The 72,089-nt window shown below is 43.7% G+C and overlaps 1 protein-coding gene across 1 annotated transcript; it reads left to right on the top strand.

Annotated features, from left to right (window-relative positions):
• The first annotated feature begins 19,084 nt into the window (after window positions 1–19,084).
• LOC131944219 (uncharacterized) lies at window positions 19,085–70,374 on the top strand. The gene is made up of 8 exons (XM_059304758.1): window positions 19,085–19,597; window positions 19,897–19,916; window positions 24,278–24,393; window positions 37,676–37,852; window positions 62,532–62,796; window positions 65,401–65,510; window positions 68,322–68,538; window positions 70,012–70,374. The coding sequence occupies exons 1-8, from the start codon at window positions 19,326–19,328 to the stop codon at window positions 70,200–70,202; spliced, it is 1,368 nt and encodes a 455-aa protein (XP_059160741.1). The 5' UTR covers window positions 19,085–19,325; the 3' UTR covers window positions 70,203–70,374.
• The last annotated feature ends 1,715 nt before the right edge of the window (window positions 70,375–72,089 follow it).

Below are 72,089 nucleotides of genomic sequence, written 5' to 3'. Positions count from 1 at the left end.
AAACAAACAATTTTGATAAATCAAAAGAACGTAGAATCATTACACTTTCGACGTAAATACGGAAAAATAATAACGTCAGAATTTTTTTTTAAAATCATTTTATTTTTTTAATATTTTTTCTACTCCTGATTAAATTGAAAGTTTTACAATTTAAGGACATTTCGTCACGCTGAGCATACAATCTCTGTCCGCGCCAATTTTCTTTTGACATACGTTCATAGCCCCCAACCAAGAATAGAGAATACAACACAACATTCTTGTTATTTTTAGCTTCACGAGTTTCGATTTGAGAAGAAGATGAGAAGTTATACCTGATGGTAATTACTATAATCGCCAGTCTAACTACATAGGCTTTGGAAAAAATTACCGTTATACTGATATCTACCAGGCCGACTAATTAGGATAATGATTCATTAGCTGCTATTTTAGCGTCGCAGTCTCACGTGGCTTAAGGGCGTACCACGTGGTGTGTGTTGACATTAAGGTGCGTCACGTGGTCTTTGTTGACATTCCGATACATTGTAGCGGTGCAAGACGGACCTAACGAGCTGCAGCTCCTTACCCCCACCCCACCCCACCCCAGCCACACACCACCCCCACCCCCGAGCCTAGCTGTGGGTGAGTGCTGAGAGCATGCTGGGTGTACCTGAATTACGCGTGCACCAGCAGATGTCAGCCAGACGATGTGAGAGTGATCTCCTCTTGACGAGACAAGGCAATCTGATATATCTCACGTACGTAGATCATTGAGTTAGGCTATTTTTAGAAACGGGAATTCGCGAAAACAATCTATCTGGAATTTTTTTTTAGGTTTAGGCTGAGTGGTAAAGATCAAGTATTAGATAATGAATACCTTGTCTGAATGTTGTTAAACATTTCAACAGGGGCTATCACGTGACGTATACAGACAGGTGTAGCTTGATGTAGGGAGGAGTATGAATCCAGAGCGTACACCTGTATGGCAGGGGCAGACATTAGTCTCTAGAATATGTTACCCGGGGCACTTAGAACCCCCCCCCCCACATGAGCAAGATACCCTGGGTTCATACAAGGCAAGTCCGCTTCGAACAGAATTAAACGTTCGAGGCAGGTGGCGATCGAACCCAGCGGAGAAGTCGGCTAACGCGCTATCGATTCGACCAGCTGGCTCAATGAATAATGTGCCTGATACCTGTCACTAGCGGGGGTGGCTAATGTTACAGGTAGGCTACAGGTGGTGATACACGGGGCATGACGTGAATATCATGATACCTGTCACTAGCGGGGGTGGCTAATGTTACAGGTGTGCTACAGGTGGTGATACGCATGGCGTGAATATTACAGGTAGTGATACAGAGTCAGGTACAAATGGTGATACATGTGTTGGCAATTGTGACACACGATGTATTGGAGATGGTGACACATGATGTGTTGGAGATGGTGACACATGATGTGTTGGAGATGGTGACACATGATGTGATGGAGATGGTGACACATGTGTTGGAGATGGTGACACATGTTTTGGAGATGGTGACACATGATGTGTTGGTGATGGTGACACATGTGTTGGAGATGGTGACACATGTGTTGGAGATGGTGACACATGTGTTGGAGATGGTGACACATGTGTTGGAGATGGTGACACATGTGTTGGAGATGGTGACACATGTGTTGGAGATGGTGACACATGTGTTGGAGATGGTGACACATGTGTTGGAGATGGTGACACATGTGTTGGAGATGGTGACACATGTATTGGAGATGGTGACACATGTGTTGGAGATGGTGACACATGTGTTGGAGATGGTGACACATGTGTTGGAGATGGTGACATCTTGTGTGACAAAGGGCCATATGTAATCATATTGTAACCAAATTGTATGTCATAAAAGATGCTGCACGTTCTGAATCGATACATTAAAAGAGGATCGATATTGTCTAAGAACACATTCGACAAGGAAATTGTTTAACTATCTTAAACATCCTCGTTAATTAGGTCATGTGCAGATGGCTGACCCTAATCTAAAATCAGATATAGAACGGATTCTAAGCACACACCAACACCACACCAACACTACACACTATAAACCACACACCATAAGCCACACAATATAAACCACGCGACTAAAACATTATCTTCAACAAACGGAGCATCATTATCTATTCTTCTCTAAAATCAATGCTTGTTTCTAATTACATGCAATTATTATCAATTTTACAATTATCCCCGGTCTACTAAATAAATACACACATCAGACACCGATCCTCGGTAGTAGAGTTTTAACCGACATCACAGTCCTCAGACACAAGTGGGATTCGATCCCCTGACTTCCTGGCGTCACGACAACCACTTCACCAACACGGCCTTGTGTCATATCCTGACATTCAACCAACACATGACATTTCAGATGTAAACCATGACACACTATGTCACCTCCAACCGGCATTTGAAACCAATGCCAACTCAAATTTACTCACTTCTATGCAACCAAGAAATTGATTGAGTATTGCTTTACTCTGAAAAATGGGATTTGTAAGGAGATTATAATAGCAATATAGCCAGTCTTTGAAAGTAAGATTTTTTTTTTCTTATTTATACAAACCTAATAGATGTTGTTGGCTGCACTTGAGGCTGATTCTAACATTTGACATATATATGTATATATACATATAAACATATACTGACAAATATATACTGGGTCGTAGTTACACAGCTGGTAAAATATTACACATCAAAATGAAAGTTAAATGATTGCTGTGTTTTTTTTTTTAGTGTTGATTGTTTTGTTTTTCTTGTGTTTCACGGGAGAACATCATCTCTAAACATTGACATCAAAACCAAACATTGACATCAAAATCAAACATTGACATCAAAATCAAACATTGACATCAAAACCAAACATTGTAATCTATACCAAACACTGACATCTACACTAAACACTGACAGATCACTCGTGATGAATTGCACTACAAGACTCCACTCGTTACTGGGTCAGCTCCCTTCTCTTGTCATCAAGTCGTTAAAAACTAATTAACCTAGATTTTTTTTAATTAGAAGCTTAGATAGCTTTACATAATAAACTTTGATTTCTTTTCAAAAAAGAAATGCACTCGTTTTTTTTCAATACCTATTAATGATTTTTAGGATAGATTTTTTTTATATACTTTAAGAAAGATTTAAGGGTATTTTTTAAGAATAACAAGTACAGAAAAAATGTTAACTAAAGTAGATTTTTTTTTTAAATCCCAGTTCTAAAACAAACAAAAAAATTAGTCTAGATTTAAAGTTATAGCTACTTTTTAAAGAAAAAAAAATCAATCAAGATAAATGTAAGCAAATCTCGGGACATGGCTCCGGTATTCATTAAAAACAGGGGCAAATAACTCCAACAGAATCTTGCCCGATGAGCGAGTTTTTATCACTCACTTCCGTTTTTATCGGGAATTCCATCTCGCACGTGCCAGTTAAGATAATTTGATAATTAGATGTCTCGCGCCACGCATTCGGTCCAGTGTTTTGTTTAATTAACCGTACACAGATCTGCACTGGACATGTCATCTAAATGTCATCCGTGTGTCATCTATACAAGATGGCATCCGACAACTTCGCTTCTGTTCGTGTTTGACTGTTTGTGATGTAAGTTTTGGAAATGAGAGATATTGGTGCCAATGGAGGGCTGATAGCCGCATAAAAGTTCACTAAAGTTTAGCTTCATTGAATGACATTGCCTCTTTCGTTATACTTATTGTTTACTTCATCGTGAAACCTAGTATCAATCGCTTTCTGTCAAACATCAAACACCAACATATTAAATCAACATCCAACATCAACATCCAACATCAACATCCAACACCAACATCCAACACCAACATCCAACACCAACATCCAACACCAACATCCAACATCAACATCCAACATCAACATCCAACATCAACATCCAACATCAACATCCAACATCAACATCCAACATCAACATCCAACATCAACATCCAACATCAACATCCAACATCAACATCCAACATCAACATCCAACATCAACATCCAACATCAACATCCAACATCAACATCCAACATCAACATCCAACATCAACATCCAACATCAACATCCAACATCAACATCCAACATCAACATCCAACATCCAACATCCAACATCCAACATCCAACACCAACAGCAAACACAAACATAACATCAACATCCGCTACCAACATCTTGCCTGCCACTGTATTGTTGTATCTTGTCCGTCCATCAATGTACCGCTGCATTCATTAATCCCCAACCCATTCAGTTCTAATCGACATGTTTGACGTGTTTAAAATTCTAATTCTCGACACGCTTGAGTGCACGACGTCATCAGCTGACGTTATCTCACCTGTGTACGTCACACCCACTCACGCGTGAAACTGTCACGCCCCGTGATCTCAATTGTTTCACTCGTGAAAAACAGCAGGTCGATATCGATCTTGTCGTTCGATGTTGTCTCAATACGATCGTAAACAATGACACCCCCATACCCACTATAGCTGTCACCTCATACCCTCCATCATTAACCACCCCACTCCTCTACATCATCCCTCCAACCACTATAACATTCTCTGCTCCCTTGTTTCACTCACTTCACCCCTCACTCTATCTGATAACTACCTCCGTCACATAGCAACCACCGCTCCCATCTCTTCTACATTACAAACCCCCTCCCTACGCTATAAACCATTTCTTCCCAACTTCCTCCCCCCCCCCCCCCTCTTCACATCTTACAACACCCACACACTGTTAACCTCCCCCCCACATCCCCCACTCCCCACACAACACCCACACACTGTTAACCTCCTCCCCCCCCCACATCCCCCACTCCCCACACAACACCCACTGTTGCCAGACAGACGCTGTAATAAAACATTCTACCTATCTCAACCACTTACCGACCTAAAGGCTGATGGTCCTACTGCTGGCCACATTTGACCAAATGACCGATTTCTCCACCGCTGACTACTCCTTCTCTAGAGTGAGATTTGTTTACTATAAACTCAAGCGACGGGGAATAAACCAATCACCATAGCATAGCTTTAAAGTGTACCAAGTCTATTGTCCATTTGCACATTTGGTTTGCTTCTGCTTTTTTATCGATATAACACATATTTCATATAAACTTACCAAGATGTACCACATATTTTAGAATACTTTAACTGACTTCAAACACAAAGTTCAGTTAATTTGCACATAATTCAACGCATATTTCAATTCATTCAATGAGCCGTGCAACATTTTTCAACTCACCGCATCTTTAACTTCCAACAGTCAGTTTAAAAACAAAAACCTCAGAGTTATCCGGTTTATTTATTGAGTTGTCTCCCCGCTCGATGAACCCCTCATGATAAAAGTGCTTATATTGTCTACACCAAGGGAAGCTACCACATCAGAGGAAAACAATCGATGGTTGACAAGTGTCGGGGTTCACTAGGTGGTTGGGTTCAATTCCATTAGCCGTCCACCCGAGTAGTTTATGGACTACTTATCTCGGTGCTAGGTTGGTTGTGGGGGGGGGGGGACGTGGCTGACAGTGGAATCCGGTAGTTTATTGTTTTACTTACGTCAGATGCGCAGGATTGGTGTTAGGCTTAGGGTTACATCTGGCTGTGTTACTGGGTCAGGCCTAGGTTTAGCTTTGTTGTTTAATACATGTTTATTGTCTACGTTTAGGGCTAATGTTTGACGTTGTTATGCGGTGTGTTATTGTTGAATCAATCTTCGATTTTACTTAGTGATGAATATTTCTATCTATAGATCTCACTCTCTCTCTCCCTCTCTATCTCACTCTCTCTCTCCCTCTCTCTTTCTCCCTCTCTCCCCCTCTCTCTCCCTCTCTCTCTCCTCTCTCTCTCTCGTATATATATATATATATATATATATATATATATATATATATATATATATATATATATATATATATATATATATATATATATATATATATATATATATATAATATGTCCTTCCTAGAAGTGAGGTGTAGGTGAAGTAGAGTTTATATATGTTCAGCCACGGTCTCTACAATGGCTGCCATCACAATGACCAGCCAATCTTAACAAGCCCTGCCTGGCATTTGGCTGGGTGGGCACGGGCTAATTACTGGTCTGTGGTCTAAAGTACATCAGGGAGGGGGGCAGAGTGGGGCTAGATACAGTCCCGTGGGAGGGCAACCTTTCACCGGTAGAGAGCCATTCTCTTGTTGTTCCAATGTATAAGAAACCGTGACGGACTCCAGACTTTAGCTCCACGACTAGTGATATTTTAATAATGGCTCCATAGTCTAACAGACCATGGGTGTAAGCGCATCGGAAATCCAAGCGCAAAGCCTAGAGAGTAAGAAGAGAAGAGCCAGATGTTGTTCATGTATCCGACCCTCCTCCCCCTTCTCTCTCTCTCTTTCAGTCTCTCTCTTTCTCCACATAACTAATGGACCTAAGCTAACTTAAATGCTATATGTATATATTTGTTATGCAATCATTACTTAGTACCTAGTTCTTATACCTTTAGCCATTAAACCGCCTTTTCTTTATTTAAAAGCTGTTTACGTGTACTAGGCCGTAGGTTACATACTAATCCTTCTTGTAACCATTCGCGTGCTCTCAATCTCGACCACTCCGCCCCCACCCACGTAAACCTGACATGGAGTAAAAATAAAACCAACCAGTTAATTTCACCGCCTCAAATCAAAGACCGGTCCTGATTTAACAGGGATTACATACAGGCTTGTTTTTTACACAGTTTGAAAGCCAAAAATCAATCACCAGCCCACAACACGGGCAGCTTTACCGGCCTCGCGAGGCCAAAGTGGCCAGGATTACGTCGGCAATTGTGGCCAAAGTTTTCGGGGTTTTGTAATCATTATTTTATAGCGTGGGGCGGGGACGAGATGGGGACTAGAAACTTCTCGTGTTTGTTTACGTGAGGGACAGGGGGAGCTGGTTATCCCAGGTCAGACAGTATGTGTTGTTCTACGGCTCTCAGAGCCGGTACAGCTGCAGTGATCGTTCTTGTGAATGGAGGATTTATTTCTACAACAAATCAACGTTTTATTTCGGTTTCGTCATTAAGGTAAGATTATATTTGCCGCGGTCAATTCTAATCTAGATTTTTATAATTATTGGATGATGTTTATGATTACTTCCTTGTTAATATGAGTTATGTCCCTTTTTTTGTTGTATTTCGAAATGCATAACGTTGTTTTTTTATCGACAATAATTTGTCGTAGCATTTCCGTTGTATAATTAAGTAGATAACGTAGGATTGTGTTTTCTGTGGATTGTTAAAATAGTCTCCTGGTGCACCACGGGGTAGATGAAGTAGAGTTCGTGTGATTATCAGGTTCACGCGTTCGATACATATCTCGTTATCTAGAACAGAACAAGATAGAATTGTAATAAAATAAAAGTTCCAGACGGACTGTTCTTATCGCAGGTGAAGTAGAGTTAATCTGTTTCATATACCTTGAAATATAGAGAGATGCCTGTGGTTAGTCGCCGACTTTACTTTCTAACTCATGCCAAGGACTCTATGGTATCCTAAGTATTCGAGCCAGTAATCTCAGTTCGATACTTTCGGTTTTGTAATCGAATACTCCATCACTCGACAATACCAGAATTCCTGCAATGTCTTTTATTTTATTTTGTAGAAAGTTCTAGAATCGTGGAATTGATTTTTTTTTCGTCGAAAACTTTTAACGGAGTGTGAGAAAGGCTTTTGTACTCGCTACAATCCGACATTTGTAGGGGCCAATAGCGAGGTAGTGTCTGCTCGAGTGCTCTTATCATGAGTTTACAACACCAGGGTATATAACTGTCGTCATCATGTCGTAACCTGGGGGTGGGGTGGGGGGACCCCTGCATGGAGCAGAAACGTATCAATGAGGGTGTAGTAAAACAATCAGATTACACCATGTTTACTTTCTCCCTGCACCCCATCAATCAAAATTCCAGGAGACGCCTCTGGTTTACCTGAGTTCACTCAGTCAAAAAAAAATTAGACGAATTTCGCTAACACAAGCATGTTATTTGTTATTGAAATAACAGATCAGGTTTTACAACTTGAGTTGTCTTGAGTTATGTGCTAACCCTAACCTTAACCCTAGAGTGATATGCAGGAGTTGATGCTGTCACTGGATTCTTTGTTTATTCAGATTGTGTTTATATTTCATTGTTCATAGGCGTAGATTAGGTGAGCATTTGAGTAGTCTGGGCGTGGCTTATGAGATGGGTGCATGGTAATTTATCCAAGTGTGTGTTTAGGTTTAGTTTTGATTAACTGCTAATTAGGGTTAAAAGAGATGTGGTTGTGTTGTAGAGTTCGTATGGTAAAGCTACGGGTCTCGAGTTCAATTCTCACTGATAGGATTCGCTCGGCTAAACTCGAGTACTGGAATTAGTTCTTAGACAAGTCACGGAGTTATATGAGACTGGCCAGAGAGACGTATCTAAGCCAACGTAGCTTAAGTGAGTACATGAGTCTGGAAAAATCAAGGTCACTTCGTGTACCGATGAGCACACAATCGATCGCTACGACTTAAATTATCGAACATTTATCTTACATAAAATGTAATATATCCGACTCCTTCCTTACCCAATACAATGTTACATAACATTTACCACGATAAATATATATCATATTGTATAACTTAATGAACCACCACCTACACACCTTACACACACACACACACACACACACACACACACACACACACAAAGGTATAATACAACAATACAAGTTATTTTTACAAGTACAGGATTCTGTACACGCCGATGTCGAAAAAAGAAAACTTCATCTTATTCATAAAAACTTTATTTTATTTCAAGAAAAAATTATCTAAAATTGGTGTTAGCAACAAATTCAGAGATCTAGTTTGTCGATATTTCATTGAGAGTTTCGTCCCCACAGTGTCATGTCACAAAGACTTGCCAGTGGTCAGTGAGAAAAATCTGGCCACCACAGCTCTAGTGCCCCGTGAATCTGGGCCACGGCCTACATCAAACAGTGCCGGCCATGTTTGTGGTCATCTCAGGCCGGCCAGTTGTTGGCACAGGCCAGGTCAAATGATAACCTTGACCTTCAGAATACCAGGGCTAGGCTGCAATGTTTACCTGGCCTTGTGGACCCACACCCACCCCCCCCCCCAAGTCCCACGTCCCCCACTTCACTTCGCTACACCTGATTGATCACCTGTACCGCAGACATGCACTCTTACGGTAGTCACGTGAGCCGGTGGCGCGAGAAACCTCGTGCTTATATTAGCTCATTCATTTAGCCCTCACACCCCCCACCCCCTCACACACACATACACACACTGACCACCAAACCCTCACACACACCACTCACATTTACACACTCACACACACACATACACCACCTCACACCCACCCACCTCAACACACACTTACTCACACCCAAACCCTCACACACACTCACACTCACACACACTCACACCCACCCCCTCACACACACCAAGCTTAATGACTCAACAAATAATCTTTATGAAACAATCACCCCACGTTCACTTATTTACACCCCCCCCACACCCACCCCTCCCCAAACACACCAAAGTTAATAACTCGACAAATAATTGTTAGTTAACCAACACCCCTCCCCACGTTCACTCACTCACAACCCCCACTCCAACCCCTAGCCCCACAACCCCTCACACACACCAAGATTAATGACACAATAATCTTTATTCAAACAACCTCCCACCCCTCCCCCACACCCTCAGGTTTTCTCCCACCTCAGCTTACCCCCCACAACACATCTTCAATATAATACTCGCACCTTTTAAATCCGAAATTCCCTAGTTCTTGATTCAAGGCTCATCCACCAGTTGATTAAATCAACACCCACATCAACATGATTTCACCATCACGATTTTCATCGTCATCATCGTCATCATCATCATCAACCCTGAAAAATAAAGATATATTCTTTCAACGATGTCACAAAAATACATTTCTGTCTACATCTACTGACCTAGAATAAAATGCATTCAATTATTGATACATCTGTCTACCCAGTCTACTTCAAAAGAAACTGTGAAGCGCCCTTATACCCCCGCTCTTCCTATCTCTGTCAGATGTGAAGCGCCCTTAAGTCCCGCCCCTACGATAAGTGACCACTTAGCAAATCTTTTCTGCATTTCTCTCGCACTTTAATCACCCCCAACATTTCATGCGCTCTCCCATCAATAGATCCCCCCCCCCAACCTGCCTACCAATCAAATACCTCACCCCTCCTTCGTGAACCACCCCCAATCAATACCCCAGTGTTAAGTAACTCCATTACCCCCACCCCACCCACTTAACCCGTTTCACCCCATCCCGTCATGCGCACCCCATTCCTGCATACGCCTTTACACCCCCTCCCCTCGTTTGGAGGGCGGGGGTGTTAAAAAATTTTAAATGGTAAACGCATATGGCTAGAAAATGACATTTGTCGGCTATTTTAATACTGAAATATTTTATCAAAAAAAGGCCAATGACAACTTGGCTCCCGTTAAAATGAACCTCGAACATATGGCTTCCCATTTTGTATATGTGATGGCATATGTGTCCTGATTGGAGTGGCATATGTGTACATATTATGGCTCTCTGTGCACCTCCTGTATGGCCGGGCCTCTATATCCCCACCCACCCCCTCCCCTTCCTACTTTGAAAAATACGTTCCTTAAGCAATTCTATCCTCGAGCGATCTCATCCCCACTTATCGCAGGGATAATCCCAGGGATAATCCCTGCTTACTGTTAGAGATCTGCCATTGTGTGGCTTGTTTGTGTCAATAGTTTGTTTACACGTATCCTGAGGGTGGAAGTGGGGGGGGGGGGGGAATTCAACATAATATCAACAAGAGAGTGGGATTCAATGTTGTATCAACAGAAGGGAAAATTCAACACTAAATTCACAATGTTGATTCAGTAGATATAGGCTGAGCCAATGCTGGTAAGATTGTATTTCAAATATTAATGCCCGTGTGCTCTCGTGTGAACTCAGGGTAGGAGTAGCACGTGACTAGGGTCGACACCCCCCCCCCCCCCCGGGGACAGGCATCTTCAGCCCCGACTTAAAACAACATTCTGTGCCGGCTTTAAAGGCCGGCTTTAGATCGCTAGAGTAGACTTTAGTGCCCATTTCTAAAAAAATAACGGTTAGGTGGTTTTTTTTATTTTTTAGTGGGCGAGGGATACGAGTGGGTGGGTGGGTGGGGGGAGTAGTTGTTTGTGCTATATATGGGGTGGGGGTGTCTTGGGATTGTTACTTGTCTTATTGAGGGGGTGAATGGTTTATATTTGGTTAAAAAGATTTAAGTATTAACTTTGTCTAATATTAGATGGACCAAGCCATTTACAAGATTACAGTTTTAGTTAGGTTTAGGACAGGTTTAATAGTTAGGGTAATCAGTGGCGTCACATGCGGGTTTGGGGGGGGGGCGAGGGTTGTAGTCCTCACCAGGTGACATTATTTTTGGAGGGGATGGGGTGACGCCCTCGGTTAGCGGACCGGGTGACGTCGTTAAGAGTAAGGGTTAGGTATTCTTTTCATAAGCTGTTATACCAACGAAACCTGTTTTTTTAAATATAGTTTAGCTCTTCGTTTGTAGATATTTTACTTAGCTTCTCAATAAGATAATGTCATTCTTTGAATGATTCCATCTGGCTGTCCAAAATCTTTGATTAATATCAAGTAATTTATTTAACCCACATCAAATTAAGAGCTACGTTTTTCATCTAACTCAATAAATTACCCAATCAAATTTCACAAATTAATGCATCAGCCAATCATATTATTTCACAAAAACTCTTCCCGCCAATCAACGTCCGCCTAGACGATCACGTGACGAGAACTAAAGAGAGTGCGAAATGCTAAATCACGTCTGTTGTTTGAGGTGGAAGTAACGTGATCTCATCTGTCACGTACGTGACGTCCTGATACGTCTAGCCGTGACACCAGCACGTGATTTTATTGATGACCCAATGGCAGGTTTTACTTTGTCGGTAGATGGGTGAAAGGATATACAGAGTTTCCTTAGCGATTTTATTCAAGGCAGCCAATGTTTGAGAAGAATTCATCAAGACAAATAGGGGTAGAGCACTCTAAATTATATTTCCTGTTCTTTTAAAAAATCATATTTCCACATCGCTATGTCAGAAGGCTACCAAGCTTGGCATTGTTACCAAGTAAAGTTTCATGTCATGGAGTTCCTATCCTCCGATACATTTTTGTTTTATTTTAACGAATAATTTTATTGAATTGAAATTGTTTATTTTTAAACACGAATTTCAAATACCAGTTTTAATTACGTGCTTGTTAGGTCATTGGCGCGTGATATCAGGGCAAAAGACTAATCCAGCAATCAAGTGATAACAGTGGCGTAGATAGGGTAGTGGGTGCCTGGCTCTGACGTGTCTTTGATTGTACTAAAATAATAATTTGCCACTTCATCTTAAAAACCAATATTTCTTCTTCCTCTTTCTTAATTGTAATATTGGAAGGCATTTCCTCCAAAACAAATAAGTATTACGTGTTAAGTTGGGATTCGCCGTATCGGCCGTTGACTCGGATTTCAGCCTGCTTTTCTTTTTGGATTTGCTTCCATAAACTTTGTCCAACCAAGAACAAACTACAAGGCAGCAGTTGTTTGAAATTGGAGTTGTCTCTCCTAGAAGAGTGGCTGTCCACGCTATCGAGCCTCATCTGCCCGGGGGGAAAAATATATGCAATGCGAAGTAAAAGAATAGACTTTTGAAAGTATATCAAAATGTTAGTATATTATTCTACACAAAACATAATTTTTTTTCTAATGCCAGTAGTGTCCGCACCGATACCTCCCTTGGTACTGTACAGGGTCACGGTGACACAGGGGCGTAGAGAGGGGGGGGGGGGCGGGGGGGGGCGGACCGCACCGGGTGACACTATTTAGGGGGGTGGCACCAAAGCAAAAAATAGCAAAATATATAGAGAAAAACTCGAGGGGGGGTGCAAATCGAAAGTTTGAGGGGGGGGGGGTGCAAATCAAAAACTTGAGGGGGGGTGCAAATCGAAAGTTTAAGGGGGGGGGGTGCAAATCGAAAATTTGAAAGTTTGTCCCTGGGAAGGGTCTCTATGCCTCTGGGGGGGTGACACCATTAAGTGCCGCACCGGGTGACACCCGACCTCGCTACGCCACTGCGGTGACATAGCTTAAAGCAGGGTTAGGGGTCACCGACATAATGCGCAGAACAAAAAGTTCCCATTTAAACATTAGGGTGTGGTATTAGTTTGAGAAAAAAAGTTTGTAAAAAAAAGTTTTTAAAATGTCGACGTCTTTTAAAAAATGTAATGTCAGCAACGAGACACATACGTCTGGTCACGACAAAAGGGGAACATCTAAAACGGTCCCGAATAATAGGCCCCTGACATTATGGCTTCCGACATTACGGCTCTTGACAAGGCTTGTGGAAGACAGATTCGTCGTGTCGGTGAGTTTGTTTTGTAACATCCGACCGATTTCATTGGCTGGGCTATTTTTATAACAACTATGTACATCCGACCCATTTGATAGGCTGGGCTATTTTTACAACGATGTACAACGTAAAATGTTGGTCTCTCTATGCCTAAAATATGTCTCTGACAAAGTAGGGCTCATCTGAGTGTACTGTGTTAATTAAACAAGACTGAATAGATCGGCTCCTTAGACACAAGTTATGACTTATCATTGCTGTTACCTTATTTCAGGCAATGTATTCGAATATTTGTTTATATATGCTTTTTTTTTTTACAAAGGTGTGATGTTCTGATATTCGTTAAACACAGTATTTTAAAGGTATTAAATTTTGCATTGATCTACAAGGTATACAGTGTTTACTGTCCTTGCTTCGATTCCCGTTGCAAGGTCATTCCAAGGTCACCAGGAACCAACCCGTTACTCAACACTCAAATCACTGGATCAGCCGTAAAGTGTCTCGCGTGAGTTCAACATCCGGGTGTCGAGATCTCGTGCAGACCACGCGAGATCTGACTAATGCACGCGCTAAATTTGTTTGTTTTCCTCGTGGTTTGATTGGTCAACGCCGTGTCACGTGATGGAATCAAAATAGTAAGGGAAACACGTTCATTGGTCAGTATTATGATGGCAAATAGTGGATGCAAGCGATGGTCATTGTAATGGAAAATATTAGTGTAACGGTCTCTGCAATGGTCAGTTTCAATGTAACGATCAGTCAGTGTAATGGTCTGTAATAGTGTAATGGTCAATCTGAGTGTAATGCTTATTGTCACAATGTCAGTGTAATTGGCAGTCTCGTTGTAATGGTAAATCTCAGCGTAATGGTCATTACGTGTATTAGAGTCAGTGTAATGGCAGGTGTAATTGTATCTAGAGGTCGTGTATGTAATGTAATCCTAGCTCTTGTTGCTTATGAACAACAACATGACGGCTGACATTAATCATTTGTGTCACCCCCCCCCCACTCCCCAACTCCTCCTCACCACCCCCCACCCCTTTTCCTAAGTACAGACATACCCCACATTACGACAGTGTCTGATCACCGTTGGTCGTCTGCTTGCCTCGCGTCTGTTTATTGATTCCAACCCTATCGCGGTGTCTGGCTTCGGTTGTCGCCCTTAATTGCTTGTGACAGCGTTTCAATACCGGATGTAAACATTGACCATCACGTGGACCAATCATATCTCTTTGTTCCGCGTGGTCGGGACATCAATTACTGGACCATTTGAGTCACGTGGTGTGGTGGTTTTACGGTCGACATCTGTTCGTTCACGGTTCAATTAGCAAATGGAGGTCAAGGTGACATTGATAGTTGTGTTGTGGATATACATGGTGTAACTTTGTGTTGTGGATATACATGGTGTAACTTCTTAGTGTTGTGGATACACATGGTGTAACTTTGTGTTGTGGATATACATGGTGTAACTTCTTAGTGTTGTGGATACACATGGTGTAACTTTGTGTTGTGGATATACGTGGTGTAACTTTGTGTTGTGGATATACATGGTGTAACTTAGTGTTGTGGATATACATGGTGTAACTTTGTGTTGTGGATATACATGGTGTAACTTTGTGTTGTGGATATACATGATGTAACTTTGTGTTGTGGATATACATGATGTAACTTTGTGTTGTGGATATACATGATGTAACTTTATGTTGTGGATATACATGGTGTAACTTTGTGTTGTGGATATACAGGGTGTAACTTCTTAGTGTTGTGGATATACATGGTGTAACTTTGTGTTGTGGATATACGTGGTGTAACTTTGTGTTGTGGATATACATGGTGTAACTTCTTTTTGTTGTGGATATACATGGTGTAACTTTATGTTGTGGATATACATGGTGTCACTTTGTGTTGTGGATATACATGGTCTAACTTCTTTGTGTTGTGGATATACATGGTGTAACTTCTTTGTGTTGTGGATACACATGGTGTAACTTCTTTATGTTGTGGATATACATGGTGTCACTTTGTGTTGTGGATAACCATTGTCATGGTGTAACTTCTTTGTGTTGTGGATATACGTTGTATAACTTCTTAGTGTTGTGGATATACATTGTGCAACTTCTTTGTGTTATCGATATACATGGTGTAACTTTGTGTTGTGGATATACATGGTGTAACTTAGTGTTGTGGATATACATGGTGTAACTTTGTGATGTGGATATACGTGGTGTAACTTAGTGTTGTGGATATACATGGTGTCACTTCTTAGTGTTGTGGATATACGTGGTGTCACTTTATGTTGTGGATATACATGGTGTCACTTCTTAGTGTTGTGGATATACATGGTGTAACTTCTTTGTGTTGTGGATATACATGGTGTAACTTTGTGTTGTGGATATACATGGTGTAACTTCTTTGTGTTGTCGATATACATGGTGTAACTTTGTGTTGTGGATATACATGGTGTAACTTCTTTGTGTTGTGGATATACATGGTGTCACTTTGTGTTGTGGATATACATGGTGTAACTTCTTTGTGTTGTGGATATACATGGTGTAACTTCTTTGTGTTGTGGATATACATGGTGTAACTTTGTGTTGTGGATATACATGATGTCACTTCTTTGTGTTGTGGATATATATGGTGTAACTTCTTTGTCTTGTGGATATACATGGTGTAACTTTGTGTTGTGGATATACATGGTGTAACTTTTTGTGTTGTGGATATACATGGTGTCACTTTGTGTTGTGGATATACATGGTGTAACTTCTTTGTGTTGTGGATATACATGGTGTCACTTTGTGTTGTGGATATACATGGTGTAACTTTGTGTTGTGGATATACATGGTGTCACTTTGTGTTGTGGATATACATGGTGTAACTTTTTGTGTTGTGGATATACATGATGTAACTTTGTGTTGTGGATATACATGGTGTAACTTTGTGTTGTGGATATACATGGTGTCACTTATTTGTGTTGTGGATATACATGGTGTCACTTATTTGTGTTGTGGATATACATGGTGTCACTTTGTGTTGTGGATATACATGGTGTCACTTTGTGTTGTGGATATACATGGTGTAACTTTGTGTTGTGGATATACATGGTGTAACCTTTTGTGTTGTGGATATACATGGTGTCACTTTGTGGTTAGACTTGGTGGAGCGTAATGACTTAAACTCTGAACTTATTGTGGTGTGGATAACAATAGCTTTAGCTCTGAAGTGTGTTTCTGACCACTATAGATTTAGCTCTGAACTGTGTTTTGAAATACCATAGCTTTAGCTCTGATTTTATTGTGTTATGTGTACAGGTAATTTTAAACTTTACCTCACAATGAAAAAAGAGTGTTTTAAAAAATTGTCAACTAAAGAAAATGAGGGTCGGCTAATGTCATTTAAAGTCAGGTTTTTCTTTTTACCTGACATATCGACGGCTAGGTCTTTGACACACAGGATACAATTATCAGGAATTTGGTAACTGTTCTACAACTGGTAGTGGTGATGTTAATATAGGATAGTTTTGGTGGGATTTTTAGACTAGGGTAGTAACGATGGGATAGTGTGGGATTGTTAGGGTGGGAATGTTAGGATGGGATTGTTAGGATGGGATTGTTAGGGTGGGATAGTTAGGGTGGGATAGTTGATGTGAGATAGCTAGACTGGGATAGTTAGGGTAAGATAATAGGTATAGATGAATGAGGTGTAATAACTATTTGAGTGTATCGTTGCATCTTTAACCAATGTTACGTCCGGGTTAGATTCGAATTCAAGAACGACTCGGGTTAACGTTCGATACGTTTATTAGGTCTCACATATCACAATACAACATAGCCCTCGACCTAACCCTGCCAACTAACTAACCCCTGACAACCATTCACTCCAGCTTTTATACCGCATTCGACCTTGGGATAACAATACACAAACACACCGGGGTTAACAATATTCTAGGGTAAACTCAACTCACACACACTCACTCTCCCCTAATTCTAGATCATTCTATCCTATTCTAGTCTAACCTACAACTGACCCGTAACAACCAATATAGTCGAGTGTGTTGTCAGGTCAATTGGGCGAGATCTAGTTCAATCAATTACAGATCGATGTTTCATAACCATGAGTGCACGGTGGTTTAAGCAACTGTACAATAGACTTATGTTATTATACAACTTGCGTCCATTCATAGACTTACCACACAAACATCGACATCACAAAAAACCCACATCAAACCTTAACCGAAACCCCGACACGCAACCATGACCTACCCCCCCCCTCCCGACATTAGCCCGTAACCCTAAACCATCAACACCGGATTCTACTAAACACCCCCTGTCATTATAAACATCATTCGGCAACTAACAGTTTAAACTGTAGCTCAACATCAGTTTACCGAACTGGGTCCCCGCACAGAATCCTTACGTAGAGCGCCCCACACACATCATCAGCTTCAGTCCCCCACACATCAGCTTCAGTCCCCCACACACCAGCTTCAGTACCCCACACACCAGCTTCAGTCCCCCCACACACATCACCTTATGTCCTCACACATCAGCTCCAGTCCCCCCACACACATTAACTCTCAAGATAAAACACTTATGGATTACTAAATAAAGTCAGCTTATTATTATGCCGCTCCCTCCACCAGAAAGCCCCACCCCCACCCCACAACTACAAACCTCCACTACGAAGCCCCACACCAACAACCCACATCCACGCCAATACCCCTCACCCCACACTCACTACCCCACACAAACCGCCACATACCGCACTTTTCGACCAGATAACCACATTGAAAAAGGTTTTTCCCTTCACCTGAGATCAAAGCCACATCAATTGATTGTAGGAGCGTGGGTCGGTCTACAGCTGCTGTTGTACAGCGGCTGTTCAGCTGTTGGCGATAAGATAAACAGCTGGGAACAGCTTTGTTGTCCAGGTCACAGCAACACCTCATATCCTGTTCAGGCTACCTGTCTACAAGGCCGTTTGCCACCACCCCCAAGTTCCTAACACCCCACCTCCCTAACACCCCCACCTCCCTTACACCCCCACCTCCCTAACACCCCCACCTCCCTAACACCCCCACCTCCCTAACAACCCCACCTTCCTAACACCCCCACCTCCCTAACACCCCCACCTCCCTAACACCCCCACCTCCCTAACACCCCCACCTCCCTAACACCCCCACCTCCCTAACACCCCCACCTCCCTAACACCCCCACCTCCCTAACACCCCCACCTCCCTAACACCCCCACCTCCCTAACACCCCCACCTCCCTAACACCCCGCTCCTCCCCTGAGGCTATCGGGGCTTGCTTAACGAACAGAGATTTCAATAAACGACAACATCCATTAATCGGTCACCTCATTGACCTAATTATTTTGATTTAAACATTGAAAACATGGATTAGATGTAGACACGATAAACGAAACAAACTGATCGGAAAACTCTAACAACATTTTGACTGCTAAAGAATAGTTGTACCAGAACAGAAATCAATCACTTCTAAACTAGGTTTCGCTACATTTTCCTCTCAAAATTTTTGTCAGTTCATCAGACTTGTTAAAAAATATTTCGTATGAGCTTTTTGTTTCCGTGTTTTAAAAGTTGTTTTGTTTATATATTTTAGGCGCACTATTACTGAGAGCTCATTCGTGGGAATTTCCACTTATTGCAACATCTTCGGGAATTTCCATTCATCGCAGCCTTTGAGGAATTTCCATGTATAACAACCTTTGTGAAACTGCTAAACGATAACAGCCAGGTTACATAAAAATGTGGAATGGATGGTCGCCACTACGTCACGATGTCCCGACAACGTAGACCAACCGGAAGTTGGCCCCACCCCTCCCCCGCGGGGTGTCAACACAACAAATGAATTTTTGCAACCATTTCAACTTCAACCAGAACTCGCTGGATATCCTCCACCACATCGACACGCCCAAAAATGGAGTCACTTCCGCTTCCTTTTCTCTGAGCTCCGACCTAAAGCCTCCGTCGGTCAACATGGTGGGATGCGATGTCCAGGCGCTCCGCTCGGCTCAGTCGGCGGTGGTGGCCCAGAACCTGCTGGTGACATTCCTGGTGATCACCATGTTTGTGGTGACCAAGTCGTACTACAACCACGTCAGGCGTCAGATGGCTAGGTGCACGGTGTTCGTTATTGGTGAGTACACGTCAGATGGCTAGGTGCACGGTGTTCGTTATTGGTGAGTACACGTCAGATGGCTAGGTGCACGGTGTTTGTTATAGGTGAGTACACGGGGGTGCACGGTGTTTGTTATAGGTGAGTACACGGGGGTGCACGGTGTTTGTTATTGGTGAGTACACGGGGATGCACGGTGTTTGTTATAGGTGAGTACACGGTGATGTGATTTGTTCGTTATTGGTGAGTACACGGTGGTGCACGGTGTTCGTTATTGGTGAGTACACGTCAGATGGCTAGGTGCACGGTGTTTGTTATTGGTGAGTACACGGGGGTGCACGGTGTTCGTTATTGGTGAGTACACGCCAGATGGCTAGGTGCGCGGTGTTCGTTATTGGTGAGTACACGCCAGATGGCTAGGTGCACGGTGTTCGTTATTGGTGAGTACACGGTGGTGCACGGTGTTCGTTATTGGTGAGTACACGTCAGATGGCTAGGTGCACGGTGTTTGTTATTGGTGAGTACACGGGGGTGCACGGTGTTCGTTATTGGTGAGTACACGGTGGTGCACGGTCTTCGTTATTGGTGAGTACACGGGGGTGCACGGTGTTCGTTATTGGTAAGTACATGGTGATGTGATTTGTCCGTTATTGGTGAGTACATGGTGATGTCATTTGTTCGTTATTGGTGAGTACACATCAATGTTATTTGTCGTTATTCGTGAGTACATGGTATTGATATTTGTCCGTTATTGGTGAGTTATTTCAGTCCGCGCGATTGTTTATTCAAAGTTGTGCCATTGTGATATTGTGATATAAATAGATTGCGGTTGTTTAGACTGACGTTCACCCAAGCAACCAATGGGAGAAAAAAGGTGTCATTATAATGGTGTGGTCAGTGGAGTTGGTTTTAGTGCTGTAAAGCCACCACTTTTACATTCCTAAAAACGCTCTCTTTTTCAGAAAAGAAAATAATTTTTGCGTTACATTTTTTTTAAATTATCCATATCCCACACACCCAACACCTCCCACACACCCAACACCTCACACACACCCGACACCTCACACACACCCGACACCTCAAAGTAGCTACCGTCCTTCTCCAACCCCAAAATCTATCTTCAATATTACAGCCCACAAATTATCCCCTCCCCCCCCCCCCCTCCCCTAATCCCCGTGTAATGAGATTATGACACAGCTAAAGCCCGCCAGAGAAAATTAAACGTGTCATAATTTCATCGACCGCGTCACACCCCCAGAAAGTTTCAAGTATTCATGCGCAGCCTCAGAGTACTCTACAATTGTCTCGTGATCACCGGCCGTACACGTGTCACGGTGACATGGTGTTTGGTTTAAGCTTTAGTTTAATCCACTCACGGTTTAGCAAGGCAACGAAAAACTCGGATGTTGAAACCTTCGGATATTGAAACATTCGAATATTGAAACATTCGGGTATTGAAGCTTTCCGATAATAAAGCAATAGGATTTCAAAACAATCGAATATTGTAATATTCGGGTACTGAAGCATTCGATTATGGTGTTGGAAGATTAGGGTATCGAAATATTTCGGTTAGGTCTTCCTAGTTGAAATTTGTCTAAAAGAACACCAAACGTAAAACTGCAAATCACAACACCCAATCGGAATATTTAGAGTTACGGTTAGAGCTATGTTTATGGCTAGATTGAAATGCAAGGATGATATGTGAGGTTTTAAAGACGTCTGTTCCTCGTCTTGACGTCTTACAAAAAGTCTGTTCCGCGTATTGACGTCTTACAAAAAGTCGGTTCCGCGTATTGACGTCTTACAAAAAGTCGGTTCCGCGTATTGACGTCTTACAAAAAGTCGGTTCCGCGTATTGACGTCTTACAAAAAGTCTGTTCCGCGTATTGAAGTCTTACAAAAAGTCGGTTCCGCGTATTGACGTCTTACAAAAAGTCGGTTCCGCGTATTGAAGTCTTACAAAAAGTCGGTTCCGCGTATTGACGTCTTACAAAAAGTCTGCTCCACGTCCTGAAGTCTTACAAAAAGTCTGCTCCATGTCCTGAAGTCTTACATAAAGTCTGCTCCACGTCCTGAAGTCTTACAAAAAGTCTGCTCCACGCTTATCAGCCTCTTGTAGTTGACCGTATTAAATTTAAAAGTCAGTTTAGCGGGTGATCTATTGCGATCGTTATGCAGAATATGTCGACGTTTTTGTGACGAGACCATTAATTCACTGGTTGAAGATAGTGGTCTTATTTTGATGGTCCCGCTGTGACGATAAATAGTGGTAATAACTTCGGATTCTTGGCGTCACATGGGATGGTGGCTTCACAATAACTATCGCAATACGACGGTGCTAGACAAAGATGGTAGAACAGGATGGAGGCAGCAAGATGGCGGAACTAGATGGAGGTGCCAAGATGGCGGAACAAGATGGAGGTAAAAAGATGGCGGAACAAGATTTCGGAAAAAGATGGAGGCAGCAAGAATGCAGACTAAACTATTCCAAGAATGTTTGTTAAACATCTCTAGATTATTGTCAATTGTACTGATAGATTCAAAAGCGAAAAATGTCCTTAAGCATATTCGTATATACAGAACTACAGTTCTTATTATTTGTGTGTTACAAAATATTTTGTGTATGACATGTGGTCGAGCGGTAGAGCTCTTCATGAGTTCGGCCACAGGTTACATCTCACCCAGATGTGACATCCCTTCATACCCCGCGGTCACGAAAACAGATGAGATCTACTTCACCTGCCTTAAAGACATTTCCACTTTGAATTTACCATTAGGGTATTAGTATTGGCCTCATCTGTCATACTATAATTTATAGTATAAATCTTTAATAAACTTTAGTATAACAGACAGGGCGTTAGCTGCTAGACTGTTAAACCGCTGGCTTATTCGACATGTCTTATACAGCCAGATGGTTTAACCGTTAGTATATACAACATGCCGCGCTGACAGTTAAACTGTTTGAAAGTTGGGCAAGTGCCAATTTCTAAACGGTATTTAACTTCTGGAATTAAAGGTTCTAAAGCAGTGTTTACCCTGTGAATGTTCTAAAGCAGTGTTCACCCTGTGAATGTTCTAAAGCAGTGTTCACCCTGTGAATGTTCTAAAGCAGTGTTCACCCTGTTAAGGTTCTAAAGCAGTGTTCACCCTGTGAATGTTCTAAAGCAGTGTTCACCCTGTGAATGTTCTAAAGCAGTGTTCACCCTGTTATCTCATGCAGTACACTCAAGTTGTAACGGTATTGATTTACAACCCCCCCCCCCCCCACCCCTCACCCGGATTATCTTTGATTTGATCGAGTTTACATTTGATTCAGGTGATAAGAAAGTAGAAAGGTCATTGGTCGCGTGGTGTAAGTGTTGTATGAAAGACGGTGTAGCTCCCATGGTGTCACCGGCTGACACATACTGACACCAAGGTTGTGACAGTGATTGGAAAATGTTACGGGATAAATGACATGTGTGTTTTCTTGGGGGGGATTGGGTGGCAGCCAGGTAGTACTGGCAGGAAGTCTAAAAGTAGTCAACAGGTAACCAAATTGCACCTGATAGTTCGTAGGTAGCCAATATAAGTAGCAGGTAGCAATCTGCACCTGATAAATAGCAGGCAGCAAACGTGTACCTGATAAGTAGCAGGGAGCCGCCAGGTACATAAGTAGCAGGTAACCAATATACCTTGTACCTTTACAAATCAGTCAGCTATCAACAAGTCTGGCACCCCCCCACCCCATCACACCTGTTTATTTAGCCACCCGGTACAACTAGACCCTCCCCACACCTGTCACACACCTCACACCCTCACACACCTCACACACCTTCACAGTGACATTACCATGTTGTTCACACTCCGCATCAATTCCTCCATACAAACATTGTTTATTTTCCTGTCCCGGCGTGCACCGTACTCTTGTAGGTAAACAAACAACTCACTATAACATACAGTGGGCCAAAGTATCAGAGGCCTGGCTAGAGTAGATTTACAGGCTAATTTCTGCTCTCTTGACAATCTTATAGCGACAAAAACACTTGTCATGATTCTTGTCATTTTTATTGACAGTCTGATTATTTCCTTAGCGAACTGCGCGTGAACTTTTTTTTTAAATGTGATATAAGAGATGTAGCCCTTATAAAAAAACACTAAGTAGACATGAATTGTATGTGTCATACGTGCAAGTGAAGTAGCACACATCCAAGTGACGTAACACACATCTAAGTGACGTAGCACACATCCAGGTGACGTAGCACACATGCAGTTGACGTAGAATACATGCAAATGACGTAGTACACATGCTAATGACGTAGTACAACTACACGTGACGACCGTGACACACGACTTAACAGTAGGGAGATGTGTAACAACCCTGATAAAAACTTAATCTAAGCCTAACATCTTTTCAATTGCACTAAAATCTTAAAAGAAATTCATATGCTTTTATTAAGTGAGTACAAAAAAAAATCGGATTTAAAAACTTTCATATGAAATTGAAATTACGCTTATAACTTTGTTTTGAAAATAAATGTGACATTTGTCATTTCATATGCTTGTCATTGTTTCAGAAGTTAACTTTATGTGCTAACTTTTTAAGAATGTAAAATATAATAACGTTTATGACACTGAATGGGTTTATAAGACACTGACACTACAACTGACACTGCCTGACACTTGTGTTCCCTGCTTGCAGGGGCGGGTCCCACGGGTCTGACGTCAGCACTCATCGCCTCCCAGAGCCCCCACGTGACCCAGGTGATCGTGTACGAGGAGATGACGAAATCACAGCTCATCGAGAAAGCGCACCAGGTAAGTAAAAAACTGGGTCAGCCTGGGCGCATCAGGTACGTTCATGGAAAATCTGGGTCAACCTGTGCCACAGGTCATTGATTTCGTCTAGAATTCGGTCATGGTAACTTAAACATTCCGGTTTAATTTCATTTTTTTTAAAGTGCAATTTAATCATTTTAATTTTTTTTTCTAATTTAAGGGAGGTAATTACCGGATAACTCGTCAATGGGACGTAATAAATTAGTCATTTAGCGATTAAGGTTTTATTTTGCTTTTCTAATGCAGTGGCGAAAAAAGGTGACATTTTATTACAAAATTGCAAAGTCAAAAACAAATGTAATTTTTGCTGTATTTTTTTAAATAAATGCTCTTTTAAAGTAATAATTACAAGCGGGTAATTACATAATGATAACCGGATTTTTACATTCTCTTGTCCCGTATAATTTCACAAATTATGTAGTTTGGATAATGAATGGACTCAATTTCTATCCAGGAAAATTTCAACTTTCTATCGCGCCAATCGCCCTCAAATATTACAACAGTGTGTATATAAAGTTGTTTGAAAATGAACCGGGAGTGATCTCCCCAAAACTTTCTCGAATATTCTTAAATAAAATAACAGGGGATGGGAACTCGGGCTATAGACATGATTTTTAATCCATTTTAAATACTTAAAGTTTTAAAAATAGAATAAAATCTCGTAGACAAATTAATTGCACACCAAGTGAACGCCAAATAAAAAAGCGCATAATAGTGCGCAATATTATTAGTACTTTTAAAATTTACATTAGTTTTTTGAGAAATCGGAAGTAGCGTAAATTACTACTTCCAGTCAACGGAAACTACTCAAAATTTTACAGAAGGTAGAGAATTAGATCTTTTACTTACATGTAAAATTTCATTTATCTATCTGAAATAGTACTCAAGTTATAGGCTTTTGAAAAATTCAAAGTAGGAAAAGTACCACTTCCGGTTATCGGAAATCGCTCAAAAGTTGATATGGATCTACGATTTTGATAAAATAATTATATATGAAATTTCATCAACTTAGCTGTAACGGTACTTAAGTTATCGTGTTTACACACGGACAGACAGACAGACACACAGACATACGGACAAGATTGCAAAATTATGTTTTTCCGTATCAGTGAGGTGTAAAACGTCGAGATTTGTAAAAATCTCGATTTTTTTTTGCACGATTACAAGACTTTCTCTATACTTCGTATATACGAGAAAGTAAAAATTACTGTGAGCGATCAATTCTTGACTCGATTAATACACAGGTGTATTTCTGTAGCATCTGAGACTTGGGACACAAATATCCTGTGTTTCGTTAGAGGTAATCGGGGCGGTATACTTGATTCACAGACATGTGGGGGGGGGGGGGCTTGAAATAAATGTGGGAGGAGCGATAAGGAGGGACTGTCATCATGGGTAAGGGACCAGGAGGGACTGTGGCATCATGAGTAGGGGTCAGGAGTAACACTACTAAGACTAGACGACAATCCTTTTTTTATTTTTACATTTTACCAGCATTGAACTATTATCCTTCACTAAGTGTCTCTGTTGTCACGTGATACGTCTAAGTTTACTGTAAACTTTTGTTGTCTTATTCTAAGGATCTTTAACTTAATAAACATGCAAGATTCATTTTGTCTACAGCCGACAGGCTTAGATGGCCGTCACATCTTGTATTTCACCCCCCGAAACATATAACCCAGCTATTTGTAACAGTGGATTCTGTTTAGTGCTCCTAGTTTTAGAGTAAATTTTCTTTTTCGAACCTGACGCTCCATGGGGCAAGTGAAGTAGAGTTCACCTGTTTTTGTGACCTCGGCATATAAAGGGATAATGTGGTCAGCACTATGCCCAGTCGCATTTATTTTCCTTAACGTGAATTAGGTCCATCAGAGCTGGGTGGCCTCATGGTCATTCTTCTGATTTGAACCCGGGTGATCTCGATCTTTTCGGTTGAGCAGTCTAGCGCTGTCCCATTAGTTTAGTACAGGGGTCTCCAAACTTTTCAGTCCGAGGGCCGCATTAACTATAAAATTTCTGTTCGGGGGCCAGTTTTTTCCAGGCATGTCTTTCATTTTTCTGGGCAAAGTTCCTTAGCAATCACCGACAAACGTTTTTTCCTTGGACAGAAAGATCTCCGCGGGCCGGATGAGGGGACTTCGCGGGCCGCATACGGCCCGCGGGCCGTAGTTTGGAGACCCCTGGTTTAGTACAGGAAACTTATTCAGTGTGTGCCTCAGTAAGTTGACTGTGTGTTCAGGTAATGACTTGCTTGTATCTGAGATAGTTTTCCTATGGAATGACTTGCTTGTATATGAGATAGTTTTTCTATGGAATGACTTGCTTGTATCTGAGATAGTTTTCCTATGGAATGACTTGCTTGTATCTGAGATAGTTTTCCTATGGAATGACTTGCTTGTATCTGAGATAGTTTTCCTAAGGAATGACTTGCTTGTATCTGAGATAGTTTTCCTATGGAATGACTTGCTTGTATCTGAGAGTGTTGTCCTATGAAATGACTTGCTTGTATCTGAGAGTGTTGTCCTATGAAATGACTTGCTTGTATCTGAGATAGTTTTCCTATGGAATGACTTGCTTGTATCTGAGATAGTTTTTCTATGGAATGACTTGCTTGTATCTGAGATAGTTTTCCTATGGAATGACTTGCTTGTATCTGAGATAGTTTTCCTATGGAATGACTTGCTTGTATCTGAGATAGTTTTCCTATGGAATGACTTGCTTGTATCTGAGATAGTTTTCCTATGGAATGACTTGCTTGTATCTGAGATAGTTTTCCTATGGAATGACTTGCATGTATCTGAGATAGTTTTCCTATGGAATGACTTGCTTGTATCTGAGATAGTTTTCCTATGGAATGACTTGCATGTATCTGAGATAGTTTTCCTATGGAATGACTTGCTTGTATCTGAAATAGTTTTCCTATGGAATGACTTGCTTGTATCTGAGAGTGTGTTCCTACTTGAACCTGGTTTGTGTGGGTTACTGTTTAATCAAACTTTAATCCAGAATTGCGATTGATCAACTCGTGTCATAGGTAGAGAGGTCAGAAATTCGATTGATTAGCCCAGAAATCGATTAAAAATAGCTTTGTTCGACCAAAAATCGATACGCAAGTTTTAATATAATAGAATGTTGGTCACCGTGAAATCACCGCGACGTTGAAAAACATAAGCGCTCGTGTTATCAATAGAGTTTTTTAAACACAGCGCTAATCTAAATGAAAATAATGCGCTTTATAATGTTGCAGTTTCCAAGCTGAAGCCTTGACCCGCTGTGACCTTACGACCTAATGACCTTAAGCCTGGTATTCCGTAGAAGACTGGCGGACATTGGGAGCTGTATCAGATTCCACGCGATTCAATTAAAAACAATGCTATTTTTACACCACGACACTCAAGAAATTAAAACATCAGATATTGTTTCGTACGCCAGACGCGACATTTTTAAAACCCCGTCCAACATGTCGTTTGAAAAGATCATCGAAAATTAGTAAGTCGTTATCCTGTATGCTAGATGTGATCTTGTACGCTAGTTGTGATCTTGTAAGCAAGATGTGATTTTGTACGCTACATGTGATCTTGTACGCTAGATGTGATTTTGTACGCTAGATGTGATCTTGTACGCTAGATGTTATAATGTACGCTAGATGTGATCTTGTACGCTAGATGTGATCTTGTACGCTAGATGTTATAATGTACGCTAGATGTTATAATGTACGCTAGATGTGATCTTGTACGCTAGATGTGATCTTGTACGCTAGATGTTATAATGTACGCTAGATGTTATAATGTACGCTAGATGTTATATTGTACGCTAGATGTTACAATGTACGCTAGATGTTATAATGTACGCTAGATGTTATAATGTACTCTAGATGTGATATTGTACGCTAGATGTGATATTGTACGCTAGATGTTATAATGTACGCTAGATGTTATAATGTACGCTAGATGTCATCTTGTACGCTAGATGTGATATTGTACGCTAGATGTGATCCTGTACGCTAGATGTTATAATGTACGCTAGATGTTATAATGTACTCTAGATGTGATCCTGTACGCTAGATGTTATAATGTACGCTAGATGTTATAATGTACGCTAGATGTAATCTTGTACGCTAGATGTGATATTGTACGCTAGATGTTATAATGTACGCTAGATGTTATAATGTACGCTAGATGTGATCCTGTACGCTAGATGTTATAATGTACGCTAGATGTGATTTTGTACGCTAGATGTTATAATGTACGCTAGATGTTATAATGTACGCTAGATGTTATAATGTACGCTAGATGTGATCTTGTACGCTAGATGTTATAATGTACGCTAGATGTGATCTTGTACGCTAGATGTTATAATGTACGCTAGATGTGATAATGTACGCTAGTTGTGATCCTTTCAAACCCCGCCACCTTCATCTTGCTTTACTTAAGTAGCTGTAATTTTAATCGCCGTTCTCTACTGAAGACCGAAGGTTGAAACCTTTTTGCAGCACGATAACTTCTTGACATATTTCACTAGATACATTTGGCTGGAAATAGTTAAATTTTCAGCGATTCTCTTGACCGAATATCAAAAAAGGTATGACAGATTTTTAACGTATAAACGCGATGGCATCCTGCTTTTAGGCCATTATCAGAACGTAATAAATTAAATCATCCGCTTTGACGTGCATTGAGCAAATATTAGAAGCTGCCGGTATTTTGTTTTTTCAAAGGCAAATAATTATCAGGGGCGTGCCGAAAGGGGTGGGAAAAGGGGTGTTTTGTTTGTTTCAAATAAGTGAGAAATGTTTTTTTTTTATGGGAGTGAGAGGTGTTGCTAAGATCGACATGTTTCTTGTTGTTTTCGTTGTTTTTTTTTTTGTTTTTTTTAAAAGTGTGTTTTGTTAATGGATGTTTGGTCGCCGGAAGCTGTAATGAGCTGGGAGTTTTCTAGCAACCAAAACACAACAAAACATTCCATGAAGTCAGCAGTTTTTTTTCCGAAAGCTTTCTTAATTTGGTTTACTTTTAAAACAAGTTGTTACAACAGAGACTAACGAATTCGGTATTTTCTGAAAACATAGTCAAGTGGGTTTACTTTAAAATAAACTGCCACAAAATAAATTAAAGAAAGTTTGTTTTTGTTTTTTAATTTCTAAAAAAAAAAGATTGTTAAAACAAATAGTTACAAAAGATACTTTAACAAAGATAGTATTTTACTAAACATGTTGATGCGATTTGCTTTGACTCAAATTTTTACTACTTTTAATTCTAATGGTTGGTAACTTTTCGGATTTTAGTTAATGAGTTGACTTTAGTAAAACAAATGGTAACTCAATAGACTATGGTGCGGATCCTCTTTATTCACCTGAAAACGTGAGCTCACGTAGGAGGCACCTTGGTGAGCACTCAATGAGAAACTTGAGTAAATGAATAAACCTTGGTATCAGGCTTGAGGTTAGACAAAAGGACATGTGACCCTGACATTGTCAGATAAAACGAAGGAGCAGCCATTATAGGATTTGTCACAATCTGCTAAAGTGACACACGGAGCAGATGGGGAAAATTGGTTTCTGGGAGGGATAATAGACTCCCGTCTTACCCGACTGAAAGGGGTACTAGACCCCCCCCCCCCCCTCCCCCCGTCTTTCAAGATTGAATTTATAGACTTGCCTATAATGCAATGACATACAAATAAGCACTTTATATAATTTCTGTACTACTACAACCCCCTCCCCCCTCCCCTATCTTTCTTCCTACCTTGACATATAACGTTTGTTTTAAACACCTCCTTTTTAATTTTAAATAGTTTTGACTTTAGTACGCGATCTATCATTGGCTGTTTAAAATAAAACAGCGTTCACCATTGGTCGAAACCCTTGTTTATCTCTCCTAGCAAATAATGAATTCAATTTCACTTTTCTGACGAGGCGATTTTTTTTTTTAATTAACGAAACAACACGTTTATATTCTTTGTTTGCTGGAAGTACAACACTTGGAATCATGTTTTACTACGAAACAAAATTAACAGGTCAATCAATTAAAAACTTTGAAGCCGTGTTGACGAAGCTCTCAACGTCATAGCCACCACCTAGTCACGTGGGGCTGTAATGGCGTCAACATTGTTATGATGAAACTTGAAACAAGGTTCGGTAACTCCAGCAAATAGACAAAGGTCGGTTACTGCCCTTGGCGACTCCTGACATGTTTCAGTTTGGTCGGTATGACAGGATCAAAATGGCGGCAAGATGCCGGAAGTTGAAAGGTTATCCCAGCATCCTGCTAGTGGCCGGATTGTATTTCACTCTCCAGATCCCCACACCGGAAGTTGCCTCTATTGTATCTGATTATCTGGACAATTAGGCTGAATCTGATACCCTGGCTCATCTTTTGTTTCGTGGGTTTCTGTTTACTTGGAGTTTTTTGTTAGTTTTACATTTACCCATTTTATGGAGCTGCTGTACTGGCTAGTCTAGCCACTGTGGTAGTGTATCCACCACATGGAGCTGTGATAGTGTATCCACCACATGTAGCTGCTGTACTAGCTAGTCTAGCCACTGTGATAGTGTATCCACCACATGTAGCTGCTGTACTAGCTAGTCTAGCCACTGTGGTAGTGTATCCACCACATGTAGCTGCTGTACTAGCTAGTCTAGCCACTGTGGTAGTGTATCCACCACATGTAGCTGCTGTACTAGCTAGTCTAGCCACTGTGGTAGTGTATCCACCACATGGAGCTGCTGTACTAGCTAGTCTAGCCACTGTGGTAGTGTACCCACCACATGGAGCTGTGATAGTGTATCCACCACATGAAGCTGTGATAGTGTATCCACCACATGGAGCTGTGATAGTGTATCCACCACATGGAGCTACTGTACTGGCTAGTCTAGCGCCCTGTGATAGTGTATCCACCACATGGAGCTGTGATAGTGTATCCACCACATGGAGCTGTGATAGTGTATCCACCACATGGAGCTACTGTACTGGCTAGTCTAGCGCCCTGTGATAGTGTATCCACCACATGGAGCTGTGATAGTGTACCCACCACATGGAGCTGTGATAGTGTATCCACCACATGGAGCTGTGATAGTGTATCCACCACATGGAGCTGTGATAGTGTATCCACCACATGGAGCTGTGATAATGTATCCACCACATGGAGCTGTGATAGTGTATCCACCACATGGAGCTGTGATAGTGTATCCACCACATGGAGCTGCTGTACTGGCTAGTCTAGCCACTGTGATAGTGTATCCACCACATGGAGCTGTGATAGTGTATCCACCACATGGAGCTGTGATAGTGTACCCACCACATGGAGCTGTGATAGTGTATCCACCACATGGAGCTGTGATAGTGTATCCACCACATGGAGCTACTGTACTGGCTAGTCTAGCCACTGTGATAGTGTATCCACCACATGGAGCTGATGTACTGGCGTGTCTAGCGCCCTGTGATGGTGTATCCACCACAACACGCAACGACTGGACAAAGTGTGAACATCTGATGCTTCAAATACTGTTTACAATAAGATGTGTAGCCTATGTTTGTTTTACAAATTAGGATGTCCAGATAACGCATCCTAAGTTTCTTCCAGGCGTCACTTCGAACGAAATCGGAATTTATATAAAGAATATATACTTTCTTTTAACAGTGTCCGCCCCCCCCCCCCCCCCCGGAAAATTTTAGTCCTCCCCCCCCCCGAATTTTTTCAACCCCCCCCCCACCCGCCCCCCGGAGAAAAAAGTCTGGAAGAAACAAGAAATCTAGTAATTTAATTATTTTTTAAAGAGCGTCAGTTGTTTCAAGGGCTCCATTTATTTACCTGAGCAATTCGGTGGAATGTGGACTTTGTTTACCTTCGTTACATGGTTGCTAGGTCACTGTCCACACTCACAACAAAACCTACTCAAACCTACCCAGACAACCAGGAACTGCCTGAAAAATGTAATTTAAAATGGGCACGTGACCGGAAATTAAAAATTTGCCCTCGGAAATTACTCGGCGCGAAAAGTACTTCGTCTGTATGATTTGTACTTGCTTCCTGCAGAAACCTCTAGAAATTACAGTCTGTATCATTTGCATTTGTTTTATGCAGATACGCCTAAAAAAAGATTGTTTAAAAATTGTTGCAAAATATCTGTATGTATCATTAGTACTTGCTTCATACAAAAACGTCTAGAAATATCACTCTGTATGATTTGTAGTTGTTTCTTGTAGAAACATCTAGAAATATCACTTTGTATGATTTGTAGTTGTTTCTTGTAGAAACATCTAGAAATATCACTCTGTATGATTTGTACCTGTTTCTTGTAGAAACATATAGAAATATCACTCTGTATGATTTGTAGTTGTTTCTTGTAGAAACATCTAGAAATATCACCCATCACGCTCTTACATAGAAACATTTTTCTTTTACTACCGTTGTATGACAATGTTGACAGCTGTGTGATGTTTTGGTTTACAGTAGGAGGTCCTGATTGGTCGTTGTTGTAACGTCTTTAACGTCAGTATTTGTGACACCTAATAGTGTCAGTACTTCTGACACCTAATAGTGTCAGTATTTGTGACATCTAATATTATCAGTGTGTATGTGTGACGGAGTGCTCTGTGTGTGTGTGTTGCGGATGTGTTGACGTGTATGTTGTTGTACGGAGTGAACGAGGGTAACAAGGGAAGCGACTGGTGGAGAGATAGCTGTTGTGCTGTGAGCGGGAATAAGGTGTGTAGCGGTGGACGTGTGTGGTAGTCAGAGGCTGCGAATAGAACGATGAGGAAGTAGATCTGTGGTGTCGGCGTTATGACTGGGAACAGAGAAACGTGATATTTAACAGACTTGATGCACCCTAACCTCAACGGCTTGTATTGTTCTGTATATACATGTGTTTCGTTACGAAGTTCGCCCCCCCCCCCCCCCCCACAGTCAGTATTTATGAGGCAGTATTTGCGATACAACGAAACGTCATTATTTGTATTTGTAACAACTAATATTGTCAGTATTTGCTACACATAGAGTCGTCATTTAAACCTAATATTATTATTCGCGATGTCCACAGAGTAGCTTTCAGCTTTTTAAAAAAATATATTTTCGTGACATCCAATGTCGACAGCATGTGTGACGTCCAGTATTAGCTGTTCTCTTGACGTCCCGTATAAAAAGACGTCCCTGTAATACTTTTATAAACCCACGTCTTTAAAAAATATTACAACTCCAGTCGTATGACTGGCGGTTATAGATTAAACATGAATACATTTGTCAGAAAATCGAATTTAATATGGTTTATCTTCCTTGCATTGATAGCCTCCCTTGCTTTATCAATTATTTTTTAACCCCATTATTGATTCCACGTAAAACGAATCCTCTCGTGTTTTTAAAAGTAAACTTTAAACATTGTGGGCAAAAAAAGAAAAGATAACATTTGAAGTATGTATCAGCCCGTCCGTTAAGTCCCAGGGGCTAAATTAGGGCAAATGGAGCAGTATGGCTAGAAACATCAGGCAAGGCTGGACCTTCTAGTGTTGATGCGATCCTGTTTTGAATTATTCAATAGTTTTTCTTTTATGTTTTGCTTTTGTAAAGAATATCAAAACATTTATGTTGAATTTATACCTGAGCCCTATCGGTGAAGTAGTATGTAAAATGTTTTTAAACAAGTAGCATTACAAATGTGTTTCATGGGCTGGAATATTTAAATCTTCGTTTCAATAGTTGTGGATGTTTTTGTTGGATCTCTAGAAATTTTTTTTTTAAATTAAATGACTAATAACACAAGATTATCGTTTGCAAACATTTGACGTAACATTGCGATAGATTTTAAATGTAAAAAAAAAAATTATAAACTTTGAAAAAAAATAACTTTAAGCCAACGATCTTTCTTCGATATTCAAAACATGAATGGGTTGTTGCTTTTTTAGTTCTGTTGTGAATTGTAACGTAACCCTATCCGTCCTATTACTTGGGAGGACCGCTAGTATACTGTACCTTCTTTAAATATACCTGGCTCAACAGAATTTACATAACAAATGTATGCTATTTTTACCTGGCGTCAAGAGAACAACCTGTTTGTTTTGTTTAGCTGTCATATGTTTTCTTGGGCTGAGATTTGTTGTGTTGGGCTGTCATCTGTGTCATTCACGCTTGCAGTTGTCATGACGTCATCAAGCATTATTCAAGCAGTGGTTCTCAATGCATTGTGTTTTGGTACGAAACGTGGCCCGCTTCCCTATACAAAATGTTGCGACCTTAAGATTATGTCAATTGCCCTTTGGAGAAACCATTTCGAGCCAGGCGATCAATAGGACAGATGAAGTAGAGTTCACGTGTTTCACGCATATGAAGTGATGTTTTGTCGGGCAGTCATCTGTTTATTTTCCATTGTCACGTGACCATCACAGCTGGGTGGACTCAGGAAAACCCTAAGGAGCCCGAGAATGGACCTCTAGACTTTCGGGTTAAAGGTATATCGCTCTACTGCTTGACCACATGACCCAGATAACGACCAATGCTTTTACATTTTCACGACACGACTATACATTTCAGGAAACTAACTATATCTTCATTACCTGTAACGAGTGGTCGATGACTCTGCTAACACTATTCTCTGCAACTAAAGACCATAAACCAACTGCCCCATAATATTCCAGTCAAAGTTCAATGACCCCCCCAGCAATTTTCAACAAATCCGGATAATCCCCGCGTAGCTCACCCCAGTCCCACGTGGCTGTTTACATCTAATCCGATCACGTGAAGGGTCGGCAACGTTTTCTTCCGAGAAATATAAAAATATAACTAAATGAGATTCATCTTCTGACGAAGACCTACAAGCGAGAGTAATTTACAAATTCAGATAAAGGTTGTCGGATTGCTCTCGCGGAAAATATCGCTCAACTCTCGTGAGATGTTTTGTACTGTGCGAGTGGTTTTTTGTACTGTGCGAGTGATTTTTTGTACTGTGCGAGTGGTTTTTTGTACTGTGCGAGTGGATTTTTGTACTGTGCGAGAGGTTTTTGTACTGTGCGAGAGGTTTTTGCTGTGCGAGAGGTTTTTGTACTGTGCGAGAGGTTTTTGTTGTGCGAGAGGTTTTTGTACTGTGCGAGAGGTTTTTGTTGTGCGAGAGGTTTTTGTTGTGCGAGAGGTTTTTGTACTGTGCGAGAGGTTTTTGTACTGTGCGAGAGGTTTTTGTACTGTGCGAGAGGTTTCTGTACTGTGCGAGAGGTTTTTGTTGTGCGAGAGGTTTCTGTACTGTGTGGGAGATTTTTGTACGAGGTTTTTGTTGTGCGAGAGGTTTTTGTTTGTACTGTGCGAGAGGTTTTTGTACTGTAGGCTCCCATGTTCTTTTTTTCTCCCCAGATTTAGCGCATGCGCGTCGTGATACTTTGCTTAAATTGTATCCTGTGATCGGGCTTTTGAGTTCATTCAAGATATCTGAAAGCTAAGGCATAACTTCTAGAAGTGATTAGGGGCACGAGTCGATATAACGATATGCCATTAGGTAGTTTCCCACGATATGCCATTAGGTAGTTTCCCAGGATATACCGAGAGGAGGCTTAATATGGAGGGTTGGGCGGGGGGGGTCCATAAAGATAAAGGAACCACTGTTGCATCTAGCACAGCAATTTTGTATGTTGACAACATAATTATTATGCCATCTAAAAGTAACATGAAATTAAGCGGGAGTGATCTCCCCTAAACTTTCTCGTATAGTACTACGGGGGAAAGGGGGGGGGGGCACTGATACTGTTAAAAGAATATATTTTCTATATAAATTCAATTTCGTTCGGGTAAGGGGGGGGGGTAGAAATGTCGGGTATCACGTGACCTGGCTGCTATTGACTGCGACAACCAATCGTCCCAACTGCAATCGACAGCGATTGATTTCGCCATTATCTCCCGCACGCGATAGTTCCGGTGGATGAAATCGTTGTAAAAACAATACTGTGGCTGTTAACACATTAATTTGTTGACGGTTATTTAAACAACTTAATGGCCGAGTAAAGTGAGTGGGTTAAATTATACAGGGACGTGTTAGGATGCAGAGAGGCGGCACCGTATGCGTGGGGCGGCGTTGGGGAGGGGTCGGGTTCACAATTACTTGCAGGTCCCCTCCCCGAGCACATCCACCGCCCGCCCCCCCCCCCCCCCCCAACACGAAGTAGAAAAAATATATAATAATTTATTTAGAAAAAATAATTTAAAGTGTACCCCTCCCTTCCTGTAAGCTTCAAGAGAAATTAATACTTATTAGTTGTAAGAATGGGAGAGTGGCTTATTGAACAAAATAAAATAAAAACACAATCGGAGATTTATATTAAAGGGCATGGAAAATATGAAAAAAAAAATTCTTAAACGGCCCTGCCGTTATGTATACTATAAATTGTAACATTTACGCTTAATATTATCAATTTATCTCTTTGAATTACACAATTGTTTTAGAAAATTCTTTAAAGGGGCGTCAATAAACGTCTTTACGCTTTTTTTGACAATTTAACCCCCACCACACTTCACCCCCCCCCCCTCCCACACACCCACCTTAATGTCAAACATCATCAAAAACTCAGACCCTCCCAAAATTGTACAGTTAGTTTCTGAAACAGCGGGGATTTTTTTCTAAATTAATAAGCGCGCTGGGCTAACATTGGTTTTATTGATCCATTTTTTATCAGAAGCAACAGCTGATTGAGAGCAAGAAAATGAAGACATTGCCTACCCTTCCTTGTCATCACCATAGCCTGAGCCCCACCCCCAACCCTCCAAGGGGTGCGGCGCCGTGTATGACGACCCCCCCCCCCCCAACATTTGATTCTGCCTGATGTTTACTCTCATGAATGTGTTCAGCTGAGCTAGTTTTCCTTAGGTGTTGTGTTTCATCGAACTCAACACAACCGTCCAGTCGTGCTAAAGAGTCATTAGCTCAAGTCATTACCCAAAGTCATCCACTACAATGACTGCTTACCAAAAAATTGTCCGCTAAGAACAATCCAATTTCAGTAGTAGTACATCGAGTGTAAACCTAAGTGATTTTTCTTTATAAAAGTTATTCCCCTTTACAAAAGCTATCTCCTTTGCTTTGTCCGAGCTTTTTATCCTGTTAGCTTAGTTATTTTTTAGGTGGATTTCTTGTTACTTTGTCTGTTGTTTTTTCCCCGTGTTTTTGTCTGTCTTTTTTCTTGTTTTTGTTTTTCTTGTTTGTTTGTTTTGTTGTTTTTTTTTGTTTAGATTTTAATCTTGATTGTAATGAAACTACAAGCAATAAGTCCGTGACCTTAACTCTCCCCAGGTGGAGTTCAATCGCAGATCACGTGACTTCCTGTCGTGCCTGGGCGTGGACTTTGACGCCCTGGAGGGGTGCCTGGAGAACAACATCTTCCACACGAGAGTCGGCGTCTTCCTGGAACACCTGATGAACATGCTCAGCTGGAGAGTGGTACCCGTCACCCTGCGCATCGGGGTCAAGGTAAGCGGCCATTTTGTTGGGTGGGTCAAGGTCAGTGTTCATTTTGTTGGGTGGGTCAAGGTAAGCGGCCAGTTTGTTGGGTGGGTCAAGGTCAGTGTTCATTTTGTTGGGTGGGTCAAGGTAAGCGACCAGTTTGTTGGGTGGGTCAAGGTCAGTGTTCATTTTGTTGGGTGGGTCAAGGTAAGCGACCAGTTTGTTGGGTGGGTCAAGTTCAGTGTTCATTTTGTTGGGTGGTTCAAGGTCAGTGGTCATTTTGTTGGGTGGGTCAAGGTAAGCGGCCCCAGTATACCACCTAGATACAGAACCCCACCACTTTCATATTCACCGAAACCTTCATAGTTCTACCGTCCGCATTGACAAAATCCAACCATGAATCGTATGTGTCTAGACCTCCGCCGTACCCCTTAGACTGACCCCTGGGGTTCGATCGAAACCAGTCTAAGAACCACCGTATAATTTGGTAAACTTTTAGTTGACCACTGGAAAACATTGAATTGACCACAAAAAATTATTATTGACCACAAGAATACGTTTGGTTGCCCTAGATACCTGAGTGTAATTAAGCAGGTCAATTAGGTGCCCTTTTTTTTACATATCCATAATCCCAAGGTCAACCCAGTGCAAGCCTGTATCGACATTGTGTTTGCTTAATTACCTGCTGAATCAACTAGTTCGATATCGATTTCCCCCGATCAGTTTAGACTGGTACGTGTATAATTAACGTTAATGAACGCATTGAAAGCAGGTCGGGAGTGGTCGTATTATCTGAGCCAAATATACGTGTCTCTATAGAGATGGCTATTCACACATCCGTGGTTTAATTAGTGCTGTATGGCGTCGTCAGGGGGCTGTGGGCGTGGTTTTGTCACGTGGTACAGTTGTAGAAATGTTTGAAGATTCAGTTAGAGTTGCCGTCCCTAGACCGGTGGCTACAGTATAACTGTGATAGGGGCTCAAGGGTGTTGATGGACAAATGACGTGTGTATAGGAAATGTCAGTTCAGTAGTGTCATGGTGTGTAACAGATGTCAGCTCAATGGTGTCATGGTGTGTAACAGATGTCAGTACAATGGTGTCATGGTGTGTAACAGATGTCAGCTCTATGGTGTGGTGTCATGATGTGCAGCAGATGTCAGTTGAATGGCGTCATGACGAAAATCAGATGTCACCTAAATGGTGTCATGGTGTGTAGCATATGTCAACTCAATAGTATGGTGTCAGTGGTGTCATGATATGCAGCAGATGTCAGCTCATGGAATAAAAATGACAAAATTATCTCAGACGATTCAATTCTTAAAAAAAAATTCAATTAAAAAAACCAACCTCTTTGTAAGATCTCGTAAAAAATGAGTTTTAAAACATTTAAGCCTCGTACATTTAATATAACACTGTCAATTTTAAAAAAATCACCCTCTGAGATAAGCGCTGTTGTAACGGGAGCTAAGCTGACAGTTGTACGTAGTTCACCCTTATTTAGCTCACATTCAGGGATGTAAGGATTTTTAAAAATGACGTCACATCCGCTCGGTTCTGCATGTCCCTGGTGGAGTTGTACAAAGTGTATCGTTCAACAGCCAAAATAGCTGGCCAATTATAAACGAGCTTTCATCACGCGATGGGCTTCTCTGACCCCTGATTTATACTTGGTCGGAGTCAACTGACCCCTGATTTATACTTGGTGGTCTTTTGTCTGACCCCTTATTTATACTTGGTGGTGGTTTGACTGACCCCTGATTTATACTTGGTGGTATTTTGTCTGACCCATGATTTATACTTGGTGGTATTTTGTCTGACCCCTGGTTTATATTAAATGAGATTTGTCTGACCCATTTTTACTTTCTCGTATATACGAAGTATAGAGAAAGTATTGTAATCGTGCACAAAAATCACTTGAAATTTTAACAATTTTCACCGTATTACTACATCTCAGTCCTTCATCACATCCGAAGTATAGAGGACTTATTTTAATCGGGCAAAAATTATCAATCCAGATTGATCGAAATTAAAGAGGTTTTATGCGTAATCCAGTCTGAAAAACTGGGCTTTGCAATTCTGTCCGTATGTCTGTGTGTGTGTCTGTGTGTGTGTCCGTGTGTAAACACGATAATTTGAGTACCGTTACAGCTAGGTTGATGAAATTTCATATATAAGTATTTTATCAAAATCGTAGATCCGTATCAACTTTTAAGCGATTTCCGATAACCGGAAGTGGTACTTTTTCTACTTTGAATTTTTCAAAAGCCTATAACTTGAGTACTATTTCAGATAGATAAATGAAATTTCACATGTAAGTATAAGATCTAATTCTCTACCTTCTGTTAAATTTTGAGTAATTTCCGTTGACCGGAAGTACTTATTTACGCTACTTCCGATTTCTCAAAAAACAAATATAAATTTTTTAAGTACTAATAATATTGCGCACTATTATGCACTTTTTTATTTGGCGTTCACTTGGTGTGCAATCTTTTGTCTACGAGATTTTATTCTATTTTTAAAACTGTAAGTATTTAAAATGGATTAAAAATCATGTCTATAGCCCGAGTTCTCATCCCCTGTTGTTTTATATAAGAATATTCGAGAAAGTTTAGGGGAGATCACTCCCGGTTTATTTATATTAGGAGGGAGTAAACTGACTCCTGATTTATAGTACTTGTGGTGAAATTTAAGGTAAAAAAAAAATTCTCAATGAAATAAATAATTAGAAATGTAACCTTAGAAACAAAAAAAAATTGTTTTCAAGTTCACTGCATTTGAAACTTTTATAAGATTGACTTTTAAAATATTAATTTTTAAAATTTTGTTCAGCTGACGTTTTTATTTTTATGTTCGCTTGGAAGGCGAAATTGACAAAAAAACTGTTGTTTTTTTTTCCTTGTCACCAATATTGATCTGAGGCATCTCATCAACGGAGTTGCGTCTACTGCATATTATTTTTGATGCGTCGAAATTTAAAAAATACTCCGTTAATATTTTTTTTTAAATTTTAAACGCAAGTTCTTAACTTAAGTCATAGGTTCTTAACGATTTAAACAGTAGTGAAAAGTTAAAAAGAATTGTTTATTTTGTGAATTACATCCCATTTCATACATTTAATTAAATCAAGGTAAACAACCTATAATCCATACTTATATTTTCAAATGGTAATTGTTTTTTAATTTGACTGAAATTAAATATAAAATAAAAGTAACCAGTTTTTACATTATGTATATGTCTTACAAAATATTGTCATATATTTGCCGTTAATTGATGTTAAAATGATTTATTGACTCTTATTTAAAACAGAAAACTATTAGCTAAATCAAATTCCTAATTTGTAAAGGTGCGAAAGATCTGTAAAAGTTGTATTGCTGATGTCACGTTCTAATATTATGTTTCCACAAACGCCTATGTTTAAAACAATACCAAAACTGGTAAACATGGTTAGCAAATGGTTAGCTCGAACGGTAAATAAACATCCACATGATATATATATATATATATATATATATATATATATATATATATATATATATATATATATATATATATATATATATATATATATATATATATATATATATATTTAAAATAAATAACTTAAAATATGAAACTATATGTATTCATATAAAAACATACACATGTTTCTCACAAAACATATTAAAGTAGTTTAGCAAGCTCTGCTCGAAATTAGAAACTTTACATTGTTATTAGATCTAAATCTTTAATTACCGAGTATTGCAGACTAATATTTTTATGAGTTTTAAAAATAAATTAAAATAATTATTAATATTTGTGCATGGAGCTGAGGGGGCGCATCTTGACATCAAAAGAGCCGCATGCGGCTCGCGAGCCGCAGGTTGCCGACCCCTGGCACAAAAACACTGCTGGAGTAGAGTAATCCGCCCTTACATAAGACAACAATGTGTATTGTGAGAAGCCTTGATTCGATCTGTAACTCTAATTATCCACCCTTACAGGTGACGATAATTTAAACTCTACAACAATAATTTAACCCCTACAACCATAATTTAAACCCTACAACCATAATTTAAACCCTACAACAATAATTTAACCCCTACAAACCATCACCAGTCCACATCAATCTAGATTGACCCTCGAAACCGTTTTTTTATCGACTGCAACATCACAACCGGGTGTTGACCTCTGGAATAACCGGTGACACGTCTGCTCAAGCAGACGATATAAGAACCGGAAGTTTTTTTTTTTTAAATCATTAAAAAATGTTTTAATAACAAGCTTTTATGTAATAATGCACTAAAAAGTAGAAAATAAATTATACACTACTATTTAAATAACTATAAAGTGAGTTCTTGAGTCATATCCGGTCACGTGCGTCCGGTCTCCATAGCGTCATGTACGGCTCTTTAGCATCATACCCAGCCGATTCTTAACATCATGTCTGATTTATCAACATCATGTCCAGATGTCAGGAGTCTCTCGCCGAATCCACGTCTGCGACATCTGTTACGCCAAACTTTAACCTTTTTATATCGATTAGGTCTAACGCTATTCTCTTTTTACATCAACTAAGCCTAACGCCTAGCCTCCTACTGTCAACTAAGGCTAACGCTAGCCTCCTGATGTCAACTAAGCCTAACGCTAGCCTCCTGATGTCATCTAAGCCTAACGCTAGCCTCCTGATGTCATCTAAGCCTAACGCTAGCCTCCTAAAATTCGCCAGAGTAAAAAGTCAAACAAAACAAAACCACCCGCCCCGAAACAAATAAACGGATCTTATTTCTGTCGCGGCATCACACCAGGGGAGCGATTCATCCGCCAGTCAATAATAGCTTTAGTGAGGCTGGTCGTCAATGTGTGAGATGGTCTGTGGGGATCTGTCGGTGGTAACACAAACATCCGGGTTCTCATGTTTGGAGTAATGATCGACCTGGTAATATCAGGGGAGGGGGCGCAGCTGCTGATTAGGGGTTATTTTTAGATTATTTTTTTTCCGATTTGGGAATAATAAATCGTTAAATAACAAGAACAAATAGCAAATACCTCGTTTTTTTTTTTTTTTTTTTTTTTTTTTTTTAAATTGTGTTCCAATAACTTGAATCAATCTGTTTTTAGCGTGAGGCCCTAGGAAGACGAGGTTTTAAACGTAAATAATTGCTGTTGTTGACCTGTGGTCACATGACTCGAACTTGAGGAGAAAATAAGTTAGACGGAGTATCTTGTTGCTGTGTTTCATTACCCTTGCCGAATCGGGAATTCCAAACCAAAACAAAAATCGGGAATTTCCGTGTCGAAACTGGAGATTTATCTCCTTTAGAAAACAATAGTGTTGGGTTATTGTCTGGCTCCCGGGGGGGGGGTGAGGTTTTTGTTAGGGAGGAGAGTAATTGATGGACGTGGCCTAGGCCAAAGTGCTTCATCAAGTTCGTAATTATCGTGTTGCTTGTTGGTTTTTCATCAGGTCAGTCACGCATCAGTGAGGGGGTGGGGAGAGGTAAATTAAATGGTCTAGCAGTAGGTCAAGTTAATTGGTCAAACATTGACACGGTTCATTAGCACTGTTATTAGAGTGCACGACTGCTATGCCGAAAGTTTTGAGTTCGGATCCTGGGTCCTCTCAGTTCTGATGGCTACTTAAATCACGCTATGGAAAGTAGAGGCGGCTGGACCAGGGAAGTAGAGGCGGCTGGACCAGGGAAGTAGAGGCGGCTGGACCAGGGAAGTAGAGGCGGCTGGACCAGGGAAGTAGAGGCGGCTGGACCAGGGAAGTAGAGGCGGCTGGACCAGGGAAGTAGAGGCGGCTGGGCCAGGGAAGTAGAGGCGGCTGGACCAGGGAAGTAGAGGCGGCTGGACCAGGGAAGTAGAGGCGGCTGGACCAGGGAAGTAGAGGCGGCTGGACCAGGGAAGTAGAGGCGGCTGGGCCAGGGAAGTAGAGGCGGCTGGGCCAGGGAAGTAGAGGCGGCTGGGCCAGGGAAGTAGAGGCGGCTGGGCCAGGGAAGTAGAGGCGGCTGGACCAGGGAAGTAGAGGCGGCTGGGCCAGGGAAGTAGAGGCGGCTGGACCAGGGAAGTAGAGGCGGCTGGACCAGGGAAGTAGAGGCGGCTGGACCAGGGAAGTAGAGGCGGCTGGACCAGGGAAGTAGAGGCGGCTGGACCAGGGAAGTAGAGGCGGCTGGACCAGGGAAGTAGAGGCGGCTGGACCAGGGAAGTAGAGGCGGCTGGGCCAGGGAAGTAGAGGCGGCTGGGCCAGGGAAGTAGAGGCGGCTGGGCCAGGGAAGTAGAGGCGGCTGGGCCAGGGAAGTAGAGGCGGCTGGGCCAGGGAAGTAGAGGCGGCTGGGCCAGGGAAGTAGAGGCGGCTGGACCAGGGAAGTAGAGGCGGCTGGACCAGGGAAGTAGAGGCGGCTGGGCCAGGGAAGTAGAGGCGGCTGGGCCAGGGAAGTAGAGGCGGCTGGGCCAGGGAAGTAGAGGCGGCTGGGCCAGGGAAGTAGAGGCGGCTGGGCCAGGGAAGTAGAGGCGGCTGGGCCAGGGAAGTAGAGGCGGCTGGGCCAGGGAAGTAGAGGCGGCTGGGCCAGGGAAGTAGAGGCGGCTGGGCCAGGGAAGTAGAGGCGGCTGGGCCAGGGAAGTAGAGGCGGCTGGACCAGGGAAGTAGAGGCGGCTGGGCCAGGGAAGTAGAGGCGGCTGGGCCAGGGAAGTAGAGGCGGCTGGGCCAGGGAAGTAGAGGCGGCTGGGCCAGGGAAGTAGAGGCGGCTGGGCCAGGGAAGTAGAGGCGGCTGGGCCAGGGAAGTAGAGGCGGCTGGGCCAGGGAAGTAGAGGCGGCTGGGCCAGGGAAGTAGAGGCGGCTGGGCCAGGGAAGTAGAGGCGGCTGGGCCAGGGAAGTAGAGGCGGCTGGGCCAGGGAAGTAGAGGCGGCTGGGCCAGGGAAGTAGAGGCGGCTGGGCCAGGGAAGTAGAGGCGGCTGGGCCAGGGAAGTAGAGGCGGCTGGGCCAGGGAAGTAGAGGCGGCTGGGCCAGGGAAGTAGAGGCGGCTGGGCCAGGGAAGTAGAGGCGGCTGGGCCAGGGAAGTAGAGGCGGCTGGGCCAGGGAAGTAGAGGCGGCTGGACCAGGGAAGTAGAGGCGGCTGGGCCAGGGAAGTAGAGGCGGCTGGGCCAGGGAAGTAGAGGCGGCTGGACCAGGGAAGTAGAGGCGGCTGGACCAGGGAAGTAGAGGCGGCTGGACCAGGGAAGTAGAGGCGGCTGGACCAGGGAAGTAGAGGCGGCTGGACCAGGGAAGTAGAGGCGGCTGGGCCAGGGAAGTAGAGGCGGCTGGACCAGGGAAGTAGAGGCGGCTGGACCAGGGAAGTAGAGGCGGCTGGGCCAGGGAAGTAGAGGCGGCTGGGCCAGGGAAGTAGAGGCGGCTGGGCCAGGGAAGTAGAGGCGGCTGGGCCAGGGAAGTAGAGGCGGCTGGGCCAGGGAAGTAGAGGCGGCTGGGCCAGGGAAGTAGAGGCGGCTGGGCCAGGGAAGTAGAGGCGGCTGGGCCAGGGAAGTAGAGGCGGCTGGGCCAGGGAAGTAGAGGCGGCTGGGCCAGGGAAGTAGAGGCGGCTGGGCCAGGGAAGTAGAGGCGGCTGGGCCAGGGAAGTAGAGGCGGCTGGGCCAGGGAAGTAGAGGCGGCTGGGCCAGGGAAGTAGAGGCGGCTGGGCCAGGGAAGTAGAGGCGGCTGGGCCAGGGAAGTAGAGGCGGCTGGGCCAGGGAAGTAGAGGCGGCTGGGCCAGGGAAGTAGAGGCGGCTGGGCCAGGGAAGTAGAGGCGGCTGGGCCAGGGAAGTAGAGGCGGCTGGGCCAGGGAAGTAGAGGCGGCTGGGCCAGGGAAGTAGAGGCGGCTGGGCCAGGGAAGTAGAGGCGGCTGGGCCAGGGAAGTAGAGGCGGCTGGGCCAGGGAAGTAGAGGCGGCTGGGCCAGGGAAGTAGAGGCGGCTGGGCCAGGGAAGTAGAGGCGGCTGGGCCAGGGAAGTAGAGGCGGCTGGGCCAGGGAAGTAGAGGCGGCTGGGCCAGGGAAGTAGAGGCGGCTGGGCCAGGGAAGTAGAGGCGGCTGGGCCAGGGAAGTAGAGGCGGCTGGGCCAGGGAAGTAGAGGCGGCTGGGCCAGGGAAGTAGAGGCGGCTGGGCCAGGGAAGTAGAGGCGGCTGGGCCAGGGAAGTAGAGGCGGCTGGGCCAGGGAAGTAGAGGCGGCTGGGCCAGGGAAGTAGAGGCGGCTGGGCCAGGGAAGTAGAGGCGGCTGGGCCAGGGAAGTAGAGGCGGCTGGGCCAGGGAAGTAGAGGCGGCTGGGCCAGGGAAGTAGAGGCGGCTGGGCCAGGGAAGTAGAGGCGGCTGGGCCAGGGAAGTAGAGGCGGCTGGGCCAGGGAAGTAGAGGCGGCTGGGCCAGGGAAGTAGAGGCGGCTGGGCCAGGGAAGTAGAGGCGGCTGGGCCAGGGAAGTAGAGGCGGCTGGGCCAGGGAAGTAGAGGCGGCTGGGCCAGGGAAGTAGAGGCGGCTGGGCCAGGGAAGTAGAGGCGGCTGGGCCAGGGAAGTAGAGGCGGCTGGGCCAGGGAAGTAGAGGCGGCTGGGCCAGGGAAGTAGAGGCGGCTGGGCCAGGGAAGTAGAGGCGGCTGGGCCAGGGAAGTAGAGGCGGCTGGGCCAGGGAAGTAGAGGCGGCTGGGCCAGGGAAGTAGAGGCGGCTGGGCCAGGGAAGTAGAGGCGGCTGGGCCAGGGAAGTAGAGGCGGCTGGGCCAGGGAAGTAGAGGCGGCTGGGCCAGGGAAGTAGAGGCGGCTGGGCCAGGGAAGTAGAGGCGGCTGGGCCAGGGAAGTAGAGGCGGCTGGGCCAGGGAAGTAGAGGCGGCTGGGCCAGGGAAGTAGAGGCGGCTGGGCCAGGGAAGTAGAGGCGGCTGGGCCAGGGAAGTAGAGGCGGCTGGGCCAGGGAAGTAGAGGCGGCTGGGCCAGGGAAGTAGAGGCGGCTGGGCCAGGGAAGTAGAGGCGGCTGGGCCAGGGAAGTAGAGGCGGCTGGGCCAGGGAAGTAGAGGCGGCTGGGCCAGGGAAGTAGAGGCGGCTGGGCCAGGGAAGTAGAGGCGGCTGGGCCAGGGAAGTAGAGGCGGCTGGGCCAGGGAAGTAGAGGCGGCTGGGCCAGGGAAGTAGAGGCGGCTGGGCCAGGGAAGTAGAGGCGGCTGGGCCAGGGAAGTAGAGGCGGCTGGGCCAGGGAAGTAGAGGCGGCTGGGCCAGGGAAGTAGAGGCGGCTGGGCCAGGGAAGTAGAGGCGGCTGGGCCAGGGAAGTAGAGGCGGCTGGGCCAGGGAAGTAGAGGCGGCTGGGCCAGGGAAGTAGAGGCGGCTGGGCCAGGGAAGTAGAGGCGGCTGGGCCAGGGAAGTAGAGGCGGCTGGGCCAGGGAAGTAGAGGCGGCTGGGCCAGGGAAGTAGAGGCGGCTGGGCCAGGGAAGTAGAGGCGGCTGGGCCAGGGAAGTAGAGGCGGCTGGGCCAGGGAAGTAGAGGCGGCTGGGCCAGGGAAGTAGAGGCGGCTGGGCCAGGGAAGTAGAGGCGGCTGGGCCAGGGAAGTAGAGGCGGCTGGGCCAGGGAAGTAGAGGCGGCTGGGCCAGGGAAGTAGAGGCGGCTGGGCCAGGGAAGTAGAGGCGGCTGGGCCAGGGAAGTAGAGGCGGCTGGGCCAGGGAAGTAGAGGCGGCTGGGCCAGGGAAGTAGAGGCGGCTGGGCCAGGGAAGTAGAGGCGGCTGGGCCAGGGAAGTAGAGGCGGCTGGGCCAGGGAAGTAGAGGCGGCTGGGCCAGGGAAGTAGAGGCGGCTGGGCCAGGGAAGTAGAGGCGGCTGGGCCAGGGAAGTAGAGGCGGCTGGGCCAGGGAAGTAGAGGCGGCTGGGCCAGGGAAGTAGAGGCGGCTGGGCCAGGGAAGTAGAGGCGGCTGGGCCAGGGAAGTAGAGGCGGCTGGGCCAGGGAAGTAGAGGCGGCTGGGCCAGGGAAGTAGAGGCGGCTGGGCCAGGGAAGTAGAGGCGGCTGGGCCAGGGAAGTAGAGGCGGCTGGGCCAGGGAAGTAGAGGCGGCTGGGCCAGGGAAGTAGAGGCGGCTGGGCCAGGGAAGTAGAGGCGGCTGGGCCAGGGAAGTAGAGGCGGCTGGGCCAGGGAAGTAGAGGCGGCTGGGCCAGGGAAGTAGAGGCGGCTGGGCCAGGGAAGTAGAGGCGGCTGGGCCAGGGAAGTAGAGGCGGCTGGGCCAGGGAAGTAGAGGCGGCTGGGCCAGGGAAGTAGAGGCGGCTGGGCCAGGGAAGTAGAGGCGGCTGGGCCAGGGAAGTAGAGGCGGCTGGGCCAGGGAAGTAGAGGCGGCTGGGCCAGGGAAGTAGAGGCGGCTGGGCCAGGGAAGTAGAGGCGGCTGGGCCAGGGAAGTAGAGGCGGCTGGGCCAGGGAAGTAGAGGCGGCTGGGCCAGGGAAGTAGAGGCGGCTGGGCCAGGGAAGTAGAGGCGGCTGGGCCAGGGAAGTAGAGGCGGCTGGGCCAGGGAAGTAGAGGCGGCTGGGCCAGGGAAGTAGAGGCGGCTGGGCCAGGGAAGTAGAGGCGGCTGGGCCAGGGAAGTAGAGGCGGCTGGGCCAGGGAAGTAGAGGCGGCTGGGCCAGGGAAGTAGAGGCGGCTGGGCCAGGGAAGTAGAGGCGGCTGGGCCAGGGAAGTAGAGGCGGCTGGGCCAGGGAAGTAGAGGCGGCTGGGCCAGGGAAGTAGAGGCGGCTGGGCCAGGGAAGTAGAGGCGGCTGGGCCAGGGAAGTAGAGGCGGCTGGGCCAGGGAAGTAGAGGCGGCTGGGCCAGGGAAGTAGAGGCGGCTGGGCCAGGGAAGTAGAGGCGGCTGGGCCAGGGAAGTAGAGGCGGCTGGGCCAGGGAAGTAGAGGCGGCTGGGCCAGGGAAGTAGAGGCGGCTGGGCCAGGGAAGTAGAGGCGGCTGGGCCAGGGAAGTAGAGGCGGCTGGGCCAGGGAAGTAGAGGCGGCTGGGCCAGGGAAGTAGAGGCGGCTGGGCCAGGGAAGTAGAGGCGGCTGGGCCAGGGAAGTAGAGGCGGCTGGGCCAGGGAAGTAGAGGCGGCTGGGCCAGGGAAGTAGAGGCGGCTGGGCCAGGGAAGTAGAGGCGGCTGGGCCAGGGAAGTAGAGGCGGCTGGGCCAGGGAAGTAGAGGCGGCTGGGCCAGGGAAGTAGAGGCGGCTGGGCCAGGGAAGTAGAGGCGGCTGGGCCAGGGAAGTAGAGGCGGCTGGGCCAGGGAAGTAGAGGCGGCTGGGCCAGGGAAGTAGAGGCGGCTGGGCCAGGGAAGTAGAGGCGGCTGGGCCAGGGAAGTAGAGGCGGCTGGGCCAGGGAAGTAGAGGCGGCTGGGCCAGGGAAGTAGAGGCGGCTGGGCCAGGGAAGTAGAGGCGGCTGGGCCAGGGAAGTAGAGGCGGCTGGGCCAGGGAAGTAGAGGCGGCTGGGCCAGGGAAGTAGAGGCGGCTGGGCCAGGGAAGTAGAGGCGGCTGGGCCAGGGAAGTAGAGGCGGCTGGGCCAGGGAAGTAGAGGCGGCTGGGCCAGGGAAGTAGAGGCGGCTGGGCCAGGGAAGTAGAGGCGGCTGGGCCAGGGAAGTAGAGGCGGCTGGGCCAGGGAAGTAGAGGCGGCTGGGCCAGGGAAGTAGAGGCGGCTGGGCCAGGGAAGTAGAGGCGGCTGGGCCAGGGAAGTAGAGGCGGCTGGGCCAGGGAAGTAGAGGCGGCTGGGCCAGGGAAGTAGAGGCGGCTGGGCCAGGGAAGTAGAGGCGGCTGGGCCAGGGAAGTAGAGGCGGCTGGGCCAGGGAAGTAGAGGCGGCTGGGCCAGGGAAGTAGAGGCGGCTGGGCCAGGGAAGTAGAGGCGGCTGGGCCAGGGAAGTAGAGGCGGCTGGGCCAGGGAAGTAGAGGCGGCTGGGCCAGGGAAGTAGAGGCGGCTGGGCCAGGGAAGTAGAGGCGGCTGGGCCAGGGAAGTAGAGGCGGCTGGGCCAGGGAAGTAGAGGCGGCTGGGCCAGGGAAGTAGAGGCGGCTGGGCCAGGGAAGTAGAGGCGGCTGGGCCAGGGAAGTAGAGGCGGCTGGGCCAGGGAAGTAGAGGCGGCTGGGCCAGGGAAGTAGAGGCGGCTGGGCCAGGGAAGTAGAGGCGGCTGGGCCAGGGAAGTAGAGGCGGCTGGGCCAGGGAAGTAGAGGCGGCTGGGCCAGGGAAGTAGAGGCGGCTGGGCCAGGGAAGTAGAGGCGGCTGGGCCAGGGAAGTAGAGGCGGCTGGGCCAGGGAAGTAGAGGCGGCTGGGCCAGGGAAGTAGAGGCGGCTGGGCCAGGGAAGTAGAGGCGGCTGGGCCAGGGAAGTAGAGGCGGCTGGGCCAGGGAAGTAGAGGCGGCTGGGCCAGGGAAGTAGAGGCGGCTGGGCCAGGGAAGTAGAGGCGGCTGGGCCAGGGAAGTAGAGGCGGCTGGGCCAGGGAAGTAGAGGCGGCTGGGCCAGGGAAGTAGAGGCGGCTGGGCCAGGGAAGTAGAGGCGGCTGGGCCAGGGAAGTAGAGGCGGCTGGGCCAGGGAAGTAGAGGCGGCTGGGCCAGGGAAGTAGAGGCGGCTGGGCCAGGGAAGTAGAGGCGGCTGGGCCAGGGAAGTAGAGGCGGCTGGGCCAGGGAAGTAGAGGCGGCTGGGCCAGGGAAGTAGAGGCGGCTGGGCCAGGGAAGTAGAGGCGGCTGGGCCAGGGAAGTAGAGGCGGCTGGGCCAGGGAAGTAGAGGCGGCTGGGCCAGGGAAGTAGAGGCGGCTGGGCCAGGGAAGTAGAGGCGGCTGGGCCAGGGAAGTAGAGGCGGCTGGGCCAGGGAAGTAGAGGCGGCTGGGCCAGGGAAGTAGAGGCGGCTGGGCCAGGGAAGTAGAGGCGGCTGGGCCAGGGAAGTAGAGGCGGCTGGGCCAGGGAAGTAGAGGCGGCTGGGCCAGGGAAGTAGAGGCGGCTGGGCCAGGGAAGTAGAGGCGGCTGGGCCAGGGAAGTAGAGGCGGCTGGGCCAGGGAAGTAGAGGCGGCTGGGCCAGGGAAGTAGAGGCGGCTGGGCCAGGGAAGTAGAGGCGGCTGGGCCAGGGAAGTAGAGGCGGCTGGGCCAGGGAAGTAGAGGCGGCTGGGCCAGGGAAGTAGAGGCGGCTGGGCCAGGGAAGTAGAGGCGGCTGGGCCAGGGAAGTAGAGGCGGCTGGGCCAGGGAAGTAGAGGCGGCTGGGCCAGGGAAGTAGAGGCGGCTGGGCCAGGGAAGTAGAGGCGGCTGGGCCAGGGAAGTAGAGGCGGCTGGGCCAGGGAAGTAGAGGCGGCTGGGCCAGGGAAGTAGAGGCGGCTGGGCCAGGGAAGTAGAGGCGGCTGGGCCAGGGAAGTAGAGGCGGCTGGGCCAGGGAAGTAGAGGCGGCTGGGCCAGGGAAGTAGAGGCGGCTGGGCCAGGGAAGTAGAGGCGGCTGGGCCAGGGAAGTAGAGGCGGCTGGGCCAGGGAAGTAGAGGCGGCTGGGCCAGGGAAGTAGAGGCGGCTGGGCCAGGGAAGTAGAGGCGGCTGGGCCAGGGAAGTAGAGGCGGCTGGGCCAGGGAAGTAGAGGCGGCTGGGCCAGGGAAGTAGAGGCGGCTGGGCCAGGGAAGTAGAGGCGGCTGGGCCAGGGAAGTAGAGGCGGCTGGGCCAGGGAAGTAGAGGCGGCTGGGCCAGGGAAGTAGAGGCGGCTGGGCCAGGGAAGTAGAGGCGGCTGGGCCAGGGAAGTAGAGGCGGCTGGGCCAGGGAAGTAGAGGCGGCTGGGCCAGGGAAGTAGAGGCGGCTGGGCCAGGGAAGTAGAGGCGGCTGGGCCAGGGAAGTAGAGGCGGCTGGGCCAGGGAAGTAGAGGCGGCTGGGCCAGGGAAGTAGAGGCGGCTGGGCCAGGGAAGTAGAGGCGGCTGGGCCAGGGAAGTAGAGGCGGCTGGGCCAGGGAAGTAGAGGCTGCTGGGCATAGTGTTGACCACACAATCCCTTCATATGCCAAGGTCATTGAAACAAGTAAAAACTACCTTATCTGCACTTTTGATCGGTTGTGTTACTATGCTGACTTATGTAGGAAAACACTTTTTTTTTATCGGATTTTGTAAGGAAAGCGTTTTGTATTTTAAAAAATACAGTATCTAACCCTAATTTAAAAATTCCAAGCACTATTCTTTAGCGAGTCGACTTGTCTGTTATTATTGTTTCGTTATCTGTCATTAGATGAGGCAAGTTTTTAAACTTTTTTCAGACATTGCTTATTCAAGCACCTGGCCTAGTTTGGCAGCCATGTTTATTTCCATTAGATCAGCTAAAACTGTGTTAACCGACCAATATCAGAGCTAAATATATACCAGAAGGGCGATGGTTTTTAAGCTCGCTTCTCAACGTTTATTTTTAGCTCTGGTTACCTCTTTGTGCCGGTTAAAGTATTCAATGTCATGTTGTATTGCTTTGCTCCAGTAATGGTAACACTGTCATTGGTAGAATTTAGGCGAATGGACACTTGCCCGAATGGACAAATGCCCGAATTGTACAAATGCCCGAATTGTACAAATGCCCGAATTGTACAAATGCCCGAATGCGACAAATGCCCGAATGCGACAAATGCCCGAATGTGACAAATGCCCGAATGCGACAAATGCCCGAATGCGACAAATGCCCGAATGCGAAAAATGCCCGAATGCAAAAAATGTCCAAATGCGACAAATTCCAGAGAATTTTTCTGGACACTTTGTCGTAGACCCGTTGTTATACAGTCGACAACTTTCTAAGTCTCACATCTCAACGTTATTTGAGTTTCTCGTGTTGAAACTAAATTACCACACAGCAGTGTAATTATTAAAACATTTCACAATCATATCAGCTTTAAAATGGGATTTTTTTTTAATCAATCCTGAAAAATCTAATTCAAGGGAAACTAGCAGATCTTTTTCCAAGAGTTGCCGTTCTTTGTTTCGTTTATTTTAAAAATGTTTTAAAAATAGAAAATATTTCACGTAATTTTTATTGCAGTATTCATTTTTTTAATGATGAAAAAAAAACATTATTAATTGAAATCTCACGGATTTTAATCCTGTAATTGGACTGGACAACGTCTTCCACTTTAGAAAACACAAATAATCTACATTTTAAAATTGTACGCCAATGATTAAAACGAAATAAAAGAACTCGGCTAGACGTGAATGACGCAATAATTAATTCTGTCTGGTGTAAACAAATCTTTGAACCTGTTGCCGTGTGTGTGTTAGCCTGGTAATGTGTGCGTGTGTTAGCCTGGTAATGTGTGTGTGTTAGTCTGGTATTGTGTGTGTGTGTGTTAGCATGGTATTGTGTGTGTGTGTGTGTTAGCCTGGTATTGTGTGTGAGATAGCCTGTCACGATGTGTGTGTGCCTGTCACTGTGTGTGTGATCCTGCTACTGTATGTGTGTGAGCCTATCATGGTGTGTGTGTTCGTCTGTGACTGAGTGTGAGCCTGTCACTGTGTGTGTGTGTGTATGTGTGTGCCTGTCACGATGTGTGTGTTCGTCTGTGACTGTGAGTGTGAGCCTGTCACTGTGTGTGTGTTCACCCGATATTGTGCGTTAATCTGCTACTGTGTGTGAGTTTTTGTTATTTTAGAATCTGTCCATTAGGGGTAATAATGTAATAGGAAAGATAACTCGTTTAAAGCTCTGTAGTAATTTTCGTCCAGGGTGGGTCTGTTCGGTGGACTGTAGGGTGGGTCTGTTCGGTGGACTGTGGGGTGAGGGCTTGTTCGGTGGAGTGTGGGGTGGGTCTGTTTGATGGGCTGTAGGGTGGTCTTACTCGGTGGAGTGTGAGGTGGGTCTGTTCGGTGGACTGTGGGGTGGGTCTGTGGGGTGGAGTGTGGGGTGGGGCTTTAGTGTTACATCATGGGAAATAGAGGATGATTTTTTAATAGAGGTGTGGTTTCTTTATTTATGAGTACCATCAATGGATGGTGGTGTATGAAGTATCCACATGTGGGAAGTAGTCGAAATTTGTGCATTATCTGATTTTAACAATTTATTGAAATACCTCTTGCTATTTATAGCCGATGAAATACTCGAAATGTCTCTAATGGGAATATGGCTGGAAGAGGGGGGGGGGGGGGAATGTTAAAAGCCTTTTATGAAAAATCCGTACTATTGATTTTGTTTTGAAAATGTGTCTATGATCTTTTTAAACCGAGTTATCAGCCTAATTTAATTTAAACTCAACTAATTTAACAAAATAAAATAATAGAAAAACGGATATTGTACAGTAAGTTGTAACCCTAGGCAACAATGAAATATTTTATCGCCTTAAAAAGGCTAATAAAAAATGGTAAGCTCAAAAAGATGAGGGCAATTATGCCTTTAAGTGAAAACATTTTCATCCTCTTGAATAAACTGGATTTTGTTGTGTCTTTGTGATGTAGGCCTATGTGTTGTGTCTATGTGTGATGTTTGTAACTTCGGTGTTTGTATTGTGTCTATGTGTGATGTTTATAGTTTATGTGTTTGTATTGTGTCTATGTGTGATGTTTATAATTTCTGTGTTTGTATTATGTCTATGTGTGATGTTTCTAATTTCTGTGTTTGCGGTCAGTTGGCTTGACAGGAGTGGGGTGGGGGTTGTTAACTGTAGTAGGAACAATTTCCATGGACACACCCCACTCCCTAATGTAAATGTAATATATATATATATATATATATATATATATATATATATATATATATATATATATATATATATATATATATATATATATATATATATATATATATATATATATATATATATATATATATATATATATATATATATATATATATATATATATATATATATATATATATATATATATATATATATATATATATATATATATATATATATATATATATATTCCCTATACCGACCCAGTTTACTGTGTAGTAGAACCGTTCCCCGGTCGTTAACGAGACACCAAGCTGTTAGAAGACCGTTAGGGTGGTGGCACAGTATGTGAGGGGTCAGGATTCCCCGGGGGTCAGTTCCCCCATCAACTTGAGGGGGGGCACAGAATGTGAGGGGGGCACAGAATGTGAGGTGTCATGATTCCCCGGGCGCCAGATACCCATCAACTCGAATTAGAAAGTTCTAATCACTTTTAAGCAGCTGCTGTTTCTGAGTTCCGTCCCCTTTGATTTAGCTCAGTTAAATTGAATTGAGGTGCTAGACAGTGTCTGGTTTTATTTTAAATTAGGGGGGGGGGTTGATGGGTGGGGTTATGACGGTTCCATTTGCGTTGAGAGAGAATCAGATTTATACAAGATGACGTTTTTACGCCGTCGCGTCTTATATCGACTGAATCCTAACAAACTATTGTAACAAATTCCGTGCATTACTTGTTGTTCGCGTCTTAAGGTGAAAGTATGTAATGGTGTCCTCCAGTGTTTCTTCCAGACTTTTTTCTCCGGGGGGGGGGCACTTGAAATTTTCGGGGGGGGTAGACTTTCTTCGGGTGGGGGGTGGGGCGGACACTGTTAAAAGTATATATTTTCTATATAAATTTCATTTCGTTCGGGGGGCGATAGACTTTTTTCGGGAGGGGGGTGGGGGGGGGTGGGGGGAGACGGGGCGAGCTCTCCCCCCCCCCCCCCCCCCCCCCCCAAGAGAGGCCTGGAAGAAACTCTTGTGTCCTCTTCAGCTTAGTGGATTAGGAAAATCAGGGCCAATAACTCCTGTTACTGAAGTGGTCAGTGGATGTGGTGACTGTATCGGATGGGGTTGTATTTTGAGCACAAATGAGCAGAAATCTCTACATTGTCTTAGTAAAGTCATGCACACATCTAGTACACTGCACTCAGGGGTGCCCTACAGACTCGAGAAGAAGCAAACGACACATGTTAAATGTACTCATTAAGGTGGTTAATTAAGTAAACTGAGTCAAGCTATTTCAAGCCAATCAGTAAGACGATACGTTACAGTGAATTGCTTCGAGACTTTCTTAAATACAACACCATAATCCATAACTATGCGCGCCATTTTGATTCTATTTTTAGTGCCGACCCTCTGATGAGGTATCTCTGTTGACCACGGGTCAACAAAGTGACCAGTAGTACGGACCAGATACGATGAGGTAGCTCTGTTGACCGTGGGTCTACACAAAATGACCAGTTAGACGGACTAGATACGGCAGAATGTCTTTAGGACGGTTTGACCTCAGGCTAAATGGATCTGGTATTCCTAGATGGTGGGGCTATGGCAGACACAGGGCAGATTTTAGGGCAGACACGGAGCATATTTTAGGGCAAACACAAGGTATATCTAAGGCAGACACAGAACATATTTTAGGGCAGACACAGAACATATTTTAGGGCAGATACAGGGCAGATGTACCGCTAAGTCTTGGTCAAACAGAACAGAGTTAACAGAACAATTAATTTTTTAAAATCATTCATTACTTCAATGGTTCTATTTTAAAAAATTGATTTCAACTGATTTCTCTTCATTATTTTCCCCACTGTAAAATGTAATGGAAAATAAAAATATATTCCCTTAAGCGAATAGCAAAAGGAAGCTGTTCAAACTAACAGTTTAACAAATCACTTAGTGCTAATCAACTCTACAACCAGCATTCATACATATTCCCCTTAAACTCAGCTAAGTAATTTCTCTATCGGCGAAACCACATGCTAGAATACTACAATAGAGTTGAGAGAAAGAATGCAATATTTAAATGTTTCCACTGAATTCCTCCATCAAAGCCAAAAACAGCCAATAAACTCACGGACGAAACCAATCGAAAGTTCAAGGTTTGCCTCAGTCATGAAATCAATAGATCGATTTTTTAAATTATTATTTGATCTTCGGGAGAATTTGAGATCTTGTGCTACACTGTATGGTCAGAACACTATAACATTTGTTTTAATGTTACGGTGACAAACAGGATTAAAAAGGACAAACTATTATACTTTATTATTTTCTGATGTGTCAGTTGATTTTCTGATGTGTCAGTTGATTTTGTGATGTGTCAGTTGATTTTCTGATGTGTCCGTTGATTTTCTGATGTGTCCGTTGATTTTCTGATGTGTCCGTTGATTTTCTGATGTGTCCGTTGATTTTCTGATGTGTCCGTTGATTTTCTGATGTGTCCGTTGATTTTCTGATGTGTCCGTTGATTTTCTGATGTGTCCGTTGATTTTCTGATGTGTCCGTTGATTTTCTGATGTGTCCGTTGATTTTCTGATGTGTCCGTTGATTTTCTGATGTGTCCGTTGATTTTCTGATGTGTCCGTTGATTTTCTGATGTGTCCGTTGATTTTCTGATGTGCACCTTAACCACTTCTCCCTTGAAGACAAAAGGGAAAAGATTGTGATCTAAAAATATATTCTAGGTTTACCTCGATGTACAAAATAATTATGGCTAGAAATCGCCACATGTCAATTCAATTGAGTTATAATAGCTGACTGCAAAATAGGTGTGAAACGTACGGGGGTATGGGAATTCCCGTTATTTCTGACGGGCAGTTACTGCTAGTAACTGGTTTTTTTATTGGTCTTCATTGGCTTCAGTGGTGGCGCTCATTGGATCGATTCTACTCAGGTGAAACAGTCATCTTCAGTAGGCTGAAATAAAAAGTCAGCCATCGTCATCGAAACAGATGAACTCTACTTCATCTGCCTCATGTGTCTTGGGCACGAACAAATAAAATGGGCTGAAATAAAGTCAGCTATAAAATCAGCGGTTGGTCGAGAATTCGAACTTGTGACTGTAGGACGTCCCTGAGTCTACCCAGCTCTGATGGGTACCCGGCTTACGTTGCTGAAAGTTAATGCTTCATGGCATAGTGCTGACCACATCTCAAGGTGAAAAGCATGAACTCTACTTCATCTGTCCAAAGGATCGCTAGTTCTAAAGAGGAATCTTTACTTTTTTATCATCTATTTGCTGAAAGTCAGCCGTTCTGAAGCCGGACTGTTTTATTTCTTGCTAGCAAACACCGCCGCGTGGTTAGATTAAGATTTACCGCCCGTGGCCTTTGACCTTCGATGTTCCTGTATATTGAGTAGCTTGTCTGGAACTGGATTACGTAAGGTTTTTGAGATGGAAAGTACGTGTGTCAGGTCTTGTCTTAGTTGTGTTGTAGATACATTTGTTGCGTCATGCCTCACAAAGTTGTAGATTCCCGCGTCATGCGTCATACATTTCTGATGACGACAGCATGCCTCGTCATGCTAGCTATGTTAATTGGGGTGTTTAATATCACTTATCGTTAATTAAATCCATTCTTCATGACGTATCATCTTTGTAATTATTAGCAATGCTGCGATACCTACAGGCGATATTTCCAAAATTTTAAAACATAATGCACATATATTGTTTGCATTGTTTGAACTCTTCTACCACCCCACCTTCACGCCACCACTATCCCACTACCATTCCAACCCACACACTCTCCCCCCACCACCCCACACTACCCACCACCCCATTCTCTCCCAACCAACCCACACTTTCCCCCCCACCACCCCACACTCTCGTCCACCACCCCACACTTCCCCCACCACCACCACTATCACCTACTTTCAGTGTAATTTACAATAACGGGTAAATGTTGTTTTGTGATGTTTAAACTCGATTTTTTAAAAACTAGAAAAAAAAACGTGGCTATTTTAAAGTTTAACCATTTTACGACTAAATTTCAGATTTTTTTTCTCACCCTATTATGTCCAAAAGACCAGGAAGAACTTTAAAAAAAAGCATTGACAAGCAAAGTAGGCGGTGTTTATTTTTAGAGTTTCGCCCCCAAAGCAAAATGTAACTTTTCGGTTCCCAACTTTTTTTACCTCCCTTTAAAGATGGCGACCACCAATTGATTGACTTATGCGCCCAATGAAGCAATTTATTCAAGAAATTAGGTCACTTCCTTAAAGATTTCCTGCCTAGAAATTGGTAAACCAAATACTTCTTTTTTTTTGCCAAACTAATCAAGTAGATTAGTACCAAGTAGCCGATAATGATTTAGAATTTTGCGGTCGCTTTGTTAATTAGCCCACCCGTCTTGTTCGGTAATTTTTTTTTTTTACTAATACAACAAGAACTAGAAATAAAATCGTGTATTGGATGTATTGACCACTTCACATAATAGAAGTGTTTCTTTCACACTTTTTTGGGGGGGGGGGGGGGTGGCACTTGAAACTTTCGGGAAGGTGCGGACACTAGTAAAAGTATATATTTTCTATTTAAATTCTGTTTTGTTGGGGGGGGGGAGCGGTTGGCGTGCTTCTGTGGGGGGGGGGGGGGGGGGTCGGGCTGTGCCCTCTCCCGACGAGATGTTTGAAACAAGCAATGAATAAAAGCCTACGTCAACTATTTATAACATTCAGCAACTGGTAATCACATATTGGTTTGGTAGCCAATTGAATGTCGTTTTACATAGCACATTTTTAGCTGCCATTTTACATGTTATTTCAAAGGTCGTAAACTCTTGGTGGTTATTGTATATGACATGTGACACATGACAGATGTCAACTGGTGAGGATGTCAGTCTGATGGTGACCTCCCCTCCCCCATGAACTAGCCCGAATGTTGTGTTGGTCTACCTGGTTCAAAGCATGCACGTGATGCTAGCACTTCGTTGATAGGATGGAACCAGCATGTTGATTATATGGGACCACTGTTGATAAGATTGAACAAGAATGTTGATAAAATGGTCCCAGAATGTTGATAAAATGGGACCAGACAGTTGATAAAATAGGACCAGAATGTTGATAAAGTGGTACCAGAATGTTGATAAAATTGTGTCACTGTTGATAACATGTTGCTAAAATGTAGATTATAAGGCACCAGATTGCTAGTAAGATGGTACCTTTTGATAATTTGGTACCTGACTGACAGTCATATGTCGATAATTTGGTACCTGACTAGCAATGATATGTTGATAATTTGGTACCTGACTGACAGTTATATGTTGATAATTTGGTACCTGACTGACAGTTATATGTTGATAATTTGGTACCTGACTAACAGTTATATGTTGATAATTTGGTACCTGACTGACAGTGATATGTTGTTAATTTGGTACCTGACTGACAGTGATATGTTGATAATTTGGTACCTGACTAACAGTGATATGTTGATAATTTGGTACCTGACTGACAGTTATATGTTGATAATTTGGTACCTGACTGACAGTTATATGTTGATAATTTGGTACCTGACTGACAGTTATATGTTGATAATTTGGTACCTGACTAACAGTTATATGTTGATAATTTGGTACCTGACTGACAGTGATATGTTGTTAATTTGGTACCTGACTGACAGTGATATGTTGATAATTTGGTACCTGACTAACAGTGATATGTTGATAATTTGGTACCTGACTGACAGTTATATGTTGATAATTTGGTACCTGACTGACAGTTATATGTTGATAATTTGGTACCTGACTGACTATGTTGATAATTTGGTACCTGACTAACAGTGATATGTTGATAATTCGGTACCTCACTGACAGTGATATGTTGATAATTTGGTACCTGACTGACAGTGATATGTTGATAATTTGGTACCTGACTGACAGTGATATGTTGATAATTTGGTACCTGACAGTGATATGTTGATAATTTGGTACCTGACTGACAGTTATATGTTGATAAACCCGTATATGTATCGTCGTTCTATTTAAAATCCTAGTAGAAAGTTCATCGATCGAATAGTATCGATTTTCCAATCAATTTGTCTAGAGGTGTCAATACGGCTGTAACGATACTGTCATTTATAGATACGAATGGGTTAATAAATCAGTATCGATATGTTGGATCGTGGTGAATCGATACTGGAACGCGTCTGAAATAAGTTGATGTACCAGATGTTCTTAGCAACGTGTAACATGAAATGACAGATGCTGTACATAACAACGTGTGACAGATGGCATGACAGATGGCATGACAGATGGCATGACGGATGCTGGACATAACAACGTGTGACAGAGGACATGACAGATGACATGACAGATGCCGCACAACGTATGACAGACGTAGAAATGGGTGATGGACACTACTAGCTAACATCTTTACAAAAATGTAATCCAGACCGGCAGTTCTTGCATTGGCTGTTACGTGTCATGTCGCTGAAGACGTGTTGGGACACAAGACATTGTCATAAGACACCTACAATATTTAAGACAGTTGGACATATTTTAAAAAAAAACATCTCAAGACATTCAAAGTTTAATTACTTTTTGTTGTCGTTTTCTCCGCACGTTCGTCTTCTTTCAAAAAACGATAACTGGTCACGTGATCATTTCCATGACGTCATGTCCTTATACATGTCAGAAATTTTTTTTGAAACATGAGCCACTTTGTATAAAAAAAAGTTATAAAATAATTAAAATGTTACAGAATGCGAAATTATTTTCTGGCCGCAGAAACAGGTTGGCGTGTGTGTTTGTGTGTGTGTGTGTGTGTGTGTGTGTTTGGTTGGGAGCACATTTGTGTGTTGATCGGGAAAAAAACGTGTCTCATACGTTAATAAAGTTAGACCTAATGACTTTATCAGACAGAATAAGAAATGTCTTGAGACCACGATGCGCTGTACTTGATACATTCTTGTTTGTGGAAACGACATGTCGTGCGCATTAGGCATCGTAAAAACACCTAGTTGCTGAAGGATTGTATAACACTTGAATTTTTTTATAATTTTATTACCCGATATCTCTAATCAGCAATCTTTGGTTATTGTCCTCTCAACTGGAGTGTGTGCGTGCGCGTGTATGTGTGTGTGTGGTTGTGTGTGTGTGGTTGTGTGTGTAGTTGTGAGTGTGGTTGGTGTGTGGTTGGGTGTGTGGTTGGGTGTGTGGTTGGGTGTGTGGTTGGGTGTGTGGTTGTGTGTGTAGTTGTGAGTGTGGTTGGTGTGTGGTTGGGTGTGTGGTTGGGTGTGTGGTTGGGTGTGTGGTTGGGTGTGTGGTTGTGTGTCAAGTTGTGTGTTGTGGTTGTGTGTGGTTGTGTGTGTGGTTGCGTGTGTGGTTGTGTGTGTGGTTGTGAGTGTGTGTGTGGTTGACCTATCATACACACACACATCCAACATAGCCACAAAATGTTGGTGGGGGGATTAGTGGGGGAGACAGTTATCTCTACAACTAAAAGAAGGGCTGTGGTCACGTGATTCTGTTTGTGGGTTGTAAAACAATTATCAGTTACAGTGTCAAGATTTTATAGCATTTTATAAATATTATAAACATTTTTTTTCTTTTTTTTATCTCTCCCCCACCCTTAATCCGCACATCCATTAATAACGTCGACTACAATCAAACGTCTTGCCATCACCTTTCAAAACTTCTCCATCCTTTACCTCTTCAATCCCTCCATCCATCCATCTCTCCACTCCCCACCCACCCATCAATCCCCCACCTAACTACCCATCAATCCCTCCACCCACCCGCCCATCAATCCCTCCACCCACCCGCCCATCAATCCCTCCACCCACCCGCCCATCAATCCCTCCACCCACCCGCCCATCAATCCCTCCACCCACCCGCCCATCAATCCCTCCACCCACCCGCCCATCAATCCCTCCACCCACCCGCCCATCAATCCCTCCACCCACCCGCCCATCAATCCCTCCACCCACCCGCCCATCAATCCCTCCACCCACCCACCAATCAATCCTTCCACCCAACCACTCACCCACCCACCCATTAATCCCTCCACCCACCCCTCAATCCCTCCACCCACTCGCCAATCCCTCCACCCACCCATCAATCAATCCCTCCACCCACCTACCCACCCACCTACCCACCCATCAATCCCTCCCCCCAGTTTAGCCGAGAGAAGGTCTCAGAGATCGAGAACTACCCGGGCAGGAAGGTGGTCATCGCGTCCGACGGCTCCAGCGGTCAGTCGGCCCGGCTCCTGGGCCTGAGCGACGAGTTTCTCCACAGCTCCTGCCACGCCTTCGGTGCCGTGGCCTCCATGGACCGCACGGACCTCAGCTCCGTGCCCCTGGCCGAGCGGCGCGTCCACGGGCTGGTCTTTGACCTGTCGGCCTACGGCATCGAGCTGGGGGACATGGACGTCAACACGGGTAAGATGACGTCATCGTCACGTGGTATGTAACACCCTGAACTATGTAACGTCTTCTCTGTGTAATCACCCGTGTCGTCTGTTTGTTGTGTTGTACGACAGTATACATCAGCTGACCTCTCAAACCCAAGCTTCTTCGTGCTAAGCTAAATTTAGAATTGATAATTAATTTGTTTAAAAAATAGTCATGAGCGCCACAAAAAAAGTATGTGTATAAACTGGTTAAAACTTAAAATAATTTACGTGAAAGACTATATAAATAAGGCATTTTCGTTTTAATTGTCAATGACTTATCGCGTTAATTACCCTGCTTCATTAATGATATAGCGACCTAGCCTGCTCCATGGGTGACCTAGTGACCTTCCCTGTTCCATGAATGACCTAGTGACCTAACCTGCTCCATGAATGACCAGTGACAGATACCCCCAATGACCTATGACCTCATCACGTGTTGTTACAGATCCCTATGAAACAAAATACACCAATCACCTCTCTGTAATAACCCTGTTATGTTTTTTTTAACAGAAATCGTTCCACAGCTCTAGCTTATGGTATGATCATTTCCCCATATTTTCTTTGACATTATCAAATTTCCTTTCCCTTTGGCGAACGTGATTTACTGACTAAAAAATTCACTTTGTGAAAAATGTCTGGACGAGAAAGCAGGTAATGAGACCGTCTAAAAAATTAGTTGATCTAAAGCCTTCACAGTGGGGAAAAAAATTTAATAAAAAATTAATTAATTACATTTGTTAAAGTAAACATTTTCGATACTTTGGAGGCTCTAAATTAATCAAATGGTAATATTATATATATATATATATATATATATATATATATATATATATATATATATATATATATATATATATATATATATATATATATATATAGATATAGATATAGATATAGATATAGATATAGATATAGATATAGATATAGATATAGATATAGATATAGATATAGATATAGATATAGATATAGATATAGATATAGATATAGATATAGATATAGATATAGATATAGATATATAGATATATATATATATATATATATATATATATATATATATATATATATATATATATATATATATATATATATATATATATATATATAATAAAGTGCAGAAATAGATATCGTGCTTATTTCGGTCAATGTTGATCTATATTTTACTCTTATTTATATGCATACATATTTTTTTACAATTTTAATGGACGTTTGTCAATGCCCGAAGTCGGCCAAAGCCCACATTGGCCGGCCATAGCGCGCAATGGTCAATATAAATTCCCATTGACCGGGCGAAACTTGTTTTCGTACATTGGCCAGCCAGTCCGAATTTTTGTTACGGTTGATGAAATAAGCACTGCGCTCTTAACCTCTAAATCGTTAGAGGATATAAGCTCAGTGTTAATTTCCTCGAAAGCCCGTTAGACGGAATAAGCGCGTTGCTTTTTTCGTCTACCGATGATGGAAACAAGCACTACCATATTTAGATCCTAAAGTCAGATATTTTTATCCGCTGGCCGCTTTAACAATCTAGTAGAATTTCAATCTTTTTGATGGAGAAATCTGTTTTCTCATGCTCTTTAAATAGGCTTGCGTGGAGCTATAATTAGAACAGAGAAGAGTTCTCATATCGTACGGTAATTGTAGTCTCACGTTTCTCGTTTCAGGCTAAGAATTATGTCCCTTGCCTTGTGTGTTCTTTGCTATTTTTGTCATATCCGGTTTACATGGTTACCTCCCTTTTCTGTCCCTAGCGTTATTATTGTGTTTAGTTATTTGAGCCTAATCTAACAGCAGTTAGGGTAGAGGGGAGAGAGGGGAGACATGTCATTATCTGCTTGGCATCATTGTTCCTCTGGCGTCTGAAAGTCTGGGAAATGTGACTTTTGTCTGTCTGTCGCCTGGTTAAAGCATCTTTTAAGCGATATAATTCTGTCTGATTGTATGTTTTCCCCTCTCCTCTATACATCCGCTCTCATCCCCTCCCCTAAAGCCATGTTTCAGACTTCTCTGATTTTGTAACCCCTGCCCTTCTCCCCCACCCCCCAGACTTTACCCTCCTATCCCCTCCCCTAAAGCCATGTTTCAGATTTTGTAATACCTGCCCTTCTCCCACCCCAGGCTTCACCCTCCTATCCCCTCCCCTAAAGCCATGTTTCAGATTTTGTAATACCTGCCCTTCTCCCACCCCAGGCTTCACCCTCCTATCCCCTCCCCTAAAGCCATGTTTCAGATTTTGTAATACCTGCCCTTCTCCCACCCCAGGCTTCACCCTCCTATCCCCTCCCCTAAAGCCATGTTTCAGACTTCTGTCCCCTGCTATTTTGTAACCCCTGCCCTTCTCCCACCCCCAGGCTTCACCCTCCTATCCCCTCCCCTAAAGCCATGTTTCAGACTTCTGTCCCCTGCTATTTTGTAACCCCTGCCCTTCTCCCACCCCCAGGCTTCACCCTCCTATCCCCTCCCCTAAAGCCACGTTTCAGACTTCTGTCCCTGTGATTTTGTAACCCCCGCCCTTCTCCCACCCCCAGGCTTCACCCTCCTATCCCCTCCCCTAAAGCCATGTTTCTGACCCCCGCCCTTCTCCCACCCCCAGGCTTCACCCTGAAGATGTTTGGCAGCACTCGTCATCGCTACATGAGCCTGGCCCTGCCCCGGTCAGAGTCTACCCTGGTCAGACACATGAGGCTCATGCTGGACAGATCGGTGAGTAGTGGTCAGTCACGTGATGCTGGTCAGTCACGTGATGCTGGTCAGTCACGTGATGCTGGTCAGTCACGTGATGCTGGTCAGTCATGTGATGCTGGTAATTCACGTGATGCTGGTCAGTCACGTGATGCTGGTCAGTCACGTGATGCTGGTCAGTCACGTGAGGCTGGTCAGTCACGTGATGCTGGTCAGTCACGTGATGCTGGTCAGTCACGTGATGCTGGTCAGTCACGTGATGCTGGATAGATCGGTGAGTAGTGGTCAGTCACGTGATGCTGGTCAGACACATGAGGCTCATGCTGGACAGATCGGTGAGTAGTGGTCAGTCACGTAATGTTGGTCAGTCACGTGATGCTGGTCAGTCACGTGATGCTGGTCAGTCACATGAGGCTGGTCAGTCACGTGATGCTGGTCAGTCACATGAGGCTGGTCAGTCACGTGATGCTGGTCAGTCACGTGATGCTGGTCAGTCATGTGATGCTGGTAATTCACGTGATGCTGGTCAGTCACATGAGGCTGGTCAGTCACGTGATGCTGGACAAATCGGTGGGTGATGGTCAAACACCTAAGACTGATTTGGTCAGTATGGCTTTCTCCTCCTGGTATTGATCTAATATTAACGTAAAGGTTATAAGTTAGGACATTAGTTATAGAGTCCTTGCAAACACGTGACCTAAATCACGTGATACCTACGCCCGCCGCCACAGTGGTGTACATCAGACGTAAACACAATCAGCTGTTCGCCAGCGCTGGACGTGTTCACCAGCGCTGGACGTGTTCACTGTATGTAAAGAACCGCACCCGCGGAAAAGGAAAAATATTTTTAAAAACTTGAACTCTTAGGAATTGAAGATCCTTATACTGTTATTGACAGTTTCGTGGATAATATAAATATGTGGACAAAATTTCTAAATAAAAATACTGTTAGTAATATCGTTTGCGTTTAGAGTTTAAGTAGACGAAGCTGATCAAATGCAGTAATATATTATAGGTTATCCACTTAACTCCTACAAAACCCACACTACAACGGCTAATATAATCCATGGGTAATAACCAATCTGGGTAGCATGTTATACAATTTAAGACCCTTATAATCCAGCAGGAAGTAATCAGACACATTAATACTGACGTTCAACTCCACCTGTATCTAGCCCACAATAAAACCAAAGAGGAGTCTGCCCTGCCCTCCCCTGAAAATGTCTCACCTCCGTGATACCCAGCCCCACAGAGATAGTATTTCTTATATAATTTTGACCCTCAGGGCCCAGCAGGGAGAACAAAGGGGAAAGTCCCACTGCTCTCCCCTCAACACTTCTCTCCCCTCAACACTTCTCACCTCGGTGTCATGTTATGTCATTTTTAGCACACATGGCTTATCAGGGGAAAGCATTAAGGCATTAAGAATCTTAACTCTGGACAGCTACACACTAGTATACTAGCTACACACTAGGTGCCTACTGTAAACTACTAGACTGTAGGCCCTATGTAGACCTGCAATTGTATCAATTGTAGACTGGGTCCATTGTTATTATTCTAAACCATCTCACTTATAATGTTTCTAGCTTGATTTTAAACAGTGGATTTTTAAAAAATTAGCCTAATCATTAACCTAATAATAATAATGTGGTTATTTGTTGTTGGCTGGTATGATCTAGATTGTACTACTAGGCTACAAAAACTTAGTAGACCAATTACTAGATATGAATTTGAATTTAATTAAACTCAGTCCAGTATCAGATACATATTGCTGTAAAAAGACAACAAAGTAGGTAGGCCTTAGTAATTTATTAAAGCCTTCTACTACAATAATATCAACTACATGCTTGTATAAAGTTTTTACAATTTAATTTAAGTAGCAGATTCTAGATCTAAGTCTAGTCATACAATCTATTTCAATTTCAGAAAATTTCGTTTGCTAAAAAAATGATTAGATAATAGAGCGAGATTTTAGATCTTAGAGACAATTAAATGCTTTATTAGGCCTATTATGACTACTTTTGATTTATTATGGGTGTATTTTGAATCGAATGTAGATCTAAAGTAATTAAATTTAAGTAAAGAAGTAGATTCTAGATTCTATGTCTACCCAGCGGAGCCAGGTATTAGGCCTACTATTAGATCTTATTATTCTTATTATTACTTTTGACTTTGTCTTTTACTATTAGTATTTGTGAAGGTCGAGCATATTTGTTTTATTAATAGTTATCTTTTATAATTAAAATGAAGTTTATTATTTTACTGTCCTTACCTGAAACAAAGTATCGAGAACTGCATTTGATCAGATTCGTCTACTTTAACTCTAAACGCAAACAGTATTACTAACAGTATTTTTATTTAGAAAATTTGTCCACATATTTATATTATCTACGAAACTGTCAATAACAGTATAAGGATCTTCAATTCCTAAGAGTTCAAGTTTTTAAAAATATTTTTCCTTTTCCGCGTGTGCGGTTCTTTACATATAGTGAACGCGTCCAGCGCTAGTGAACACGTCCAGCGCTGGCGAACAGCTGATTGTGTTTACGTCTGATGTACACCACTGTGGCGGCGGGCGTAGGTATCACGAACGGACGTGACGTCATATGAAAGGACTCTATAAGATAAGTTAGGCCTTAGGTTAAGACTAGTTTTGAAATTCGTTAATATTATACAGTTTACTACTAATAACACAATAAGGCATTTATTTTAAATATTCTTTACCCTACTTTTGATAAATTAACTGACATTATTTTAACAAGTTAATCAGCGCATGCGCATGTTAACGTTATTCCCTGAGTTGAATACACGTCTCTTCCTGTACATGCGCAGATGATGAGGAACATCTTCGTCAAGTGCTTCAACGCCTGCAAGTGGCAGAGCGAGGCTGAGCTGACGGAAGCGTGGGCCCTGCGCCACCTCAAGTTCAGCCCGCGGCTCTTCGACATCAAGCTCTTCCAGCGGCTCGAGACTGTGGCCTACTTCCAGGACACGGACATGTTCGTGCTTGTGGAGGGGGAGGCGGCGCGCTGCTGCAACTTTCACACAGGTGGGTCATGTCACGGCGGTCACGTGACAAAGTGGCATCAGTCACGTGACAAAGTGGCATCCGTCACGTGACAAAGTGGCATCAGCTTAAGTTAATCACGTCATATAATGTCATTAGTTGAAAAGCATGTCACATCACATATGCCACGACACAGCATCTCCAGTGTTTCTTCCAGACTTTTTTCTCCGGGGGGGGGGGGGGGGGGGGCACTTGAAATCTTCGGGGGGGGGGCGGTAAACTTTCTTCGGGGGGGGGGGGGGCGGACACTGTTAAAAGTATATATTTTCTATATAAATTATATAAATTTCATTTCGTTCGGGGGGCGGTAAAAAAATTTCGGGGGGCTTAGCCCCCCCCCCCCCCCCCCCGAAGAGATGTCTGGAAGAAACTCTGAGCATCTCATAAAGTCAACTCACGTAATGTATGTCATTTCACATAAATAACGCCCCCCCCCCCACCCGCCCCCGGAATAAAATAATCTGAAAGAAATACTGTACGTCTTATAATTGAAATAGATGTTATGTTGCATAACGCGAAAATATTTTCTAGCCACAAGCAGCAGTTTGGCGAGAGTATGTATCTGTGTGTCGGTGTGTGCGTGTCTGTGTGTGTCTGTGTGTGTGTCTTTTTGTGTGTGTGTTGGTGTGTGTGTCGATGTGTGTAGGTGTGTTTAATGGCCCATTTAACTTCTCCAAGTCCCATTGATTATATCCGTCACATTACGCAATTAACTGAAGACACATTATGGTACGCCTTTCTATATAACATAGTCGCGTCATGTTACGTCATCACATTAACTCACTTTAAGTCACGTTACATGTCCTAAGTCACCTTACATGACCTAAGTCACCTTACATGACCTAAGTCACCTTACATGACCTAAGTCACCTTACATGACCTAAGTCACCTTACATGACCTAAGTCACCTTACATGACCTAAGTCACCTTACATGACCTAAGTCACCTTACATGACCTAAGTCACCTTCCATGACCTAAGTCACGTTACATGACCTAAGTCACCTTACATGACCTAAGTCACGTTACATGACCTAAGTCACCTAACATGACCTAAGTCACCTAACATGACCTAAGTCACCTAACATGACCTAAGTCACCTAACATGACCTAAGTCACCTAACATGACCTAAGTCACCTAACATGACCTAAGTCACCTAACATGACCTAAGTCACCTAACATGACCTAAGTCACCTAACATGACCTAAGTCACCTAACATGACCTAAGTCACCTTACATGACCTAAGTCACCTTACATGACCTAAGTCACCTTACATGACCTAAGTCACCTTACATGACCTAAGTCACCTTACATGACCTAAGTCACCTTACATGACCTTAGTCACCTTACATGACCCAAGTCACGTTTCATAACATAAATCACGTCATATCAAACAGCTGATCACAAAATTAAAATGTTTACCGTCTTGTGATCTGAACCTCTCCCCCTCCCCAGGGCTGGACGTCAACATGGCAATATCCGGTCTGTCAACCCTGCATACCACGCTGGAACTGGCCGTGTGCGCGCTGACCGACATGGACATCATGAGCACCATGATGACCAAGTCCAAACACTCGGAGTCTATAGCCAAGCAGTTCCTACGGACAGGGCTCAAACAGGATGTGTTTACACATTTTTACTGTTGATATAAACAGGATGTGTTTACACATTTTTACTGTTGATATAAACAGGATGTGTTTACACATTTTTACTGTTGATATAAACAGGATGTGTTTACACATTTTTACTGTTGATATAAACAGGATGTGTTTACACATTTTTACTGTTGATATAAACAGGATGTGTTTACACATTTTTACTGTTGATATAAACAGGATGTGTTTACACATTTTTATTGTTGATGAAAACAGGATGTGTTTACACATTTTTACTGTTGACCAAAACAGGATGTGTTTACACATTTTTACTGTTGATATAAACAGGATGTGTTTACACATTTTTACTGTTGACGAAAACAGGATGTGTTTACACATTTTTACTGTTGATATAAACAGGATGTGTTTACACATTTTTACTGTTGATATAAACAGGATGTGTTTACACATTTTTACTGTTGATATAAACAGGATGTGTTTACACATTTTTACTGTTGATATAAACAGGATGTGTTTACACATTTTTACTGTTGATATAAACAGGATGTGTTTACACATTTTTACTGTTGATATAAACAGGATGTGTTTACACATTTTTACTGTTGATATAAACAGGATGTGTTTACACATTTTTACTGTTGATATAAACAGGATGTGTTTACACATTTTTACTGTTGATATAAACAGGATGTGTTTACACATTTTTATTGTTGATGAAAACAGGATGTGTTTACACATTTTTACTGTTGACCAAAACAGGATGTGTTTACACATTTTTACTGTTGACCAAAACAGGATGTGTTTACACATTTTTACTGTTGATATAAACAGGATGTGTTTACACATTTTTACTGTTGACGAAAACAGGATGTGTTTACACATTTTTACTGTTGATATAAACAGGATGTGTTTACACATTTTTACTGTTGATATAAACAGGATGCGTTTACACATTTTTACTGTTGATATAAACAGGATGTGTTTACACATTTTTACTGTTGATATAAACAGGATGTGTTTACACATTTTTACTGTTGATATAAACAGGATGTGTTTACACATTTTTACTGTTGACGAAAACAGGTTGTGTTTACACATTTTTACTGTTGACACTGAAAACAAAGGATTAGTATTAAACATTGTTCATAAAATTCACTGTGCAAGACCCTTTAAAATTACTAAAAGGGAGACAACAATGAACGAGTTTAAAAAGCAATCATTCCAGAGTTACCAGACCTATCAAGGGAAGTGATCTCAAGCGCAATGTATCAAGGGGACGTAACTCTATATTTTTTTCACCTACAGAGAGAAGTCTTATAGAATGTAAACACAATTTAAACAAGAACAATTAAGTAAAACAACAGTATTCTGAGTGAGTGATGTATGTTTATTATGTGAGTGAAGGTCATTACAAGATCGATGGGTATTTTATAATTTGTTTTTACTTTTAAAGTATATGTGATAATATCGATGAACATGGTTGTGACTGACTAAACTATTCTATTAAGTAAGGCTTAGTAAGGCGTGTATCAAATATATATATATATATATATATATATATATATATATATATATATATATATATATATATATATATATATATGGTAATCTATCGTTTTGGGTACGTAAAATCGCCCGCGACTAGTAATGTGAAAAACAGGTGACTCCTTAAATTTTAATAATTATTTCACATTTTGAGGAGGATTTATGTTTTGAAAAATACAAAAATGTTTCCTTCTTTCATTTATGTACCTGTTTTTAAACAATTGAATTAAAACTTTTCAGTAATAAATGAAGACTAGCGATATTTCCAACAGATGCAACCATGCTCATTTACTATAGCAGCCATCTTGTTTAAGTTTTTTTTTATAGCGGATATAGCGCGAGACAGGCGGAAGTCACTCTATTTTACAAATG

Source organism: Physella acuta, unplaced genomic scaffold (assembly GCF_028476545.2).
Source record: "Physella acuta isolate Inbredline_101_S28 unplaced genomic scaffold, ASM2847654v3 ptg000486l, whole genome shotgun sequence".
Taxonomy (NCBI): Eukaryota; Metazoa; Mollusca; class Gastropoda; family Physidae; genus Physella; species Physella acuta.
Note: the sequence above shows the minus strand (reverse complement) of the source record. Positions and strands in the feature narration are given on the sequence as shown.

Bases quoted from the DNA above. Each gene is read 5' to 3' on its own strand.
- LOC131944219 (XM_059304758.1), top strand. From the start codon at position 19,326: ATGAATTTTTGCAACCATTTCAACTTCAACCAGAACTCGCTGGATATC. The intron at 19,917-24,277 runs GTGAGTACACGG...CCCTGCTTGCAG, and splicing joins GTGCACGGTGTTTGTTATTG to GGGCGGGTCCCACGGGTCTG. The intron at 68,539-70,011 runs GTGGGTCATGTC...CCCCCTCCCCAG, and splicing joins CTGCTGCAACTTTCACACAG to GGCTGGACGTCAACATGGCA.